Genomic DNA, 72089 nt, shown 5'->3' on the forward strand with positions numbered 1-72089 from the left:
TAAAGACTTCTAACATTGCTCTATCTTCAATTGAGTGCATGAAAGCCATCATGGCAAACCCCATTCTATTTAGCCTCATGGTCTCTTGCTCTATCTTCAAATCAGTGTGTAAAAGGTTCAAATCAGTGTGTAAAAGGTTCAAGGCAAACCCCATTCTAGAAACTTTAGCCTCATGATTCCTTGCTTTACAGCTCCAAATACATAGAGTAACTATTGTGGTAATTATGAATCAGTTTACTAAGATGGCTCTCATTTGATTCCTTGCTCTAAAGCCATCTCAAGGCATAGAAGCAACAAATCTAATAATACTGATTGAGATTCAGTCACACCAACTCCTGGATAACATTGTTTTGAATTGTGGCCCCAAATCATCTAACATTTGTTGGACCAATTCCAACTTCTTGAGACCTCAACGAGTTTGCCATTAGTCGATCTCCCGCAAGTTAATGACGACCTAAATACCACATTTGTGACATCATTCACTAAGGATATCGTCAACTTTTGCCCCTTCTCTCTACCCAACAACCAAATGAGAAATTTGCATTCGTCTAATAAGGTAATCAACCCCATTATGTGTTATCCCTCTAACCAAGCCATCAAGTCTTGGAGGCACTTAGTCATTAGTCATGAAACAAAGTTGCGCATTTGCATTCTTCATATCAACTCAATCATCCTTCACTACTTATAATGGGGCAAATTCCTTTATGTTAGATTTATCATCATTATCAATCATTATCCACGTGTACAAACAATTAAAACATTTGCACCACCCCACACATATGCCTTAACTCTCTTCTACAGATGTTAAATAACATTTGACCATAGTACAAAATCTAAATTTTAAGCTTGAAAAATAAAGTACGTAGGCTGACTAAAATTTATTAGTCATACTAGGTTTTGTGGGGGTTAGACATGCTTATTCCAGTGTACATCTCTAGTTCATGATAACAGGATTCCACCCAAAGAGATTGCATTGCTTTTTGTTCACAAAGCTAAAGGCACACCCTAATATCATAATAAAACAACCGGTTGATTCCCAGACGTTAACAAATCTTTACAGAAAAGGATTACTCATCAGTCACAAGAAATGGCATTAATGGCGGAATGGCTTGCCTGGTAATATGAAGGATGCAGCAACCAAGAGAACTCCATAAATCAACATGCAGAATCTATCAGTTTATTATGACTTTATTTGACAATACTAGAAGAAGAGGAATTTTTTGGAACAGCCCACACGAATGACAGTCCACTCATTGGTAAGGGGATGAATGTCCCCAATTTTATAACTCCTCTTAATATGATTTAATGTGTATCTCGTTTCTCTTTCTTAAACTACAACCTAATTCTAGTTTAAGGCTTCAATGATCTCAGATGCTACATCTTTTGGTGACTTGACAACATGCAAATTAACAACTAACCTTCTCCCTGCATAGTAGTCAATCACTTGAGAAAATACAATACCATAAATCTACCAAGTTGAATCGCTCTCTCTCTCTCAAAAAAATTTGTTTCATAGTTCCCTTTCGTCTAAAACTTTACAAGAAAAGATTCTCAATAAAGTATAAAAACAATGCATCTTATATGATATACATATTTATTTATGTTGGGAATTCGGTCCCTCCGGATCGGACGAACCGAAGGAAGGAACTAGACCAGACCAGAAGGTATCCGGATGGATCTGGGGTGAACCGGATCCAGGGACATATCTACAAATATGTTTCTGGTGTGCTTGTAAAGACTATATTTGTAAATAGTCTTAAAGTCATATAAGTATAAATATGACTTAGGGCAATCACTTTAGTTGTGTGGTTGTTGTTGTTGTTGTGGTTGTTGTTGTTGTTAGTTGTTAGTTGTATCATAGTTGTACAGAGAGAGAGAGAGAGAGAGAGAGAGAGAAGAGAAGCCGCCAATTGACGAAGACACAAAGCTCAAGGTTGTTGCCTCTGAGTCTCCTATTGTACCACCTTTCTCATATAGTGATAGTTGGAGTCTGTGGGCTCCTGTGGTTATTCCCTATTAGGTTTTTCCACGTAATCATCCTATGTCGTCTCTTCTCTGTAAGTGTACGAACCTCCATTTCTGTTTTGTTCTCTCATAAAGTGTTTGAGTCTTGGTTGTGGTTGAGCACTATTCCGCACAAACTGGTATCAGAGCTAGCAAAAAAATGGAAGAGTAATTCAAAAGCATGTTCAAGCTCACCGGCTCCAACTACCCAGTGTGGAAGTCGAAGATGAGGGACATGCTCGTGGTCAAAGATCTCTAGCTGCCAGTACAATTCAGGGACAAGAAATTGGACAAGATCGATGCCACGACATTGGAGGTGATGAACATGAAGACGACAGCATACATACGGTGCTTCATCGACATGAGCTTGTACAACAACTTCAATGAAGAAAGTAAGGCTCATGTGCTCTGGGAGAAAATTGGCACCATGCTGGAGAGCAAAAACGTCATAAATTGGGTTTCGGTATTCCGGAAGTTAGTGAGACTCCAATACCAAGACGGATCCAGCATGGCAGGGCACATGAACGCATTCCAGGGGCTCATAAATCAAACAACTTCTCTTGAAGTACCTCTGGCCAATGAGGTACTTGCATTTCTCCTGCTTGGTTCCCTCCCGAATAGTTGGGAGACGCTAGTTATCACTTTGGGCAACATTGGACCAAAAGGAAAGTAGTTGTCCCTAGTGTTGAGATATCAAGCTCAACTTAGTTTAGTTAGTTAGTCAACCATGTAACTTCGTAGTTACCTAGATAAAATCTAGGTAGAAGTGTTGACTATAACGCCTTAAATAGGACCTTGTACTTAAGTGGGATATTCTAGATCCTCCACTCCTAAGTACATTTAATATAGGACTTACACCTTAGTACCTATATTCCACTCACACATGTGCACCCTTGCACATGAGATGTATATATACCTCATTGTGGGTATTTTTGTATTTGATGATGATAATGCTAATTTAATATACTTACTCATCCCCCATCTTGTGTTGTTCATATGTGTATCTCTCTCTCTCTCTCTTCCTCTCACACACATATCACATAATCTTCCACTTATTAACTTAATCACATAATTAGGTACTAATTAATCCTTGCTTAATTACTTACCTAATTCTTAACATGTTATTAGAGCGTGTGGTTTAGAAAATCTACTAAGCCCACCTGACTCCGTGATTGTGTGTTCGGGACACCGACGACAAAATCCGGCTATCGGCTACCGTAGTGCCGCTACGTAGCACGTGTATATGATCGAAGGAAGAAAAGCAAAAGAAGAGAAGTCACTAATCAACATGAACACACAAATGGGTAGCTCACTCCTTAGTGAAAAGCTAGACCGGAGCCATTATTCATCTTGGGAGTACAAGATGACCCAATACCTCGTCGGCCAAGGGTATTGAAGCTACATTAACGGCGCGCTCGAAAACAAGCCCGACATCACAAACGCCAACTACCCAACGTGGGAACAAGGAGCGAGTTGGGTAATGTGAACCTTGGCAACATGTGTCCACGACCACATGCTTAGCCACATTCGAGACACCAAGACGCCTAAAGAGGCGTGGGAGAACTTAAAGAAAATGTTCGCCGCCAACACGACCGCCCGAAAGCTTCAACTCCAACAAGAGTTGAACAACATTCGGCAAAAAGACATGTCTGTGTCAGACTACACCGCCAAGATCAAGAGCATTTGCAACTCGCTTGGCTCCATCAACATAAACGTCGACAAAGACGAGATGGTTCAAGTATGCTTGGGCGGCCTTGCACAATGATTCAATCCATTACGGACGGCAATCTTGGCAAGAGAAAACCCTCCTTCATTCTTTGACCTCCAATCAATGCTATTGGTCGAAGAGAACCACGTCCGAACCAAAAGCAAGACGTAGGAAGGACAAATGTTCTTCTCAAATTCGGACGGTGCCGAGGAGGAGGTCACGGTGATAGAAGAGGTCAATTCGACCCATCACACAAATGGAACTCAAACCTTCACAGAAGCCATCAAGGAACCTTCGGAAGAAGGGGGTGCTTCCATGTCGAACATGGTCGGTAAACGAGGCCCATAACTTGCAATTATTGCGGCAAAATTGGCCACTACGAGGCAGAGTGTCGGAAAAAGCGAAGTGAGTCGGCTTCAACAAGTCGACCCCTCACAAACTACGCATCGAACTCCGACTACGACAACCGTAGCGGAATGTTCACGAATCACGCATCGAATTCCGACTACGACGATTGTAGTGAAATGTTCACAAATTACGCCACGAATTCCGACTACGGCGACCATGGCGTAATGTTCGTAATGAGGCATAGAGCGAACTCTATGACAGCCTCCAACTCCGCAAGCACCTCCAATTCGGAAGACGTGTGGTTCGTCGATTCCGGCGCCTCACATCCCATGACATCTCACGAAGAGTGGTTTCATGACTTGTGTACACCGGACCAACCCGACTTAATAGAGACGGGAGACGACACCATGCACCCCATTTGGCACATCGGCAATGTCTCATTCGGGAAAGAAGGTGAACAAACTTGCATCAAGAATGTCTTGCACGTGCCCACAATAACGAAGAATTTGGTCTCCGTCGGCCAAATCGTGGAGCAAGGCATGCAAGTCCGTTTCAACAAAGAAGGATGCTTCATCGAGGAAGATGGCCGACTCATAGCGAAGGGGTGGAGAGATGGCCGAATGTTCATCCTTGATTCGAACGAGGTGAAATCGGCAATGTATGCTAAAAATCTCACAATCGAGACAAGCATCAAGTTGTGGCACAAGAGAATCGGCCACATAAACCTCCAACGGCTTCGAGCGATGCAAACCAAGGGAGTAGTCATCAGACTTCCGACATTCGAGTCGAAACAAGTCGACTGAGTATGCGAAGCGTGTCAACTCGGCAAACAACATCGACTCACATTCCCGAAGGAGAGCTCCGCAAGCAAAGGCCTCCTCGACGTCATATACTCGGATAAATGGGGACCGGCTCAAACGCCGACGATCGGCGGATGCCGATACTACGTAACCTTCATCGACGACTACTCGTGCTACACGTGGATCTACCTGATGAAGAAGAAGAGCGAAGTGTTCTCCCACTTCCAAAAGCTCAAGGGGCAAGTCAAAAAAGAAATCAGTCGGCACATTCGATGCCTACGATTGGATGGAAGAAAGGAGTACTTCTCCGACGAATTCACCCCCTACCTCGAAAGTTAAGGCTTTCGGAGAGAATTCTCGTGTCGACACACACCCCAACAAAATGGAGTCACCGAAAGGAAGAATCGGCAAATACTTGAAGTAGCACGCGCCATGATGCATGAGAAGCACATGCCGAATTTCTATTGGGCCGAAGCGGCATCCACGGCTATCTATCTCATGAACCGGTGCACCACCAATGGAGTCCATGAGCTAACTCCATACGAGCTCCTCGTCAGAAGGAAGCCGATCTTGTCGCACCTCAAGGTGTTTGGAAGCATTGCGAATGTATGCATCCCGAACAAACAACGACAGAAGCTTGACGCGAAGTCAAAGGAATGTATCCTCATAGGATACTCGTCCGAGAAGAAGGCGTACAAGTGTTACAACCCTTCTACCCGAGCGGTTCCGGTAAGTCGAGACGTAGTCTTCGACGAGTTCGCATCGTGGTATGCACCAAAGGCAACTTCGACTCCGACTCTCGTCGACCCGGAATCCGCCGAACAAGAGGTAGAAGATGGAGATCGCTTCGAACACATGTTCGAAGAAAGTCTGATTACAGCAAAGCCTAGTGGGCCACAAGATCCCCCACGCGACCCAAGCACGTCGTGGCCAAGTACGAACTTGGACAAAGGCAAAGGTAAGATGCCTGAATACGAAGTCAACCACCCCGACAACAGTGATTCGGATGTGTCGGCTCCCTCACTAGACAGTGAGTTCGGTGTACCCATCATGCGTACACCCGGAGTAAAGAAGGTGCTCACATCGGCGAGCGAAAGACTTCGATGCTCATCTAGAGCTAAGAATCCCGTCACTCGGCACGGCTACAACGAGTACATGGCCCATCATTACGCATTCGCGATGAAGGTAGTGGCCGAACAAGAGCCCAAGAGCTCCACCGAAGCGGCTTGTAACCCACGATGGGTGGAAGTTGTCAACCTTCGCCCACACATTGCAAGCCTTCGTCGCCGGCTTGAGGGGGAGCTCCATTTGTCCGAATGATTGGGATGTCCAGGCCTTCGAACTCACTGTCACGGGAGTGAGTTGACGCGTTGTCGATTGGATATTCGTATTCGGACATCTTGGCCTTCCCTTTGTCGAGTTTCGGACTCGATCGAAATGTGATTCAGCCACTCGGGGGCTCCCGTGGTCCACTAAGCCGTGTCGTAATCGGGCTTTCTTCGTACATGCGCATGAGCTGATCTTCGTCTTCTATCTCTATTTCGGCGGATTCCGAGTCGAGCGAAGTCAGAGTCGAAGTTGTTTCTAGTGCGTATTAGGATGCGGACTCGTCGAAAATGGCATCTTGACTTACGCAAGCTTTTCGTGTAGATGGGTTGTAGCATTTGTACCCCTTCTGTTCAAGTGAGTATCCTACAAGGATTCTCTAACTTCGGGTCAATTTTTTGTCGTGTATCATTGGGAATATGCACGTAAGCGATTGCACCGAAAATGCAGACATGTGATAAGTCTAGCTTATTTCCAAAGAACTTCTCATGAGGAATTACATCGTGTACTCCCGAGGTTGTGCACCTATCCATGAGGTATACAACCGTGTTTGCCGCTTCTGCCCAATACGATTTCGACAGGTTCTTCTCATTCATCATAGCCCGAGCGACTTCTACTATGTGTCGGTTTTTACGCTCAGCTACGCCGTTCTGTTGAGGTGTGTGACAGCATGAGAATTCTCGTCGAATTCCTTCCTTTCGGAGATACCTCATAAACTCATCCGAAAAGTATTCTTTGCCTCCATCCGATTGAAGGCAGCGTAAGTGCCGACCCGTAGTTTTTTCGACTTCGGCCTTGAACCTCTACAAGTGTCTGAACACTTCGCTCTTCTATCTCACCGGGTAGATCTAGGTGTGCCTGGAGAAGTCGTCGATGAACGTGACGTAATATCGGCATCTGCCGAGTGTGCTTTGACAGGAACTTCACGCTCTCTACATAACGCTCGGCCACAACCGAGCTTAGAATCAAACACAGAAAACGGGGAATGAACAAATGACACAAAGGAGAGAAGAGTGCATAGGATGTTTAACATGGAAAACCCTGAGAGGGAAAAACCACGGGAGTCCACAGACTCCAAACTATCACTATATCACAATGATTACAACAGTGAGCTCATAGAGGCAACGACCTCGTGCTCACGATCTTCGCCACAGGCGGCGGTTGCAACAGAGGCAATGACCTCTTCCTCTCTCTCTCTCTCTCTCTCTCTCTCTCTCTCTCTCTCTCTGTACACTGTTACGCGCGCTCTAATCTTGCGCCAACAAGAATGACAACAACTTCGCCCTAAGTTTGCCCTAAGTCATATTTATACTAATATGACTTTTCGTCTATTTACAAATATAGCCCCGATGGACTCTCAAAAAACATATTTACGAATATGTCCCTTCATCCGGTGAGCACTTCTCACCGGGCCTTCATCATCCGGCTCTTGCTGGGTACTCCTCATCCGGTTCTCACTGGGTCTTCCGTAGCCGGGTACTCTTCATCCGGTTCGCACCGGATCTTTCGTAGCCGGGTACTCTTCATTCGGTTCTCACCGGGTCTTCCATAACCGGGTACTCCTCATCCGGTTTCTCATCAGCACTGTTCTTCTCACTTCCCATCCGGAGGGACCTGTTTCCTAACAAACTCCCCCTTCACTCCGGCATGGGATGTTACTAGTCCGATACGCTTCCGGCATGCATCCAGCTTGTCGGGTATCAGTACTTTGGTCAGCATATCTGACCCGTTCTCGGCCGTGTGGATCTTCATCAACGCGAACTCCTGGTCATCTACTCTTTCCCGGATCTAGTGATACCTTCGTTGGATATGCTTCGTCCGGGAATGGTAAGCCGCATTCTTAGCAAGGTGGATGGCACTTTGACTGTCGCAGTAGAGCCGGTATTCATCTTGCCTGATACCGAGCTCTCCGATGAAGTCCTTCATCCATAATATTTCCTTGCCGGCTTCGACAGCCACCATGTACTCCGCTTCCGTGGTTGACAGCGCAACCGTCTTCTGCAGCCTCGACTACCACGAAACAGCTCCACCTGCATACGACATTACATACCCGGATGTAGACCGGCTGGTATCCACATCAGCCGACATGTTTGAATTGGTAAAACCGTCAAGTTGAGGTTTACCGGAGCCGAATCGGAAACACATGTTCGAAGTTCCCTTCAAGTACCGGAGTATCCATTTGACCGCGTTCCAATGCTCCTTGTCGGGATTGCTCATAAACTGGCTCACCACTCCGACTGCGTATCCAATATCTGGTCGAGTACACACCATTGCGTACATTAAGCTCCCGACAGCATAGGCATATGGAACCTTCATCATATCCGCCTTCTTTGCTTTTGTCTTCGGGCCTTGCTTACTGGATAACCTGTAGTTTGTCGGAAGTGTCGATCCGACCGGTTTCGCATCTGACATGTTGAACCACTGAAGCACCTTTGTCACGTACTTCTCTTGTGACAGCCACAATTGCTTCATTGACCGGTTCTGAGTAATATGCATCCCCAGCATCTATCTTGCCGGACCCAAGTCTTTCATTGAGAAGGTCTGGTTGAGAGCCTTCTTCAGCATCCGTATTTTGGCTTGGTCCCGTCTGACAATCAACATGTCATCCACGTACAGAAGGAGTATCATGAAGTCGCCTCCCTCGAACTTCTTCACAAACACACAGTGATCGGCCTGCGTCTTGTGGTACCCTTGATCGGTCATGAAGGAGTCGAACTTCCGGTACCATTGCCGGGGGGCTTGCTTCAACCCGTAGAGGCTCTTCTTCAACCGGCAAACCAGGTGCTCCTTCCCTTTCTCCACGAATCCTTCCGGTTACTGCATGTAGATCTCCTCTTCGAGGTCACCGTGAAGGAATGTCGTCTTCACGTCTAGCTGCTCTACCTCGAGGTCCATGCTTGCCGCTATACTCAGCACCGTCCAGATGGAGGTCATCTTTACTACCGGGGCAAATATCTCGTCGAAGTCCATGCCCTTCTTCTGCTAGAACCCCTTCACCACGATCCTGGCTTTGTATCTCGGGGGGTTGCCGGCATCTCCCGGTTTCAACTTGTACACCCACTTATTTCGGAGTGCCCGCTTTCCTTTCGGCAACTCCACCAATTTGTACGTATGGTTCTCATGCAGGGAATCCATCTCATCCTGCATGGCACTTAACCATTTTCGGTTGTGGGTGTCATCCTTCGCTTCTTCGAAGCTTTCTAGCTCCCCCTCATCGGTTAGCAGCACATGCTCTACATCCGGAAATCTCCAGGGGGCCCTTCTCTCTCTGAGAGGATATCTCCGTCTCTGGGCTTCGGTAACCGGCTCCTCCATTTGCTCTTCATCCGAATCCGATTCAGGGTCTTGGTCGGTTCCGGTTTCAGCTTCCTCTACTTCTTCTTCTGCCGGTTCGGTATCCTCACCGTAACCGACTGGTTCCTCGAGTGCTAACCGATCTCTTGCCGGTTGGGTCTGCTCATCGTAGAATCGATCCTTACCAGTCGACTCGGAGTTCATTATCTTCTTCTCCAACTCCGAATCGGCGAGCATCTTGTCCTCCATGAAGATAATATCTCGACTCCGGAATACCTTCTTGTCAACCAGGTCCCACACTCGGTAGTCGAACTCATCGTCGCTATAACCGAGGAATATGCATGGTTGGGTCTTTGGATCTAACTTTCCTCTCCGATCCTTAGCTACATGCACGTACGCGAGACACCCGAATACCTTCAAATGTCGGTAGGACACTTCCTTACCGGTCCAGACTCTCTGTGACGTGTCTCCGTCCAAGGGTACTGAGGGTGATCTGTTTATCACATATGTCACCATCGATAGTGCCTCAGCCCAAAACTTCTTGGGTAGTTTTGCATGCGTCAGCATACTCTGGACCCTCTCCATTGTGGTTCGGTTCATCCTCTCGGCCAACCCGTTTAGTTCTGGCGTCTTCGGCACGGTAAATTCGAGCTGGATTCCCTTCGAGCGACAGTACTCCTCCAACTGCCCCCCGGTATTCACCTCCGTTATCTGCTCGAACCGCCTTCACCTTCCGGCCGGTTTCTCTTTCCACTCTCGCGTGGAGTTCTTTGAAGACAGATAACACCTGATCCTTCTTCTTCAACGGTGTGGCCCACAACTTCCGGCTGTGGTCATCTATGAACGTCACAAAGTACTGCGATCCTGCATGTGACTTCGTGTCCACTTGACACACATCAGTATGCATCAACTCTAGTGGTGCATTGCGTCTCATCAGTGGCCTTGGTCGGAAGGAGGTCTGGTTTTGCTTACCGGCCAAACAATCAGTGCACTTCTCCAAGTGCACGTTCTTCACTAGAATGAGGTTGTCGTCTGCAAGCCTCTTCATCCCCTTCTCCCTCATGTGACACAACCTTTTGTGCCACAGCTCACCGGCAATGTCGGATGCCACGTTCACTTCCTCTGCACATAACCGGGCATTCATCAAGTACAACATGTTTACCTTCCGGGCCCGAGCCACAATCAGGCTCCCTTTGTTGAACTTCATAACACTGTTCCGGATGCTACCCGTGTAGCCTTCATCATCTAGCCGACCGGCTGATATCAGGTTCAGACGAACCTCCGGAACGTGTCGGACATCCTTCAGCAGCATCTTGCATCCGATTGGTGTTGACAGACACACGTCTCCTATGCCGACAATTCGGCATGTACCTTCATTCCCCATCCGGACACAGCCGTGATCAACAGTTGAGTAGGATGAGAAGCATTTCCGGTTCAGGGTAAGGTGGAACGACGCTCCTGAGTCGACCACCCAGGTCATCTCGTCGTCGGCAAGGTTTATCCTACTCTCCTCAGTTATGAGCATCAACTCTTCTTCACTTGTCGCGATTGTCGTCGTTCCCTTTCGGTCCGTTCCCCTCCGGTCTTTACCGTTCCGGTCCGGTGTCCGCTTCGAATCGGTACCGTCGGTTTCCTTGTCTTTCCGGAAATGCCAACAGTTCTTCTGGAAGTGTCCCGGCTTGCCGCAATAGAAGCAAGTAGGCCTCCCCCTTGACTTTGACCGTGTCCCCGACTTTTCCTGGTTCTGAGGACTACGGTTTCTATGTCTTCCGCGTTCCGATTCGGTAAGGAGCGCTTTGGAGTCGGAGCTCATATCCTTATCTTTCCGACGCGCCTCCTCATCTAGCAAGCTCGACTTCACTCTTGCTAGGGATAATCGTTTCCCTTCCGGCCCGGCGTTGCCCAAGGTGACAACCAACGTCTCCCAGCTATCCGGGAGGGAACCGAGCAGGAGTAGCGCTAGTACCTCATCGGCGAGAGGTACTTCCAATGATGTTGCCTGGTGGATCAGCCCCTAGAAGGCATTCATGTGCTCCGCCATGCTGGAGCCATCTTGGTACCGGAGTTTTACTAGCTTCCGGAATACCGAAACCTGATTAACACCATTTTTGTTTTGAAACATAATGTCGATCTTCTCCCAGAGCTCATGAGCCTTGCTCTCTTCATTGAAGTTGTTGTATAGGCTCATGTCGATGAAGCACCGTATGTACGCCGTTGTCTTCATGTGCATCACCTCCCATATCGTGGCGTCGATTTTGTCCGGTCTCTTGTCCCCGAACTGAACCGGCAACCAAAGATCTTTAACCATGAGCATGTCCCTCATCTTCGACTTCCACACCGAATAGTTGGAGTCGGTGAGCTTGAACATGCCTCCCAACGAATCGTCCATTTTCTGTGTCGTTTCGCTCTAATACCACTTTGACAGGAACTTCACGCTCTCTACGTAACGCTCGGCCACAACCAAGCTTAGAATCAAACACAGAAAACGGTGTCGTGGCGTGGCTCGCCTAGAAGCGTAGCGTTGTGCACACAAAGGATAACGTAAAAGTGAGGAAGGAATCACTGGGATTATGGACGGAAGAGACGAAAGAGTAGAGTTGGAGTGAATAGAGATGAATAAGATATGACAAAATAGGATTTTTAAGGATTATAAGATAAGACAAGATAAGATATAAAATATTATATGAGAAAGTGTATGAAATTTATAATCATTTTCATGAAAGAGTTACAAAATGATTGTGCACGTCGTTGAACCTCCGAACTTTGTCTTGCAAGGTAATCGCTCTTCTCTTTCTTGATCATAGACCACTACAATCTTCACTTCAATATTTTGATGAAGATAAGGCTTGAACCGCCTCCCTCTTGTTGAGAGTTGACCACCACGACCGCCAAGCTAGAGCTCCCCCTTTATGTTAAACTTCTTCCCTTCTTTATCTATTTTTATGATATCTCTTATGTAATACATAATTTGATTGATATCTCATACCTTCTTCCCCTTTGATCTCTTCTTGCACCCTTTAAATAGGTGCCCCCATGCATATGATGCATTGGAGGGTACAAGACATGCATGTGATGCATGATAAACATCTCGCTCATTTGAGCTTTTATGTATGAAACAATATATGCAATAACAATAAGCATGAAAGTACAATCTTAAAGAGAAAGGACCTAGCCTAATGGTAGGTGTGTTGACTTTGGTGTATGAGGTTGTGGGTTCGAGTCTCAAAATACTATTGAATACAACATACAACTTTATTTTTATATCATGAAGCAAATCCTTTATGTAATATAAAGTATGCTTTATTTTATGTATATTACTAGTATAGAGTAAATGGTAAGATTTGAGAGTCATAGGGTGGGGTTATTGGTTCAAGTCCTCTCTTGTTCATGTTATATAATATATCTATCTATATATTATTTGCCTCTACATATAATATATAATATTATCATAGTGTGTTGTTAATATTATCTTTATATATAAAACATTATCAAGATTTATTTTATTTTAGTTACGTATTTATCTTATTGTAGACTTTTAATGTGAAGCTTTCGTACTTCACGACAACAGGGAATGAACACACGACACAAAGGAGAGAAGAGTGCACAGGATGTTTAATGTGGAAAACCCTAAGAGGGAAAAACCACGGGGAGTCCACAGACTCCAAACTATCACTATATCACAATGATTACAACAGTGAGCTCACAGAGGCAACGACCTCGTGCTCACGATCTTCGCCACAGGCGGCGGTTGCAACAAAGGCAACGACCTCTTCCTCTCTCTCTCTCTCTCTCTCTCTCTCTCTCTCTCTCTCTCTCTCTCTCTGTACACTGTTACGCGCGCTCTAATCTTGCACCAACAAGAATGACAACAACTTCGCCCTAAGTTTGCCCTAAGTCATATTTATATTAATATGACTTTTCGGCTATTTACAAATATAGCCCCGATGGACTCTCAGAAAACATATTTACGAATATGTCCCTTCATCCGGTGAGCACTTCTCACCGGGCCTTCATCATCCAGCTCTTGCCGAGTACTCCTCATCCGGTTCTCACCGGGTCTTCTATAGCTGGGTACTCTTCATTCGGTGAGCACCGGATCTTCCGTAGCCGGGTACTCTTCATCCGGTTCTCACCGGGTCTTCCGTAACCGAGTACTCCTCCTCCGGTTTCTCATCAGCACTATTCTTCTCACTTCCCATCCGGAGGGAGTTGTTTCCTAACATGCTTGTCTGGGCCGGTTCCCATACATCTGAATGTACGACATCCAGGATCCCTTTGCTCACATTCTGCTCTTTTGGGAAGGGATGTCAGCATTGCTTTCCGAACTGGCACGCTTCGCATACGCCCGTAATCTCCTTCATGGTAAAATTTGGGAATTCGATTACGACTCCTTTCGATTGCATGTTCTGGAGTTTTTGGAGATTGATGTGGCCGATTCTCTTGTGCCACAGATTTATGTCAGTTTCGACTTTAAGGCCCTTTGCGAACATGGTTGACTTTACCTCGTTCGATTCAAGGATAAACATACGACCTTCTCGTTGACCGTGGGCTACGACTTGTCCGCCCCTTTCGATGAAGCACCCGTCGTTGTTGAATCGTACCTCCATTCCTTGTTCGACAATCTGGCCGACGGAGACCAGGTTTTCCATGATGGTAGGGACATGTAGTACGTTCTTGAGATAGGTTTGTTTGTCATTGTTTCCAAATGGGACGTTCCCAATATGCTATATTGGATGAATCGTGTCATCGCCTGTCTCGACATATCCAGGTCGTTCAGGTTTTTGTAATTCCCGAAACCAATCTTCATGAGACATCATGTGGTTAGATGCTCCCGAGTCAACAAACCATACGTTATTTGAGGCGGAGGCGCTAGTTGAGGCCCGTGCTGACATCGAGTGTCCTTCGTGCCTCATTACGAACATTCCGCCATGGTCTCCGTAGTTGGAATTCGCGGCGTAATTTGTAAACATTCCGCTACGATCGTCATAGTCGGAATTCAATGCGTAATTCGTGAACATTCCGCTACGATTGTCATAGTCAGAGTTCAATTCGTAGTTCGTGAGTTGTCGGCTAGTTGAAGCCAAGTCTCATACCTTTTTCCGGCACTCCTCTTCATAGTGGCCATGTTTTCCACAGTGCCCGCATTCGATCAGGTTGTTACGATTGCTCGGTTCGGCGTGATGAATCCCCCTTTTGTCGAACTCTCTGGGACCGTTCGTGTCCGCTTGCCATTGGTGGGAGTTACGCTCTTGAGTCTGCCGACCATTACGGCCTTGTTCGGATTGACCTCTATTTCCACAGCCGAAATTTCTTCTATCATCCGACTGGGAGTAGAGCATAGGACCCTCTAGTGCGTTGCTCCTTTGTCAGGCGTGATTTTCCTCAACCAACAATATTGATTGGAGATCAAAAAATGGAGGGTTCTCCCTTGCAAGGATGGCCGATCTAATCGAGCCAAATCGGGGTGCTAAGCCACCGAGGCATATTTGCACCATCTCATCATTGTCGATTATGACATTAATCGAACCAAGGGCATCGCACAGCTCCTTGATCTTTAAGGTATAGTCGGTGATCGACATGTCCCTCTGTTGCATGTTGTTTAGCTCCTGTCGAAGTTGGAGCTTTTGTGCAACCATGTTGGCCGCAAAAATCATCTTGAGGAATCTCGAATATAGCGAAGCATATGATCATGAACGCATAATGCAAGGGAATACAACACATGGCTTGCGGCCTGCTCCCAAGCGGGATAGTCGGCGTGTGTTGGCTTGGGTTGAGTTTCGTGAGCTCCTTCAATGTAGCTCCAGTAACCTTGTCCAACAAGATATTGATGCATCTTGTATTCCCAAGATGCCAAATTCGTTTTGTCAAGCTTCTCGATAGGAAGAGCGCTTCCCATCTGACTGTTCATTATGTGGATTTCTTAATGTTAATGAGTTGGTTCTGTTGATCGTCGGCGTGTACCACAACACAATTGAATAGATTCGATTAAGCAACCACACACTCTGATACCATGTAAAGAAATGAGGAGCAAGAGTGGTTGAGATGCAGCGGAAGGTCTATGTGTGTGAGTGTGTGTATGCACGTAAGGCAAAACAGAGAGAGAGAGAGAGAGAGAGAGAGAGAGAGCTTAAGACAGAGATAAAAGATTGTATGTTACATTAACCAAAATACTTCCAACAGTAATTAAGTTACAAGGGGTTGGTTTAAATACCAACGGAGCTAGGGTAAGTGCCTTTTCTACTATTTACAAAACTAGTCGGGTATGTCCATGAGCTAGTGTGAAACCTATTGCTATGGGAAGTTGAGTTTGACTCTCAACAGTACCCTGCATCTCCACCAATATGTGAAATGCACATAAGAGATCAAAACCAGCCTACTTAGCTTCGTACTTCTTACTCGATTTATAGTTCATAGAAATGTACCTATTTGGGTTGACTTAGCTAAAAAGGGTGTGCTAAAAGGGTGGCACAAAGGAACACATACACACGACAATATGTACATATACTTTTGTAATGTGTGTGAAACCTCACTTTTCCTCGTTTTCCTCCTTTGGCCACGCCACATCACGACATTGTCCCCTTGAGTGTCTCCCTTGAAATGTGTTTAGCCATACCCGAGGGTATAGGCACAAACCTCATCCACAAGTTTGTTACACCTACATCCTAACCTTGCTCAACTTGCATATTCATGTTTGTGAATGATGATGTGTTTTGTTGAGGAATGATGCACAATGCGTTATTCCATCCTGCTTACGTCATTTCCCAACCCAATCCTTTTTGCATCATTAATATTAAAAAGACCATCTTCATATCGTACTATGTGTTCATTGCCCATCTTGCCTAATTATCCACAGTGCAAGCTTTCAAGAATTTCTCCAATATTCTTGTTGCTCATCTCCCCTATTCTGTTGCACACTTAATAGTGTTGTATCATATCATTTCTTGATTCCTTATTTCTTATTCGTAGTCATTTGGTATCCCGACATGATATTTGCTTTCTCTGAACCACTCTAAGTTGTGTACACATTGTTCTGGGCCTTGGAGATATTCGCTCTAGGTTGTACCTTATATGGTAAGAGGTTACAAAGGGCCTCCACCAATGTATTCAAAGGCAAATAAATTTTCAGAATGTCTTATGCATACTGTTATAAGAATATTCATGAACCCTTTTCTAGTGCTATACAAGGTCCTACGTAAAGTATAAAAGTATCCCTAATATATTCTCCAAAGAGACACCAGCGGTAACAAATACAAGACATCCTCTTCAAGGATTCTCAAAGTACTGAAGTGATGCACAATAGTGTAAAAATACAACGATTCACCAAACTGATCAAGTTTATTTAAGGTTATTGCTTTCTTGAAGGTTTTCGTACCAAAATACGAAAATAGTTTTAAATTTTACATAGGTTCATAAGCTCATTCTAGTGATAGCTAACAATTTGTTGAACTTCATATGACTATACAAAGGAGCAAATGAATGAAATGGTAAGGAAACGTATGACAACTACTGCACATCCCAGGATACGAAAGCAATTATATTTACGTAAATGATCATCAATAGCAATGAATCGTACAACTTCACTTAAATTATCACTAATTTTTCTAGCATGTACAATTAACATTATTTCCAGAAAGTAAAAACTTCAATTTTTATAAAATCAAACCCTTGCTTACAGTTTTCCCAACAGATGACAGACCTCTAGCACTGCTGTGTACTCATAACCAGGCATGTAACATTTTCGCAGTGAAGGAACCATTTTACAATGTCTTCCTATTAAATTATTTGATTAGAATGTAACCGGCACTAATACCATAATACCAGGGACCCATTTTCACTTACTAGATGAGCCTGAAAAAACTTGAAAGACACCTTATGTATACCTTGAGTTGAATCTAATATCAGACCTTCATATGGGACATTGTTTAAAGTTAAAGAGCAAAGGCCATAATTTTCTTTAATACATATGCAGATTACAGAAGAAGCCCACTGCAATCAAGCATTAACAATAGACCATCAAGATGCCTTCCTCCGTGCATCGTCAGGAACTTGAACATTGGCTAAACTGGCAGCCATTGAAGCAGCTAGTGAAGAAATACTTTGATTTGCAAATTGGTTATTTGATGTACTCTCTTCCAGACTAGCCTTGATAGCAGCTGTCAAGATAAGATCTTCTTCCTTGGAATTCTTTCCCGACGTCTTTGTCGACTTTGAGATCCTCTCTGCATCCTCTGGAGTAAGCCACTGCCCAAAATTATTTCCAGATTCTGATGAGAATGCACATTCTGTAGGAAAGTTGCCTCTGACGACAAAAATACTCCATCCCTCACTTTGAAGGGATCCAAGGAAGGCTGAGAGGTAGAAATTAGACAAATGCTCTGGGGCTGGATAAAGACTGTTAAAATTGTACCACTGATCACCAACTCTACGAATTGTGAACCAGTGGTCCTGCAGATGACATATAAATGCAACCTCTTGCTGAGGATTTAGCTTTGCAGTTTGGGCATCACGTGAATCGAGAGAAGTTAACTTCAAATCCCAAACATCAAGGGCCTTAGCTAAAACCTGGAGAAGGAATGGTATGTGTTTAATAATCTCTAAGATCTAGTCTAGAAAGTTCTTAATATCCCAGTTCATAGATTAACATAGATAATCATCTTCTCTTTTGTGTCACAGAAAATAAACTTGAATAACAACAAGAAGTATTACACAATATTAACTAGGACAGATGATCATTTTGTATGGCCCAAAATGAGCTTCACAAACAAAAAATAAACGTAGCACTTTCACAACTTAGGCAACAAGAAGAGGGAGTAGAAGGCAAGCGGATTGAGAAGGGGTGTTGCACTAGGTTGAATGTGTTTTTCCAAATATCTTTAGGGGGACACTCAATCTCATGTTTCAGTTAAGAGTGCGAAACACATTTCAAGTGTTTACTCCCATTGAAAAGCATTTCACCGTGGCATTATAACATGGTGAGAACAGACTTCAGTGTGAAGCTTCTGCCCTCATGCAGATAAAACACCATCTTATGGTCGATTATCTCGCCATGTACGCCTACTTAAATTTTTTTCCCTAGTAGAGCCTCATTTTTCAGCTGTCACATGATCAAACTATCCTTAAAAAGCATATTTTTAAACATCATGGGAAGACAGCAGCAACCATCTCCAACAGTGATGGCAGGTGCAGAAACGGCTATTGCCAAGAATTGTCCAAACACATGGGCACACAACTTCTGATGTCATCTTCAAACTACCCTGAAATTGATGGACACAGAAGGGGTGATTCATAAATCATAAATTGGAAGATTACATCCAGAACTATACAAACAGGATTGCAAAAATATCACCAAGCATACAGTTTTATTAGAATTCTGAGTTCACAGCACCATATGCTTCGTTCCTTTCAAATATGTGCGGCAAATATATGTAATCATTTCATTGGCTTTACTCTCAGAAAGTCAACATGCACATTAGACCATTACATTAACTTTCTTTCACATCATTACAACCTGGGTAAACCTTCAAACAACATTTTGAATAGTACCCGTTTTCATTCTTCAAAACCATGTCACATATGAGATAAGAGTAAAAAGAGGCATCTATATAAACTCCACGAATCAACAGAGCATAGGACACTTCATGCATGGCACGGAACAGCTGCCATCATCATTCGCTACATATGATTCATCTATTCGCATTCATATTGGTTACACAAGCTATCATGTTTGGTTTACATAACTTCTTCAACATGTAATCTTCAAAATTATTCATGAAGAAGTTTTAATCAAAATGCGCTTACAAATTATGTATATATAACTTAAGACCATGGAGAGAAGTCTTATGTTCTTGATAATCGACAATACCTACCATGGTGGCAACGCATCAAGTTTGAGGAACATGAAAAAGTGAGACTAGCCAGCCTACTCTATGGTCAGTGGAAGATACCTCCAGCTAAACAGGAGTGGTCATCTAAAGTGAAATGCCAAGAAAGTCAGAACAAACTGTATCTTTTGAACAATTCTCAAAAATTTGGTTCCCTTGAAGAGTTAATAATAGAAGCCAAAACAGAGATTTTGTTATTTGGACATTTGTATTCCAAAATATTGAGCCATACAGGTAACAGAAGTATTTGTACATTTAATATCAAGGCAAAACTTGCAGTTTCTGCAAACACTGCTGAGGAGGATACTATGTATATGAAGCAACGTAAAGATACCAACACTATCAAAAAAACTGTGTATCAAAGGTATACACAAAAACCAGTCCTATTCAGAATTGCTAAATATACACTTATTTGTCTTTAGAATACAGATCAAAGATGTGTTACTTTGGATATTCAGATCGAATTGTTCGGATGGACACATCTTCTTTTCATTGAACATTCATTTCATGGATAAAGATTTGGTTATCTTCAAAAAAAATACAGATCGAAAGAGAAATGTGTGTGAGAGAGAGTGTGCTTGTGCATGTACCTGGATGCTGAAGTTTCCATCCACAGACACATTCGACGATACTTCTTCTCCCAAACCAGAGGAGAAAAGAGACGAAGGATGAGGATGATGGGTGTGGACGTCCATTCCCATCTGCATCTCTCTCTTGTCGAGATCTGCAGCGACTGCAGCGAGGTCTAACTCGGAGAAGAAAGGCCCCTGCAGCACAGTGTTGACACAGTGCACACCGCACAGCTTCGACTCCTGCACCTCGTGGTAGAGAATCATGGATGATCCTCCACGCGAAGACATGGATGGTATGCGATGGATCGACGAAAGAAACTTAAGAGGAGGAGCGTGGAGAGGGAGGGAGATGGTTCTTTCTTGACAGGCAGGCAAAGCAGGAAGGAATTTATGTTGTCCGTTTCTGTCTGTGTGTCTACACGCTCGTGGAGTTACATACATACATACATATCTTCTTCTTCTTCGTCTTCTTCTTCTTCTTCTTCTTCTTCTTCTTACCAACGATGCTTTCATGTCTCTTTCATTGCGCTGGTCTATAATTCCTTATATTTTGCTTAATTAATAATTAGTTAAACTCTAACAATGAATGATCTAGAACATATGGGAGCCCCTAGCAATCTTAGAGCCTAAGGAGCTCTTTTATGTTTAGGGGACTACACTATCCTCCTCAGCGCTCACGACATCTGAATGAAACACGTAAAGTTTGTTGGTGAGGCAAACCTCTCATATTCTGAATTAAATGTGGTCTACTAGACTTCTGAGGTATAATCCGATGCATATTTAATGATGGTAAGGAAAACCAATGGGGAAACATTTGTACTGATCTTGTATCCTTTGCTTAGGGATCATTTGGGTGTTCAACCACCTTGCATGCTATATTTCTCTTTAGTCTTTTATAAATAACTTCTTATTGTTAGCATTTCTAATTATTTTGCTTGAAGAAGTTAATTTCCTATATTCCTTTTGGTTGAAGGACTTAATATGATTGCAAGCCATGCAAATGGTTCAATGTGCCCAAAATCTTGCCCATAAAAAAAATTGGCATCACTAGATACACCCAAAACCTATTCTTTGTATGAGAAATATGTGTAGAAGAAATGCACCTATTCTTTGATGAGTGAGTTGGTCGGTAATTGTTTTTTATTCTCCACCATATAGTGCACAATGCAACAGAGCTATATTTCCCTTTTTTGAAGGTTCAACCCCGTTCAAAGCAGATCTAATAAACATTTCCATTCGAATACTCTACTTAATTGGAAAACCAAAGCTCCACATACCCATGAGTTTGCTTTCCCACGCGTATCTTCCATGCATATCAAGCACTTTGTGGCCTATAAATAAAGGTTTTGGACATGATAGAATGAAATAGCATGTGATACCTTCGTATAGGCTAGAGGGGGAATCTCTTTGGCTCACTTTGAATCTTAGGGTAAGCTTACATGTGGAACTTATGCAAGGTTGAATCTCAACAAACCTCCCCATACATGAGGTAGTAGTGTTCCCTTAACTAGCTTAGCAAGTTGGTGAAAAATTTAAGAGCAAACAAGTTATTAGTAGTTTTTAAATTTGGATTGGAGCAAATCAATTGTGTCATCATGTGATCGTGACTCTATTATAAACAATGTGCTACAAATAATGAGTTTCCGATCATGATCAAAGTGACTTCTCACCAAGAGATTAGTAGACGTGTATGCTAGTCTTTGGCAACCATTGTGCCTTGTCCTTATCCAAAATAACATTGCCTTCCACATATTATGCCACCATGCACTAATCATATTATTATCAAGAAGTCTTTCGCAAGTTCTAAAAATAATGAGTCTAATTATTTAGTGTACCAAAAAACATTGGATTTGCCGAGGAACTCAATTATTATACACAATTTTGTCACGTAATGGGGACCTTAACTCCTATGCATCCATGAGTGAAAAACAAAATATTGTAATTCAAGCCCCTTTTGTTAATAAGGAACTTTCTCTTGCATGTGACTAGCCATATCAGTTTACCACCGATTTTCGTCAAGAATGACTCCACCTCAACCTTGTTAGGTCAACTTCTCGAGCTTTCGGTGGTTACTTGTGCCTTCCCTTTTATGATTGCCATCACTTACTTCATTATGATTTGCACAAACATCCTCAATCTCAAGATCATTGTACAATATATCACCCAAATAAATCGATTCACAGCTTCAATGAATATCCAATCATAGAACAAGCAAATAACCATTTTGCCATAACCTTTACATTAAGGCATAAAGCAACTACAATGCCCAAAGCACTTTTATATTTTCTCTTGAGATTGTAAATAATCATACCTATGAAATCTATGTCAATAGCATTGTAGGGGACAATTCCTTGGCCTAGTTATGTAAAAGTTCCAATCCAATTACAACGAGAACGATTCACCTTTCCAAATACTGACCTCTTTTCTAGTAGGCCTGGAACCTTGGGACATAAACAAAGCTTCGTGGATGGATTCGTTTTTGTAAACATTGACCTCCTTTATAGGTAGGCCTACACCTTAGGGCATAAACTACCAATAGTTAGTACAAATACAAATTATGAGTCCCCTATCATAACCCAACAGTCTGCAATCTTGATTGTGGATGCAAACGATTACATTGCACAACACGATAATATTCTGAATATGCGATGAATATTGACATTGTAAATAAACAGTCAACGCTACATTGAGGGTGACCCATGTGTATGTCCATTTTCATGCTAACACCAACATTTAACACATGTCTTCATAGATGGGACCCCCTTGAGTCATTTTAGGCTGGCTGCAAACCCATTGAGTTTACTACTACTTGATAAGACACCTAGGTTATGTTTATGGGAAGCCTCACAAGGTATATCATCTATAAAACCATATGTGGGCACCCTTTAGTAGCATAATTAGTGGTGATGAGGAGTAGCATAACTAGTGGTAAGGTAGCTTAGGTTCCGAAACAGAAACATGATATTATGAATCATGTGCATGAGAAATTGACCAATCAAAGGATTGTACGCCATGGTTTCAGGCTTTACTCCCTTTAAATCCTTCCTGACCTTGTACATTAATTGGGATATATATTTCCCTCCTCTATCACTTCTTAATCATTTCAATTTCTTTCCACATCAATCTTAGCTACTGGAGATCATTGTTTGAACATCATAAAGACAGCCGACTTCACAACAATAGTATCAAACCATGTCAACCATCAGCGTTCAGCACTAAAGGTGACGAGAAACTTTGATCCACCATTATATGTTGGAGATCACCGTACTATGCCTTTATGAACCAAAGAAATTATACCGTCGGACATCCATCATGTTGAGAGTTTTGGTTCACTTAATCAAGTTTGGGAAAATCCACCTTATGCATCTATACCGTGGGACATCCATCATGTTGTGTTACAAAATCATGTCACAACTTTGTCGGACATCCATCATGTTGAGAGTTTTGGTTCACTTAATCAAGTTTGGGAAAATCCACCTTATGCATCTATACCGTGGGACATCCATCATGTTGTGTTACAAAATCATGTCACAACTTTGTCGGACATCCATCATGTTGAGAGTTTTGGTTCACTTAATCAAGTTTGGGAAAATCCACTTTGTGCATCTATACCGTGGGACATCCATCATGTTGTGTTACAAAATCATGTCACAACTTTGCCAACCCGTGACAAACGATGTAGCTTTGTTGCATGTAAGCAACTCAGCAAAGAGCAGATTGTAAATTCTAGCATGCCACAAATAAATCAAAGCACTATGAGCAGTCTCACATAAGTATCATCTTTTCTCCTTCTGAGTGTACTCTTAGAAGAATCACTTGGCCTTGTATTATCACAGTAGAATATTCTTCAAATAGTGCCAGAATTTGGGCCATCCCAACTTCATTCCATTGGGCAATGGCTGAAAATGCATCTGAACTCAACATCATAGCAAATCTTGTGATATAAACATGCAAGAAACCAGCTTTTGAACAAGTTCAGGTCACCGGTCATTAAGAAATATAAATAATCAGCTCATTGGTAATTGTAATGTACGCATAAAGTGAGGGACTACAAAAGTGCCAGAATTGCACTACAAGTTACAACCAAAGGATTCCGGCAAGATATCTTTCACTCAGGCTCAAAAGACATGTCAAGTATCCAATATGATGAAGAAGATGAACCAATTAATGGATAGTTGAAGGGCTGAGGCACAAGTAACTTGACGAAGATGCCTCTCTTTTGTTCTTATTTGACAGAACTTCCACACACCATAAAATGTTCTGTCAAAGATCTAGAATTTATATTCTTCATAGCCCTCGTGTGAATTATACTACAAGGAATAATAGACTTAAAGAAAGTCATGATAATTCTTTGCCAATGAACTTTGTAGTTGTATTGTTTTCCTCCAACAGGTCTTTATGTCTGTTGATTTCTGGCAAGACAAGTTCCAAGAATTGCTGATTTTTATATTTCATTAACAGGTAAAGCCAAGCCAATGCCTTCTTTGAATAGGCAATAGTATCGTCCAATTATTTTGTAACAAACAATACATTAGAAAACATAATGTTCCTGCTATTCCACATCTTGATGGTACATCATCATTGATCTTCATATTTCCTTACCTTGCAGAGTGAGTCAATGCCTTTGAAAAGGCAAAGGTATCGTATAATTATTTTATAATGAGCTGTACAATGGCAACATAATGCTCCTCCCATTCTACACCCTGGTAGCTCAATTGGCAGATCCATTCTTCCAAAGATTTGCATGCATATCACTCTTTAATTTACTACCTTGCAGAGTGAGCCAAAGCCTTGTTCAAATACGCAAGTGCATAATGCAATTATGTTATAACGAACAGTACAATGGCAAACATAGTGTTTCTCATATTCCATGTCCTGATGACTCGGTTGGTAGATCTATTCTTCCAAAGATTTGCATGCATATCACTCTCTAACTTATATGAAGAGGTCCTCTGCTACTCTATAACACTACAGAGAATATAACAGAGCCTAATGCTAAATACATCCTGTACCATATTAAAAAAGAGGGCCTCATAGTGTGCCATCTTCCCACCAACAGATGGTGTGGTGATGATACACATTCTTTCATTATCCAATTTAATGATATAAATTGAGATCACTCAATTCTTTCACACTTTGGTCATGTCCAAGTGTGGACAACCAAATCAATATTAGAATGGAGACAGTGCATTTATATGTATGCCATGTGATCAGAACCATTCTTGCAAATCGGCCTACATAAGTAGCTTCAGGTTATCCATACAAAGACACTCTAGTCATCTTTTTAACGCATTCCTAAAATCATGACCTTTACCAGCTCCAATTACTGGAGCATCAATGGTAGAAAACACTTGTAATTTTAGTCCACGTGGAGAGAAAGGTGATTCATATATCTCAAACTTCTAATGAAGTGCCGTCCCACTACCTAGCATATCACCATGACAGGCTCAAGCGAGAAAAGTTCATCATGGCAATAAACAGCACGGAGTTACCACACATGGAGACAGATCATAGAGATTTAGAGTACACAAATCACCATGGTGGATGCACCAGTAAAAAACCAAAAACATCAAATAGTTGCTTTCAAAGATTCTCAAAGTATTAGCATTTTCTGGATTGTGCAAATATAGTGACAAACTCTTCACTTTGTTCACACTGATGTTTGCAACACGTATTCCACTGGAGAAACAAGTGGACAAGCTAGTACATATGCACGCCATGCTTTGTAATATCCATTTCATGTCTGATGCCCAAATATAAAAAGATCCTTCAGCCTCCTCTTTAATGATTCATGTACTTTTTTTCATGCACATTTATACTCATGCTTTGTCTCATAGGGAAGGTCGAGACATTGTAAATGCTACAATGCCATGTGTTTTCAAAGTCTAACGTTGAAACCTAAAAGAGTAGACGGGCGGTAATTGTGTGGAGAGACCCAACAATAGTAGCTTTTAACCTTTCCAACCACATGTAATGAACTCTTAAAAACTTACAAATTTTGAACCATGTAATATGTGCATACTGTGCCAAGTTATCATATAATTATTTATTTATTTTTCAGTGTATCTATGTAGAAGAGGGAGAAAATGATCAATAAGAATAAAGTGAATTTGTAAGTTAATTCATGCAGAAATTTGATATCATGCTCCCAAACCATGCACAGGTCTGGAGCTTCGATGCACAGATTCACCTTCCCACTTTAAATTCTCTTGGCATGATTTTCATAAGGTCAGATGGGTTCTAAGTGTAGTTTCAGAGGATTAATTGTAAACTTGAGAATGTTTAACATGCAAATAACGAGGGTTACAAGTAAAGGCAATCTCACACATTTTATGGATAGGGAAAATAAAGTTAATTAGTCACGGACATAATTGTTAAAGTTAGGTTATTAATAAATTGATATCGATGAGGCCATTTCTCAATCAATTATCATTAATGATGGTACCATATAGCCAAGGAACAAAAGCAGTAGATAAAGTTAAGTGATAATTCATGGGACTATTGAGTAATTAAGGGAGGTCGTCTTTCTATCAATGTGAGAGAAGTTTAGGTTGCTGAATGTATTGACTTCTGCTGGATTCTACTCCTCAGCTGCATGGAGCCTGAAGAACTTTGTCCTGGGGAACAGCATGGGTACACTAGCTACACTTATGCCTTCGTCGCCTTCTTCATCAGTTGCGTATTGATAGTATGTCCCAAATTTCTGCATGAAATACTAAATTAATATGCATGTAGCATCAAAAATCAATCTGTTGGTGTATCATGTCTACTCTTCCTCGCTTACAGCACCATAATGGTATTTCAAGGAAAAGACAGTACTTGTACAAGGGAAAGTTGGAGAGATCAATGTACATGTTACATGCTGTGGGCTAGAGTATCTCAGCACATACTCAACAAGAAAGTTAAATCATTGGCGCCACAGACATTCGTTGAAATTGATATGGTTATCCTCTTTAAGTATAGATGCCCCAGTATTTTTTTCTCTTCATTTACGTTATTCAGTTTTCATCATTTAATGTTCTAGACATCTTATGTGCCACCAAACTGTTAGTTTTGGCTTTCAGTTGTGCTCATAAAGTTTCAAATTATTATCATGAATATTACCTCCATTGTTTATGAGCTACCTTCTCCACTATTCCTTTCTCTAATTATACTAATGATTTTGGTTTCTCAAATTTTATTTCTAAGAAATTATTAGGAGACTTCTAGATCTCAGGGATGAAGTTAAGATTAATGAAATAGGTGTTGCTGAAGCGTATCTTCTTGAGAAATTTCTTCATGGTGTTCATAATGAACACAAATGAATTAGAATTAGAATTAGAATTTTTATCGTCCATAAAGAGGTCAATTTTGACCTATGGGACCAGAGTATACATGTGTTCTTGATATATGTCTCCTTCCTAAAGGGGTATTCATACATTGAAGCACAAAGTCTCTATGTGTGAATAAAGCATACACATGAGCTCAACCTTCTCAATGGTGTCTTATCTTAGTATGTCAGCATATCTTGAATGAATTGCATTATATGTCGAGCATGTGAGGAGCAAGTGACATTCATCCTCTACCATGCCTTCATTGCATACTTTGCATGTCTTCAAATTAGTTACATTTTGATACCATGATTCAACTTCAATACCTAACTTGTGAGATTGAGTGCAAAGTAGTGTAAGGGCTCTACGAGCATTACTACTCATATTGGTAATGAGATAAGGTTGGATACGATCAATAGGCATTCTTGCTTAATATTGAGACCAACATTGAGGATTGACATTTGCAATGTAGTATTCTAGCTTTGTCCTCTTAGGATCCTTAATGATTCCACCAACCTTTCCTCAATCATTACATACTACATAGCATTCCCCGAAAGCTCTAAAAGATCATCCAAACCCCATCTTCTAAACCATTTCCTTGTGTCAACAACCCAACTGGATGAGAGAATCTTACTTTTATGATTCTTTTGTAGCTTACATCCAACATTCCAAGCAAGACGTGGTAATCGATGATTCGGCATATTCTTGACTTTTGTAATGTATTTATATACTTTTTGGAGTGCCAATAGTTCTATGGGTCGAACACCTGTTTCCAAGAGCATAACCTGGTAAGAGGTAGTGCATTTAACTCCTAATTGCCTCATTAAAAACATCTTTTGAATTTTCTCAATCTTATTCCATGCATTAAGAGAGATGGTGCCACCCCATACTTCTACTCCATAAAGCAATACTTGAGTTACCATGGCATTGAACAACATTAGTTTTACTTCCCATCCACAAGTATCACTTTCGTTGCATTGGTTCTCCAAAAGGTAATACGATTTCCAACTGGCTTGGAGCCTAGAATCAAAGCATGCACTCCATTTATTTGTGGCAGGTACATCAATACCAAGATATTTAAAGCCTTGAACAAATTGTATATGTTCACCTCTATATGTGAGCATAGGGTAATGATGAGGTTGGATGGATTGCACTACCATCATTTTTGTTTTCTCAACATTCACTACTGGTCCACTACTATGGCAAAATTCTTCTAATACCCCAAGTAAATTTTGCATACTATCAACATCATATGAGAAGAGTACCACATCATCAGCATAGAGAAGCAATAAGATAACATGTTGCATTTGGGAGCATTCAATCCTTCTTCTCTTGCAACCTTATTTACCACTTCTAATTTATTAATACATAAGCCAAAAAGTGTGGGTGATAGTGGGCATCCTTGCTTGATCCCCATGTTACTTAAAAAGTGCTTTGAGAATCCACTATCCATTTTTAGTTGGCATTTAACTTGTTCATATAGGCATGCAACAGCAACTCAGTACTCTAATGGCATGTCAATCTCTACCATTCTATTCCATAGCTCACTTCGTGGTACGGTATCAAAAGCTTTCTTAAAATCAACAAAACAACAATAAAGTGTTTTTCCTTGTAGTCGACTGTCTTCCATGATTACTCTCAATGTGACCAAATGATCCACAGTGGAGTGTTTTGGTCTAAATCCTGCTTGCCCAAGTGCGCTCTTTTGCTTGTACTTTTAGCTCATATGCTTATCTTTTGCTCCATAATAGTGCTATATAATTTAGCAATAGTTGAGCTCACCATTATTGTACGATAATTTGATACTTGATTCTTATCTTCGGCTTTAAATATTGGTTTAATCCGATTCATAAGCCAATCATTTGGAAATCCTTGTTTTATAACCCATCATTTGGAAATTTCTTATTGGTGGATAGGCAATGCCACATCCTTCTATTGATTGCATGTTCAACACCACGTGTTGAAAAATAGTAAAACAATATAGATTATTCTTAATGTCAGCAAAATAAACTAAGAGAGATGACAAAAATAAGAAAGAAATCTTAGACAAGCAACCATACATTTGTACAATAAGTAGCCTGTCTGGAGAGAAAATACCTTCACAAGAGAATGTGCAGGTTAAATGGGACACGCACAATGGTTGCTCAAATAGAAATGTACATGCCAGCTAGTCAGATTATAGTTGTTAGTAACCATAGCGAAACATGTTGCAGAAACATTCCAAACCGATTAGCAATTAGTTGTGAGTCTCTAGATTTTACTAACTTACTCATTACATACAAGGATAATTGAAGGGTTTCTTAATCTAAAGAAGTTATTTCATTTGTTGAAGGGTTTTTATTATGACCTTCCACAATGGTAAAATGAAACAAGCTACAATGGCTCGATATGTGTATTGTTTGCAATTTCAACAATATATGGGCCTTTAGACTATTAGGAAGGCCAAGAATAATGTCATGTTTCCGTACAAGCCCCATCATGTAATTACTAAGGAGACCCTCCCTTTTGTTTGTAGGAGTGTTAGGCGGGTGAGCGGATAACAACGGGAATTGAACAAGCCGATAGATCACCGACACCTAACCTATAGGTGGTTTGCGGGAATTGGGCCAGTTACCTCCTATAGAAATGCTTTGTTTGTTTGTCTTTTGGTAGGGACAGTCATTACGCGTAGCTTCGTTGGACAAATGGGTTTCCTCAAGATCACACAAAAAACCACCAAAACAATTATCCATTTGTCCTCCCAAGTCCAAAACATGCGGTATCGATTGGACCATCACTTCAAACTCTAGAATGGATATCCATATTGCCATTCAACTCAAGATATCCACTATGTTGAGCAAGACATTGGGATAGTGGCACCATAGGAGTCTGGGTGTCGCCTACTAAAAGTCTCAGTGGTATTCGTCAAGTAGAGGATTTTAAGAAAGGGGTACGTACAAGGCTATACCCAATAGATACATGTGGAGCACACTTGAAGAGTGATGACACAAGCTTCACCCTTCCCGTATGTGTCAACAATATCATTATTCCAGCCATAATGGACAATCTTCACAATGAGCAGAAAATAGAGGTGGATCAACGATGTGGAACCTTAAGAAGACCTTGTTACACAGGTGATTGAATAAGAGAAAGTCCCACATGTCCGGGTCAAAGGAAGGATGATGTCAACCTTGACAAGGTTGTAGCCTAGTGTAATGAACAACTGTGTTCACATTTCCTTGCACCAGCTCAGCCTCAGGATGCTGCATCCAAGAGAATATGAACAGTGTATCTTCGTCAAACAATGTGCATAGTTTGGAGCACTAGACCCTCCTTGGGGCCATTGGTATAACCCTTGGATGATCCTAGCTAATCCTGGCCAGCTTGTCTCAAAGATTAAGGCACAGATGTGTACGCATAGACTCTCTTGTATTGTGCAATTGGAAATGGCTCTTTTAATCAGTTAAACTATTGCTTTGAGCTATTCAAGGTGCAGGACACTTTACTTCCTGCTCAAACAGAATGGCATCTCTATTTGGAATAGGCTCAGCTGGTAAATCATAATCCATGATAATTTTGGCAAGAAGTGGGCATTGATCCTGAAGTGACTGCCATAATTCTGATTATCTGAAAGTTTGAACAAAACCTGCATCTATCCATCATTCTCACTTAGATCCCCCAAAATTTGATAATCCCATGTGAGTAATCTAGGATATGTACACCTAGCTTCCCATTTCCTTTGTACAAGGGCCACAACATTCTTCCCTGATACATATATGTGAAGGTCAATGCCATATACTTAGTAAGAGCTCTTTTTCTCTAATAAAATTATATTGATCGGCGAAACACAAGAAATGCTAAACTGTAAATACACCACAGCCACAAAAAAGGATCATATCTGTTTTGAAACTATTAAACACAAGATTGCCAGGTTACCCACCATGCATTACAATGCAGTACAGGAAAGAATACATGTATTCAATTTGTGACAACCCACCTGCAAGACAAACACTATAATCTGCTTAGTGCTATGCATCTTCCCCGTCATGTTCATAATTTCTTTCGCTTTTAAACACTGCCAAAAAAATGAAAGGAGTTAAACCATAAGAAAGTAAAGATGTGTCAAGGACCTCTATGAACCAAGCAGCAAGAACCCACCCTTCTTCCATTGAATTGAAGAACAGCACTTCTTTCTGAGATCTCCTTGCCAACATCGAATTTTAACTTATTTTAATGTTATCTGAGTTGCAAGGTTTCCTCTGGCAATGACTGTGGCTTTGCCAGCTTAACATTAGAACCTCCATTCAAAGTGGCAGCAGAAGCTGCTGGTTTCCTTGCAGCTCGACCCCATTTGATAGCTGAGACCAGAGAATCTCCTTGGGATCCCAGTCCTCTTCGACCAACTAGTTTAACTCCAAGATTTTCACATAAGAAGACTAACCGTGCCTTATCCCCTCCCCTAACCTCCATCAATTCCAAAGCTTGTTGTCGAGATATCATTGTGTAAAGGTGGAGCTGCTGCTGCTGATACATCTGAATTTGTTGAAATAAAAGCCTTTGTGGTAAAGGAGGCTGATCATTCATCCCACTCTCATTGACCTTCTTCCTTGCACCCATACCAATCATCACCCGTAATAGCACATGTGACTTAAGCTCACTAGTTCGAGGATCAAAAAGTACAGCAAAGCTTCCGAATTCAAGATCAGGTTCTCTGAACAAGTCTGCCAAAAGTGTAGCATAAGCCTGTGTGTCCTTCAGGATTGCTCGTTCAACTTTTGCAGGAACCAACCTGTTGGCAGCGTGCGCAGTTATGTTACCAGCCTCCCTTAAACCACTCAGCAATGCACCATGCATAGTTGCTGGGTACCTACGGTTTGTGGCCTCTCCAGCAAAAAATAGCCTCCCATCACCAACACTCTCCGCTAAAAGATCATAGTCATCCCCTGATGCACCAACAGCAACGTGAGAATATGATCCAAAACTAAGAGGATCCCCTCCCCATCTCGTACATACTGTCTGGATAGGATCAGGAACACTAATTCCTTGAGGTTCATAAATGCCTGCCATTATGATAGAACTTAGTTAAGTAACTAGGTGGTATCAATAAGGAATGTTCTGAAAAATTACAGTGACAACTTTGCCTACCTCTTAGAATCGTCAATACTCGTTGAATTGCCTCTGCTGGATGCATTAGTTCGAAATTGATCGCTGCCTCCCCTGCAACAAGTGCGAGCAAAAGCGGCCCTCCTGATACAGCTGCATAACTATAGAACAGAAAAAACTCACCCCTTCTCTCTGTGCTTTCAGCAAGGTGCCCAAAGGTATCAAGTTCAGAGCCCCAGAAAACTCTAGGAAAAAGCATGGCCACCTTGTTTAGCAATCCAAAACCAAGCCTTCGGATCGCATCAAGTTTTCTCTGTGGCAGCTCTGGCTCAAATTTAATCATCTTCTGCTTCAAAACCCCTAAGGGCACCGTGCATAGAGCCATATCTCCTTCAAAAACTTGATTGGTTGTTATTACCTGTACACCACTACTGCCATAGCGAATTGTATGTACCTGTTTTCCGTAGAAGATAGGTATTCCTTCTGCAAGTGCGGAAACCAATCGCACATTACCTCCAGGAAGAAAGCAATGATCACCCCCCATCTCGTATGGATCATCCTGGTCCCAAAATGCAAGTGAAAGCTCTGACAGTAGTCCTGCATTTGCATACTCAAGATTTGCAAGGTGCCAATCAAACAACTGCCTTTCATCAAGAACTTCTGCAACCCCTGCGTCTTCACGCAAAGTCTCCAGAGTTTGTCCTAATGATATCCCTTCTGCAATCGGTCCCATCTGCTCTCTCAATTGGCTAGCTCTATCCAAAAGTTTGTTGAACTGGGACTCAACTTTAGCATCCACATCCACTGCCAAAGGTGACCCATCGGGTTGATAAAGGGGACATTTCTCTCTTATCTTGTGCAAGGGGATGGAAAGTTGCCTAGCAAGGACACCCAAAGGGTTTCCATGCAATCCAGTTATAACACTACCTCCAAGATCTGCAGCAGCCACCTGGCCCCCTCCTTCCATTTTCCTGGTGTAAACCCGCCCTCCAGGCCTGTTCCTTCCGTCTACAACAGCGACTCGATGCCCAAATGCCAATAGTTGTCTTGCAGCCGCAAGCCCTGCTAATCCCGCCCCAATGATAACGATTGTGGACTTTGTTCCCTCTTCTGGTATGACTGCTTTCACTGCTGGTGACACTCCAAAATTGATATAACCATATGAAAAGAGAAATTTATAGGCTGCAGTTACTAGTAACTTATGTTGGCTTCGAATACTTTCCATAACTTGGGCTTGATCCAACCACGTGTTAACACTCTCTCGCCATCGAGCTAAGATATGGTTTCTTACTTCTATATAATTATCTTGTTCCACATCTCCAATTGTCTGCACAACTCCTGCTTCAATCTCTTCTTCTGTTAACGAATCTTTGGGAAACCCAATGGACGCAGCGATCATCGCTTCTTTTTCTTTGTTTTTATCAAGGTCCACTGATTTCTTCTTCTTACCTTTAGCTGGAGAAATCTCTGCACCTAGCTGAGATTGGATCATGACATCCATGAGATTCTCATCATAGCTCAAAGCCCTTGCTTGTTGCCGAAGGGCTCTTACATTCTTACTGCCTCCTCTGAGCCTCTCCTGTGTTCGTTTCCTTCTCTTCTTTGCGAAGCCATCAGGAACATACTCAGATACAAGAGTCCTCTTCTTTGCAAAACCCTCTATACTTTTCTTCTTTACAAAGCCCTCAGGGCCATCCTCAGATTCAATACGTTTCTTCTTTGCAAGGCCATCATCAGATTCTACACATTCTCTTTTTGCGAGACCATCCCCAAATTCTACTCTTTCTTTCTTTGAAAGGTCATTCTCAGATTTTAAACTTCCCTTCTCTGCAAATCCATCCACAGATTCCACACTTTCCTTCTTACCAAATTGATCCTCAGTTTCCAAACTTTCCTTATTTTCAACTCTATACTCGGATTCCACGTTTTCATTCTTTTCAAATACATCATCGGTGGTCATGTTTTCTTTCATTTCAAATACATCCTCAAATTCAGGACGTTTCTTATTTGCAAGTCCATTCACGGAGTCTACAGAGTTCTGTATTGCGATAAGAGGAGGTTTTCCCACGGAAACACTAAACGAATCTGCTGCTCCTGTTTCAGTTATGTTAAGGGTACTCACAGGATTACGCGAGTTGACAGTATGCTCTGCTGCATTCTCTGAGACACCCTTGTCAGTCATGGTTCTTTCATCTACGATGACCGTAACTTGAGGTCTGTCTATGGTTTCACCGTCTGGCATATCTTACTCTGCCTTCTTTGTCTTCCATGTACTTCCTCTCCTCCTTCTACTACAGAAGGATTCATCTTTCTTCAGGAGAAAAATCGTAAACCTGAAGTAGACAAAGAAGAAACATCAAGAACAAGAAGAAGATGATGATGATGACCCTCTATAGTAAATAATAAGAAGGAAGACATATAAAGGAGCAAGAAGAAGAAGCCAATTACTCCATTGCAAGAAAGGAAAGCGAATTACTCCATTGCAAGAAGAAAGGGAGGTAGGAAGGAAAAAAACAAAAGAAATCACTCCATTGCAGAGACGGAAAAAAAGAATATAGTAGACAGGAGCAAAGAAAAACCATACCTGCTGTTTCGTCTTGCAGCTTTTTTTCCTGCTTATAAAGAAGGAAGTAAGAACGAAACAAGGAAAGAAGTCCGCATCAGAGAGAGAGAGAGAGAGAGAAGCCATACCTGCTGCTGCTGCTGCTGCCGCTGTTTTGTGGCCGCGTGCAGTGCTCAGAAAAAACGATGGGATGGGCAAAGATCGAGAGAAAACGATAGGCTTCTCTCTGACCACAGTGAGTGCAGAAGAAGAAGAAGAAGGAGAAGAAGGAGGAGAAGAAATTTTTAGGTGTAAAAATTATAATGTAAAAGCAGGTAAGCACGCGTTTCTACTACCCTCCTCTTGAAATGTCATGATTTTGGCTTCTTTATGTTCTCTAAAGTGCCAATCAATAACTTTGGTCTATGATGCAAGAAGAAATGTTCATTTGTATGCATCCTCGGAAGACATCATGGGACCAATGTAAAAAGATTTTCACGTACAACAGAATGTTAGTGACACCACGTTCAAGATTTTCCATAAATGCAACATTCACAACTGAATGCATCTTGTGTATAGGGGTATCTCAAGGTTGAGAGTGCAAGGCAAGCAGACTTGAAAGTGATTAACGGTAGACCTTTAAAAATAGAGTGTGATTTTTCACCTTGCTAAATTATTTGGGGTAAGATATGCATGCATACACATGTGTGTATATACATATATTAGTTTTGAATCATTTAAATCGTCCAACTCATCGATGCACTAGGTGACAATGGACATCCTTGCTTAACAAGGTGTTTCAATGTTCTGAACCATAAGTGTCCCTCCTTCATGCATACATATAAGTATGCATATTCTTGCATCTCTTCATTTGTAAATTAACCTTTGATATCGTATTTCTTAGCCTTAACTTGTCTCTTCTATACGAATATCAATTGGAGCTCAAACAATATTTATTTTTCCATTTGCTTGATGAATTCGTCCTCAACAATGTGATGAGAATGATCCAATGTGATTTTGTTGAATGGTTGGGCCTCACTTGAACTCCACCCAATTGTTGGGAGCATATTGTAACTCACTACTTTGCTCTTGTAAATTCACCAACACCATTGAATCAAAGCAATGGACTTTGCCCGCTTCGTAGAATCCATTTTACCACATTTATTTGTTTTTAGATTTAGTAACTCCGTCAACTCCCATGTTGGCCATGTTGTGTCACCCATGGAAGCTACCTTCTGCCGAATGCGTATTTATAATGGCCGTATTCACATTATCCCATTAGACAAACTAGGATAGGTTATTTATGTAAATAACATAAAGGGCAATTGCCCTAGTTTGGTTAGTAGATAACCAGTTTGTAACCTAGTTTGTTAGATGATGTCATCATTCTTTCTGCCGTAACCATTTGAATAATATTGTTACATATTTCTGTGCCTCTTTATCTCTTTCTCCCCGTTAATATTCTTGATCTTGCAATTTGGCCTTAGTTCTATTATGTTCATCTTGTTTACATCATCAAATTGTTGTCCTTGAGTATACATACAGACAACCTTGTCCACAACACCTTCGACGAATGTCGTCATCCTCACGATCTCTTGTTGATCCTCATCTTCTTATCATCCTACTCATGTTAGGTTCACAAGATGTCATGTAAAATTGTGAATGTGCATATTTGAGGGAATCACCATTATTTTGAGCCTACTGATAATAGAGAAGAAAGGAGTGACTATAGAAATTAGACAAAAAGTAAGCCATCTAACTAAAGAAAAATAAAAAATGAGTTATATAAAACTTAAGAAGAGAATTCTCTATTAGACACCTCATATTTACAATAATAGAGATGGATTAACACCTTAAAAAGCTAGATTACCCTTAACCCTTAAACCCCTCTCTTTTCTTTTCAAGTGCATAGTGTGTCATTTGGCACATATTCTAACTTCATGCTCCCATAAGTGAATCCATAGCCCAAATTAACCTTTCCATACAAATTGTCCCAAGTACATTTCGATTTATTTAGCCATAATGCACATTGTGTGACCAATAGATTCTAGATATCATGGATGGAAACTAGTGGAATTTCAAAATGAGAAAAGTTGTTTGAAATCTAACACTTGTCAATATTTCCGGTTCATACTTATAAAACCACGTTTTTATGGCGTTTCCTAATTATTAAGTAGTTTATATAATGTGTGACAACGGCATGGACATGTAATCCAAGGATTTGTCATAAAATTGTATTGATTTATTTATTTTTCCAAAAAAAAACACTACTTCGCATTAGTTAGCAAACAGATTACATCATAGACCACCAAATTTTCAGCAACCCTCACTCTAGCCTTCTCACCAAAGTGGTCATAGTCCCCACCTCATTTTCAACAAAAGTATCCCAACAACTCCTATAACCTTGTAATTAATTTGTACCATATCTATACATATTTACATCACTTGGTCACTAATGGAAGCCATTGGCAGAAACAGCCATCGGGGTGCTTGGTAGTTCCATTCAGGCCCTGATGATGATCTGCTTCACCATTGGAGAACTACCCCATTTCAACAGGAACTTTGACTGAGCTCTTTCAGCTGCATCAAATTCCCCTTGAATTGAGTCGTACCGTCCCTGTAGCCAAGATACCAGCTCGAACCGAATATTTAGCAACAACTCACCACTAGGGAGGTTTTGCTGTTGAAAAACAAACTTACAACGTCTGGTCCAAATGTGCGAGACCAATAAACAAGCCACCATCATCCATGTCTCTTCAAAAAATTATGACTTAGTGCCAAGTCGAACTCCAACACGTTGAAACACCTTGCCACCCTGCACTATAAACCCATTATTTTGGGGGTTTAACTGTTCAGTCCAGCCTTCCCCTGTTAACTTCAGCCCCTATAAGGACCCGGATGCAACTCTCCCATTCACACCGCATGTTGCTACTATCCGAAGACTTCTACCCCAAATGCTAATAGCCTCTCTACAATTCCAAAAACAATGAGGGATTGATTCCAAAGGGTGTCCATATATCTTGCAACCAGCCTCACCACCACGACACCTCAACCACTCCCCCATCGATATCGCTTTATGACTAAGAAGCTACAACCAAAGCTTTATTTTTTCTGGCATATCGAACACCCATAGTCTCCTCCAAAGCGACTTCAACAAGTCATCAAATATGCCTTTGATTAATTGAGATACCAATAGTCAAACCTGGGTTCAAGCTATATATTTAATCAATTTGTTAGTGGTCTATTGACGAACATCAATAATAATTGTTTGGCAATCATTGATGTTGTAGGTACTACCACACTACACAAAATATTATTTCCATGGAAACCAAGCAAAACCAAGTGATTATAATTCTACTCCCTTTGAAACAATCTCCTTGAGTTCTTGGGCATTTCAAATAGGGCTAAATGGATATATCATATAATCATGGCCCAAAATGCAGGTAACATCTTTTCAATTCTCAATACTGAAGTACATGCAAACCCTATTCAATTTATGTTAGGGATTTATTATTTGTTATCATAAGGTCAAAAGTTGAGTTGGCATAACTAGAGTTTGTTGAAGTGTACAAGATACTTATCTATCTTGAAGATAGATAAGTACTAGCAATTAACAATGGGTATAGTTCAAATTCAATTCGGTTCGGTTTCTTTGCCTTTAAACTAAACCGAACCATTTATATAAAACAAAAATCAAACAAAACCATTTATGAACTCTCAAGCCATTTAAATCAAACCATCTAAGAAAAGGTAAACCAAACCATTTAAGGAAAAGTTGAAACTAAACCGAACCATTTAATAAAAAATTTAAACCTAACCATTTAAGTCAAACAAATTAAAAATTTAAAGAAATGAAAATACATTAATTAAACCATTAAATTAATAAACTATTAAGGTGAAAGAAAAAGGTAACCAAAAACCAATAAACCTTTAAACCAAATCATTTAAACTTATAAACCAATCAACCCGAGTTTTAGAGCCAAACCAAACCAAACTATTAAATATTTTTGGAACCAATTAACCATTAAACCATGGCTTAAGAGTTTGGTTTAGGGTTTAGGGTAAATCTTGCCCATTGCTACTAGCAATATCTTAAGTAAAGAAGGTATCTCATTTCCTAAGATGCCATTTTATATATTTTTCATTAGACATCGACTTTTTACTTTCGAGAAGATATGTCAAGGATAAATAGCATTATGTGATGTTTCATAGGCTACATTGGCCATTAAGAAACACTAATGCATAGTTTTCTTTCTTTCTTCTTCTCTCTTACGGAATCTCATTATAATGCTGGATGGTGTCAGTATAGTAATACACTAGCTTCATGTTCACAAGCTTATCTAGTCCCTTTGGTGCTGGACTTGACATCATGTGCGATCAGGAAGGCGAATGCTACGAAATCTTAGGACGGCTTTGGAATTTGTCAGCCTTTAATTTCATCTGCAGGCATGTCAGCAGCTGCATACATATTTGTCATGCAGACATACGCCGAAGTGCAATTTTCATCCAACATTACTGACTGCTCAAAGGCGCATCTTCCAATTTTCATGTTCACCCATTTGTGACAAGCACCTAATATGGTAAAAAATAATGGAAGATTCTCAAAAGTCGAAGTCTTTTCAAGAAAATAATTAGCCTTGGCAAAATGTCCCACACAGACAAACAGAGCAGTCACCCAAGTGTAGTGTTCTAATGTTGGAGTAATACACTAGCTTCATGTTCACAAGCTTATCTAGTCCCTTTGGTGCTGGACTTGACATCATGTGCGATCAGGAAGGCGAATGCCACGAAAACTTCAGGAAGGATTTGGAATTTGTCAGCCTTCAATTTCATCTGCATGCATGTCAGCAGCTGCATACATATTTGTCATGCAGACATACGCCGAAGTGCAATTTTCATCCAACATTACTGACTGCTCAAAGGCCCATCTTCCAAGTTTCATGTTCACCCATTTGTGACAAGCACCTAATATGGTCAAAAATAATGGAAGATTGTCAGAAGTCGAAGTCTTTTCAAGAAAATAGTTAACCTTGGCAAAATGTCCCGCACGGACAAACAGATCAGTCACACAAGTGTAATGTTCTAATGTTGGAGTGAGACCATAAACAACACACATATCATCAAAAACTTGTGCTCCCTCTTTCAATAAACCTGCATGATTACATACACTTAGCAAAACAAGGAATGTAACTGAATCTGGCACAATCCCTTCTGACAACATTTTCACAAGAAGCCTCAAAACCAAAGTCAGCTCACCTAACTGAGCAAATCCTGCCATCACTGCAGTCCACGATACAACATTCCGCCCAGGAAGCAGTTGAAATACTTCTTGTGCTCGTTCAAGAGCACCACACTTAGCGTACATGTCTACCAACACGTTTCCAAGCACAATGTCTTTTTGCAATAATCCTTGTTTTCTAACCTCAGCATCTATATCTTCACCAATCTTAAGAGCACCTACAATGCCACAAACTTTCAAAATGCAAGAATATGTGACTGCATCGGGGGAGACTTTGTCCTCCAGCATACATTTGTAGTATTCCAAGGCATCATCACCAAGTCCATGCTCTGCATACCCTGTCATCAATGCATTCCAAGACACAACATTTCTGACTGGAAGCTGTTCAAAGACCTCTTGTGCTTTTTCAAGAGCACCACATTTGCTATACATGTCTACCAATGTGTTTCCCAGCATAATATCATTTTCCAACAACCCATGCTTTCTGACCTCAGCATCTATGTATTCTCCAATCTGAAGAGATCTTGTCATGCTACAAGCTTTCAAAATGCAAAGATAAGTTATTGCATCTGGGGGCATCGGCATCTTCTTGAAGCATCTCAGAACTTCATCAACAAACCCATGTTGTGCATATCCAACCATCAGTATGTTCCAAGAAACAACATTCGGACATGGAAGCCGGTCAAATACTTCCTTTGCTTTTTTGAGTGCACCACACTTGACATACATGTCTACCAATGCATTGCCAAGTGTTATGTCTTTTCTCAGCAGCCCTTCTCTCTTGATCTCAGCATCTATATCTTCACCAATCTCAATAGATCCGACAATGCCACAAGCTTTCAGAACACAAATATAAGTTATTGCATTTGGGGAGATTCCCTCATCCTGCATCTGCCTAAAGCATTTCAAGGTCTCATCACCAAGTCCACTTCGTGCATAACCCGTCATCAATGTGGTCCAAGAGATGACATCTCGCACTGGAAGCTGTTCAAAGACGTCTCTTGCTTTTTGGAGTGCTCCACATTTTGCATACATGTCTACCAATGCATTGCCGAGCACCGTGTCCTTTTCAAGTAAACCTTGCATTCTGACCTCAGTGTCTATGTCTTCTCCAATGTCAAGAGCACCTACAAGGCCACAAGCTTTCAGAATGCAAGAATAAGTGAATGCATCCGGGGACACTCCTTCATCTTGCATCTGGCCGAAGCATTCAAGGGCCTCATGCCCAAGCCCATGTTGGGCATAACCTGATATTAATGCATTCCACGGCACGGCATTTCGAGCCGTGAGCTGCTCGAATACTTGCCGTGCTTTGTTGAGCGCACCACATTTGGCATAGCAACTGAGCAATGCAGTGGCAATGTAGGTGTCCTTTGGAATCAAATTTTTCTTGAGAACTTCGGCATGGATTTGTGTTGCCATGCCTATATCCTTGTGTTTCCCACACGCTTTTATCTTATGTAAAAGACCAACACGATCTTCTTGAAGCCACAGCAGCGTATTGGGCAGTTCGAGACTATTTAGCTGCTTGAGCTGTAGCCAAGGAGGATTACGGCACCCATGGATCCACAATCCTTTCCTTGTCTGTTTGTGCCGAAAATCAGGACAGCTTGGGTTTCGCTGCAAATGAGAAATCAGTTACATCCTAAAAGAAACCGTTAGAAACACTAATAATATGTGACGCTAGATAATCCTCCTTACAATACCTTGTTATCTCGATTGTCCCAAAATTGAGAAGGGTCTCTGAAGAATTCCTTCCACAGAAAGTCCGTTTCTACAGCCATTCATACATACGCCTTCACTTACTCCGCCTATTGGAGCTCTCTATTTGTGACCATGGATTTTAGGACGTCACGCCTTCTGATTGCTAGGATTCCAGAGAGAAACAGGCCATAATTGGCCTGCGAGACATATCATGATTATGGGTAACATTCATATTATCCAGAAACAAAACGAAAAGCTCTAGGTTTTCAAAAGGTACATAATCATGATTTTAATGGATGTGCTGGATTGAGTTTCAAGATATTTTACAAATTACAAGCATGAAGTATGTAGCTTATATACATGGCCATTGCATTGCTCGTAGTGCTTCCATCTTTGGCTAATTGGGTAAAGTGTGAGTTGGCTTCATGCTTTGCAAGCACCAAGATTCACGGAGACATCCATGTACCTATGTGATTTTCTATCCTATGAGAAGTTCATAAAATGATATTTGTAGTAGGCCATCTTTGTGGGAAGAGTTTCCCTTGGTGTACTTCAAGTCTTTTGGGGAGGTATGGTACCGAAAGGATGACAAATCCTCGGCATGGAGGCCATTGTTATTGAACCACCTCAACACTTATGAGTCCCATGATCTTTTTCTTTAATATATTGTCACCCTTTCCTTCAATGCTTCAAACATCTTCCTTATAATGCTCTGCGATAGCATGTTTAAAATCCAATTGATGAGGTTCATTGCCTACAAAGGGTGAGATTGATTTAGCTCTATTGATCTCTACCTTTTTCCATTGTGGTGGCAACATTAAGTGCTATTAGTCATAACTCTTCTTTATATCGATGAATCTTAAGAGTTTGTTGTGAGTGGATTGAATTGTTTAGATTTGCAACAAGAAAGAATACATTGATAAAGTTGGTGTCGCTCCTCACATTGATGAGTTCAATTAAGAGGGTTCTATAAGCATGGCAAAAATTTGGAACTAAAGGATTGGATTCGCAACACAAAAATAAAATCACTAAGATACAAGTTAGGTGGAAATGATGTATCAAAGGACAATTTAGTAGCATTGCATACTTTATCATTACATTAATGATGCCATTAAATTTATGAATTTACAAAATTTAACTATTTGCCATATTATGGCTTTAACATGATACTACTAATATTCGTGCAAACTCTCCAAATCAATGTTAAGTACTCTCTAACAGCATTGAATTTGTTTGTATGTTGGGTTTCTTACTATTTCGTATATATGCATGTATGTTTTGAGGATACCTCTTTTATCAACCCAATTCCTACCATGGTTGATTTCCACTCCAAGAGTCAACTTGACGAGGTCAAGCTGATATTGATATGATGCAGATATGTGCTTGGTCCTACATTGTAGAACCAGATTATGTGTCATGGCAATTGTGTAAGTCCCATGACAATGGGACTGAAACAAGCACAAGATGTTTGTTAAAGAATACTCTCAACAAATCACTTGTGCAAGACAAATAAGAAACAACTGTCAACAACCACATGTACTCATTCTATCCTTCAGGTTAACAGTTCACTCAATCAATCATTGCCATAAAATAAGCCAAGGCGCATATTAGACTTCTATGCAGCAAATCAACCAGCATGGCTTCCAATGTGACTCTGTAGATTGTATGTAAGGCATTGAGACACATAGAAAAGGCCTAACCGCACATACCAAAGCAACTATCAATGGCATGTTTATACAGAGTAAGAGTTACATTCTCCTCAGCATTACACAACTCAAGTTGGTTCAATGCTCATAAGCAGGTTACTACCATGCACAGTCTAGTCATTCAACAACTTTTCTCCATTTACTCTGACACATAAACATCCCTTGGTGCAATATAAATATTAAATATCCAAAAGCACCACAAACTATACAGTGGAATTGGTCCTCTAAAGTACTCTGGTCGTCCTTCCTGCAAGTTGCAAACGCCTCAATTCGTAGAGCAACCAACGATGCATCTCCTTTTGGTGAACAACTTTCTTGATTTCTGCTTTCAACCTCTCTTGAACTCTGAGCTTCCTACCTTATATAATATAGATGCCAATCGTTGACATCTTTATCGGATATTTGCATCATCCCACAAAAAATAGCTGCTTCCTTGCCTTTTGCTGTTTTAAAAATGGCAAAGCTGCAATGCACAAATTCCTACCAAGGTCAAATCCATATTAGTAGTTTATGATTACAAGTTATATCCTACTGTCTGATCATACTACAAGAAAATCACATCCTTTGTATCAGATGAAAATGGTGCCTAACCTTCCTATGCATAACTCAAAGCATAGTCCTGCATGAGGTCAAATCTATATATCAGAGTATGGTTTACATATCCTGTATCGGCGGCATAGCTTCCTTTCTTAGACTTTCACATCAAGCGAAACAAATGAAATTAATAATACATCATTAAAGCAACCAGGAACTATTTATACATTAGGCCGCTTCTAAGATCATGGAAAGCATAATCATTTATGATTCAAATCTTCTTCACTGCTCTACCTTAATCTTCAGAGTCTACGAGCTGCCAGCTCAAAAGAAAACCTCCCAAGATTTACCTTACCCCATTTTTGGCATGAACCCAATAAAGCACAGCAAACTGGATAGTGCAGAAATGGTATATTCTTAATTTGTGACAGAGCCTTGTCAAAAAGGCCAGCACAAGCAAAAAGATAAACCATGCACATCATATGCTCTATATAAGGTGTAATGCCATATACAATTGTCATTTTTGCAAATTGTTCCTGACCCTCATCCAGAAAACCTGAGTAGCTACATGCCCTCAGCACACAAAGATAAGTCACCGCATCTGGAGAGAGGCCCTCAGCTTGCATCCACTCAAAGCAATCCAGGGCTTCCCGTCCCTGGCCTTGCTGGACATATCCTGTCATGAGTACATTCCAAGAGATTGCATCTCGAACAAGAAGCTCCTCGAACATTTCATGTGCTTTTCCAAGCTCCCCGCATTTGGCATACATATTAAGCAGTGCATTGCCGAGTGCAATATGTTTTTCCAACCATCCCTTACTAATAATGTCGTTGTGAAGCTGCTTCCCTTTATAAATAGCTCCGACGCTGCCACATGCCTTTAGGATGCAAATGAAGGTAATCACATTCGGTGAAATTTGATCAGTATGCATCTTTTCAAAACAGGTCAGTGCAGCTTCCCCCTGCTCATGCTGAGTATACGCTGAAATTAGTGTATTCCAGGAAACCACATCCCGAACAGGAAGCTCATTCAGCACTTGCTCAGCTTTTGCCAGTGCATTACATTTTGCATACATGCCCATCAAGACATTACCAAGCTCAATAGGCTTTTCCTGCAGTCCCATGCAAACAAGACCAATATGAATCTGTTGGCCCTTATCAAGTGCTCCTTCACTGCCACAAGCCTTCAAGATACTAATAAGCGTGATTGAATCTGGTGAGAAACCATCAAACTGCATCTGTTTGAAACAATCCAGCGCCTCATCTATTAGCCCCTGCTGGGCATAGCCAGCAATCAAGGCATTCCAAGACACTACATTTCGAGTAATGAGCTCATTGAAGACTTCTTGTGCTTTTAACATTGAACCACATTTAGCATACATATCTATCAAAGCCGTGCCGAGAATAGTGTCTTTTCTCAGCAAACCCTTTCTAACAACCTCTTCATGAATGCCTTTACCCAAATCAAATGATCGTACACTGCCACATGCCTTGAGGACAGAAGTAAACGTGATCGCGTCAGGAGACAGGCCCTCACTTCGCATTCTTTCATAACAATAAAGAGCTTCTTGATCATTACCCTGCTGGATACATCCTGCAATGAGGGCTGACCATGGAACCACGTCCCTGACAGAAAGCTCATCAAGAGCTGCTTGAGCTCTTTCAAGCTCGCCACATTTGGCATACATGTCCACCATAGCAGTCCACAAAAGGGTATCATCTTTGGCTACCAATCCCTTCCTCACAATCTGATCATGGATTTGAATGCCCATATCTAGAGCTCCTATGTTGGCACATGCTTTGAGGATGCAAGTGAAGGTGATGGCATCAGGAGAGAGTCCGTCATCTCTTTGCATGCATTCAAAGCAATGAAATGCATCGTGGCTCTGCCCGTGTTGGGCATATCCCGCAATCAGTGCATTCCACGAGACAACATCCCTAAAAGAAAGTTCATCCAGCACTTGCTGCGCTTTCTGCAAAGCACCACATTTAGCATACATGTTCACAACTGCACTCCCTACATGCTTGGGACTCATTTGAAGCAACCCCTGTTTCAGAATGTCAGAATGTATACATATTCCTTTGTTGAGGTCTTTCTTCTTGGCGCAGACCTTGAGGATGGCCAGTACAGAAGCAATGGCATCCTTTTTCCTTCCCAGAACAAAAGCTCTGCCACTATTCCAAGACTTCCAAAGACTTCGCGAGATCACCATGTTCTCCACAAAGCATTTAATTTTGAGTGTTACACGTAAAAATAAATCATAATTCGTGCTGCATTTATTTATATTTTGGCCTACATTAATCAATACAAGACAATTCCTATCCTGCTTCTACGCTCACACGTTTGCAGAACAAACAACAACACCCTCCCCCTCCTCCTCCTCTATGTAACCACCATCCCATGCTATGCCATGGTTATAGATCCACCATTAATCACTATGAGGAGATTCATATCCCGCTTCTGCTCTCACACGTTCACGGAACAAACACCAACACCCTCCTCTTCCTCCTCCTCTGAGTTGCCACCATGCCATGCCATTCTGATACACCCACAACATCCCTTCCCTTCAAAAATATTACACAACCAGCAAAAGCACTCAACACAATCTTCTTGAGGCTGCAGCAGCGTATTGGGCGTTTTGACACAATTTAGCTGCTTGAACTGTAGCCAAGTAGGATTAACACACCCATGGATCCACATCCGTTCCTTGTCTGTTTGTGCCGAAAATCAGGACAATTTGGGTCTCTCTGCATATGAGAAATCAGTTACAGTCCAAAAAGAAACTGTTAGAAACACTAATAATATGTGACTCTAGATCATCCTCCTTAAATTACCTTGTTATCTCGATTGTCCCAAAATTGAGAAGGGTCTCTGAAGAATTCCTTCCACAGAAAGTTCGTTTCCAAGGCCATTCATACACCTTCACTCATTCCACCTATATATAGGAAGCCCTCTATTTGTGACCATGGATTTTAAGACGTCATGCCTTCTGATTGCCAGGATTCCAGAGAGAGAGAGAGAGAGAGAGAGAGAGAGAGGCCATAATCGTCCTGCAAGACATATCATGATTATGGGTAAACATTTATATTATCCATAAACAAAAAGAAAATCTCTAGGTTTTCAAAAGGTCCATAATTATGATTTTAATGCATGTGCTGGGTTGAGTTTGGAGACATAGCATATATACATGGGAAGTGAATTGCTCATCATGCTTCCATGTTTGGACATGAATGAGACTCCGAGTTAACAGACTTTCTTGACAGCAAGGATTGTTGTAGTGAACATTCACAAAGTTTATTCTCAGGAATGAATAATTAATTTGGCAAAGACACAGGAATCCAACAGTTTTCCAGGAAATATGTATCACGTTCAACAACTTCCAGCTAAAGACAGAAGATAAAAGATAAGATTTCTCTAACGAAATGGTGTACTCCGTACAGAAAGGGCTTAGCTTTTTCTGACAAAACACTCTATGAAGATTGCAATGGTTCAGGCAAAACGTGTATATAATTTATGGTTCTCATGCAGAAAAATAGCATAATATAGCCAGAAATATGAGTTTTTTTCTTCTGGGAAATGTGTAGTAAGACCATAGATGGTAGGGTTTCCCCGGAAATAATGTCGTGTAATTTTATCACCACAAACATTCGGATTTCTTGACAAAATGCAGTATGAAGATCACAAAAGTTAGGGTTTCTCTGCATAAATGGCGTACTTTGAAGAGCCATGCGAAACCTGAGCCAGGAAGAGGAGGGACAGGAATCGCAGAACAAGAAGGAGAACAAGAAATCAGAAGAAAAATAAACAAGGAAAAGAAGAAAGAAACAGAAGTGGGAACGAAGAGAAGAGCGGATAAGGAAAGAAAAAAAGCAGAAGAGCCTTATAGTAGGGAATGTGTTGTTTGTGAAGGTAAGACTTTCCGAGAACGCCATCGCCAACTGTGAGACACTTGATGAATCGAGAGTTACTTACTACTCTACTCATTGATCTCTATGTGTAGCTTCACGCCATAGCCATTCATACATATACATATATGTGTATCTTCCTTCATCTGATCTCTCTCTCTCTCTCTCTCTCTCTCTCTCTCTAGTTCTCACAGAAAAGAGTAGCCCTAGACGTACGTACCTATGGGGATGGTTGGAGCGGAGCGTTGCTCTGCTATTGGGCCTCGCTCTGCTCTGTTCTGCTGCTGTTCTTCGACCGGGGTGTTTTTTGTACATATCCATCCAACACTCTTGCAATTAACCTCTATGGATCAACCATGGATATATGTGATGCAGTATTTTATAGAGCATGAAGCATTGGTACCTCAGAAAACTAAGATTCATGCATTGCGGTGGTCATTGCTCAATGGATGTATTCCTCTAAATATTGAACATTGTGTATGTGCTCAACGGTCATTGCTCAATGGATGTATTCCTCTAAATATTGAACATTGTGTATGTGCTCAACGATTGGTAAGATCATAGCGACATCGTTTTTTTTGAGTGGGCACCATCTAAGCATTTGAGAGTTTTGTAACTCATTACAAATTGAACTATGCATTTCTTCTTGGTTATTGTTCTAGCATGAAAAGGAGAAGTTGAGATCACGAATCAATTGTTTATTTCAATCGAGGGTTGTAGCAATGGGGGATGCGGTTTGACTATGAATCTCAAAGGTTGTTAGAATTTAAAGATGTTCGATCATGGTTGTTTATTCATCCACTTTATGGATTTATTTGGGAGAAATTACAAGATATAGCATTGTTGCATGTATATTTGCCAACGAAAACAATTGGTGTGGTTTCAATGGGTGGATTATCAGTTAAAGGCATAGATTGACATGTTCACATTCGTGGGGAAGGCCCCATGAATGCATAAGAATGCTTCTAAAAGTATTCATTTTTTTGTTTTTTTAAATAATTATTTTTTCTCATTGCATCCTCGCCTTCACCTCCATCCTACATTACTCTTACATCCTCGCCTCCCATGTATCATGTTCTTGGTCTGAAAATAAGGGTTTCGACTAAGAACTCTAAATTTAGTCAAAACCCTAAATTTGACTATATTTTCTCTTTCTCAACTTGCATCCTCGCCTCCTTTTGCATCTCTGCACGACGGATGTAATGATATTCTCGTCCTACAAACTTAGGATTTCGCAAAAACCCTAATTTCGATTGAAACCCTAATGATTTACTTCCTCCTAATTTGTTGAGGATACTTCATGGAATAGTATAGAATAAGGGATATCATTTTAATATATTAATTAATTAATTAATATTATATTAAATAAATATTTGTGAATTGAATCATTTTTATTATGTAAATTTATTTTGAAAAACGAATGGTTTTACAATATTCTTGGGGCCATTTCGTATTCGTGAATATCACGCATGGCGAATACCACAAATATCATGTATGTGTCGATCTATGGTTAAAAGATGATACATGCTTGCTAGAGGTCACTACAAATATCTTTGTATCAATCATGCAATGACATCATTTTCTCGGGTATCACCTAAAGTAGAAAATATGTGGAATGCATGTAAGTTGAATGCAAGGTGGCGGCATATATATTGCAACGTGGTTGTCATTCCCGTTTGCCAGTTTGTGCAAACGTATTCATATGGAGAGTCATGATAGTGAACTCCCAATAGGTTTGGCCTTTGGGAGACGAGGACTAGGGTCAAGCTCATGCTTCTTTTGCAACATTCTATTGGAAGGACAATATGCACGGGTTCATTAAATGCCCTACTATGTACTTATTAGAGATTTGGCAAGTTTAACTCATTGTTTGAGGCCTCAACAACGGGTTCTTGCTCCATATGTTCAAAATAGCCCAAATGAGGAGCTAGAAAGATTGCTCCAAATTTTATGATATTGGTGACTACAACACAAATGGAATGCGTGTAATGCTTTCATGTTCAATTGTAGACATGGTGTGAAAGCCTACACAAAGAAGTTGAAAGACATTCTCATGTGGAAAATTTGGATGTTATAGCATGTGGGGATCATTTGCTCTAAGTGCATATTTAGGTTTTCTAATGCCTTTACAAGGATATCCCTCTCCTTACATATAGGTAGGTCGGTAGGTAGAGAAGGCTAAGAAGTTATAACACGTGGGCTTTACATGCAAGTAATGTAGTTGTTTAGAGAGAGAGAGATATTTATTGGAGCAAGTAGAATTGTTTTCCGTGGTGGAATGGTCGATTTGCTTATTGGCAATTCAACATGTTCCACTGCTCATGTAGTTTGTGGGTGACCATAATCCATTATGACACCCATTGTAAGAAGTGTTTTTCAAAAACTTTTATTAATATAATTGTGTGTTTTCACCAAGAAAGAGTGAAGGATGGAGGGAGAGAGGGAGATGCTTATGCTTAGAAGGATATAGCTTTGACAGATATATACTTAGTTGGATGTAGCTTGATTGGTAAGGTTGTTCAATAATCAATTGAAGACCAAAAGGTCATGGGTTCGACCCTTTTACCTTCGATGGAAAGTAAATTAAGAGATTTAGCAAGGAATAATGGAGAAAGATGCTTAGATAGATGTAACTCCAGACTTGGTAAATAAATTAAGAGATTTAGCATGGAATAATGGAGAAAGATGTTTAGATGGATGTAACTCCAGACTTGGTAAGTTTCATTCCAAAGTGGAGATGAGAACATTAGGTCTTGAACCTAAGACCTTGGGCTAGGGCTAGTAACAAAGTAAGAGGATATGTATGGAATAATGGAGAGCTGATAAAATTAGGTTTCGAACCGAAGACCTACTAAGACCTACTATTGGTAAGCTAATTACAAAAGAAAAAAGGGGAGTGTTCAATGGAATAGACTACATATACGTACATATAATTAGTAATTGCATAAGAGAGAGAGAGGAGATGAGAAGTGAAGAAGTTTAGGGTTCCAAGGAAAGTTCTTGGCTTTGGTGGAAACCCTAAATATATGTACATCCATCCATATATATACAAAGAGGCACATTTTTCTATGTGTTCTACATGCATGGATCCTTCTTCCGTGCTCAAATTCTATTAGGTAGGTACCATCGTTTGGCCATGGTGTTGTGTTTTGATGTTGATTACTGAGTGAGAATGGAGCAGTTCCGATACTTTAGTGAAGCCTCCGTATTACCAACCTTAAGAGCTACGTCCAACACATGGTCTTTGAAGTTGAGGTATGCTGAAAATATTATCTTATTCTCTATAACAATTTAAATGTTTCATGGTTTTATATTCATGTACATACTTTAATACACAAGATGTGGTTATATTGTTATGAGCATATGTGTACCATACATTAAGTAATATGTCTTGCAAGTCAATCTAAGGCCACAAATATGCCAATTCAGCATGGAGTCGAGATAGTTGATGCTCTCTCCAATGGTGGGTATGGACAACTATGTGCCATATTCTCATTGGCAATCTGATCACATGGATGAAGCTTGTATGACATCCATCAAAGCGTGTTGCTAGCCAATTATTTTTCTTTAAATGCAAGTACAATTTCTTGCAAGCTTCTCCTTCATGTTTTGCTAATTTACACATACTTTCTTCACTAAATGGGGCAATGAGGGTATAGTCAATCTAAAGAGTGAACTGGAGCATCTCATTCTCCTCACTGCCAGCAAATGCCTCTTGGGACGTGAGGTAAGAGATCAGTTGTTATCTGATGACATGAGTAACATTGCCAATATTGATTTCCCCCCCCTTTTATTTCAGTTCATTTACCTCTTTCATTTTGCTTGTATTTTTTCAAGCACAATATGAGCAACGTGAAGTGATGAAGCGGCATGGGGAAGCACTCAATTATGATGTTTTGAGTGAGATAGATGTGTTGTATTAGTGCATAAAGGAGGCACTTTGTCTTCACATGCTGCTCATACTGCCTCTCCGTTATAATCACAAGGATTTTAGCGTGAAATCTAAGCAAGGCAATGAATATGTTGTACCAAAGACAAGAGCGACCACATGCATCAAAAAGCTTAAAGCTTCCTCGTATGATATCGGATTTAAGAGTTCAAGTAGGTGAATCAAAGCTACCGAAGTAGGTTATGATATGCTTTGACAAAATCTAAATTTCGAAATTCAGGGCGAGAGACATGAAAGAAAAAGTAAAGTTGTGTCACAATTCAGGTAGAGACAGACAAGAGCAACCACATGCATCAAAAAGCTCAAAGCTTCCTCGTATGATATCAGATTTAAGAGTTCAAGTAGGTGAATCAAAACTACCGAAGTAGCCTATGATATGATATCATAAAATCTAAATTTCGAAATTCAGGGCGAGAGACATGAAAGAAAAAGGAATGTTGCATTTGCAAATTGGTTACCATACATATATAAGAATCCTGATACATATGATCCAGATAGGTTTGCCCCTAGACGTGATGAGGCTTCTACCTGGATTTTTATTTCAATGCCAGATCTTTTTTTTTGCCCAACAAAAGATACTGCATTAGTATTAAGAAATCTCCCTAAGGCCATACATACAAGATGTACCAAGGAGTCCCTTTTTTTTCTAAATTCTATATGTTGGCTTAAATAAATACTTCGGTGTAGAGTTGTCAAGATTCGAACTCTTGACATGACCATGTTATAATCGAGTGTCTACCCTCTGCCACGAATAGATGATCTCTTGGACCAATCGGGATGCTCAAAGTACTTCATCTCTATCGATCTTGCGGCCGGATATTGGCAGATTCCAATGGACCCAAGAGATGCACATAAGACAGCTTTCAAAACACGCAGAGGCCTATTCCAGGTGTTGTCCATAGGCCAAAAATGGAAATTAGTTAAATATAATATGCTAGAAGTTAGGCGAGTAGGTAAGGGAGAATTAGGTAAAACGCCGAGTTTCGAGCCTCACAGTCAGTCGATCGCTCGACGTTGTATGAAGGAAAAGAAGTATATAAACCGAGGTCTGCGTACCTCGGCAAGGGGGAGATATGCAGAGCCTAGGGAGGTCGGTTCATAGTTATAACTATTGCAGTAATACATATGTATAGCTCTTGTTGTTTTCATCTATGTGTCATCACTTTTAAGGTCTCAACTACGTATACGACCCGGGCTCTATTCTGGGTATGCTCTCCGTGTTCTCCCCCTAACGACACCTCCGTGCACCAGTCTTCACGATTACACTTCCCTTGATACCGATAGCTTGTAGGCATATCGAAGGTGTTTCTGGCAAAATGGTTAACACAATTTGGCACGCCCGGTTACAATGGTGAGATCACAGCGAACTACGTTGAAGACAACCTTCAGCCGCCATTACGGCGCCCAATCGCAAGCGGTCTCGGCCATCTGGCCGATGCCCTGAGCCAGTCGAAGGCACTTCCGACTCGGCGGTCACGGACCAGTCCTTCCTAGAAACATCAGAGGCTCACCGATTGCAATCCTCGCCACTTGCTACTCGATCGCGAGTCGAGTCCACACCAACCTCCCCACCAAGCCCTCTAGAGGTCACCCACCCTGACCCTAACCCTTTTCCGGCTTTACCGGAAGACCCCGAATTCGATACCATACCATATCCTTACCCACGATACACCGACAACCCCGACGTGGAGTCGCACATCCGTGCCTTCATGTCCACTTGGCAGGCCAACCACTCAACCCAACGACTCTCACCTGCTGAAATCGAGGCCTCAAAAATTGCCGAGTTTACGCTATCCCTCGATGGACCAGCTGCGCGATGGTAGTCTGGCCTCGACACCGGGGAGTTTGGCACCTTCCACGACGTTCACACATAGTTCCTAGAACTGTTCCATCGCGAAGTGCCCAAACGAGAATTGCTCCGGCAGTTCTTCTCCATGCGACAAGAACCGCACGAGACGGTTGCACAGTTCACGATCCGGTTTCGGGATCTCTACAGACAAGTGGCCGACGATGTCTGTACACAACACATTCCGGACGCATTCCTATCCAGCCTACGGGAGCCTCTATGAACGACTCTTGCACTTACTAATTTTGACAACCAAACGATCGAGCAAGTCATAGCGCGCGTTGTCGTGAAGAAAACTGGGCATAGGCGGAATCGGAGAAAAAGGCGCATGAACCGGCTCTTACACGGATGGGCGCATGAATTGATATTTTGATATTTTGTACATGATTCATAAATGGATCGGCTGATGTAAATACTAAGTAGTACACATTTATTAGGGGATTGTGCGTATCTCCGTTAGAGGGAACAGGGAATAAAGCGATTTGACTAGGGAGAAAGGGCACCCCCCCCCCCTTTTGGAACTATTTAAGGAAAAGAGAGAGGGGAGAGAAGGGGGCGCGCGTTGGCGAGGACTGAAGTGTTGTTGCAGAACCGAGTGCCGGTCTCCCTCTCTCCTCAAATCGTTGTTCTCTACGGGTGTCGGGTGTTCGCTGCCTCTGCTTCATGGACAGCCCGTTTGCTTCCAGTAGAGTCTCTCTCCTTCCCCTTTCCCCTCTTGTTTCTTCAAGTCGTGTGGCTGTCGTCGGTGTGCGTGAGTAGGACCCCGTGTCGGGTCCATTACCTGCCGGTTGTAAGCTACTGACTATAGTAATTAGATTCCTGTTCTCTCTCTCTCTCTCTCTCTCTCTCTCTCTCTCTCTCTCTCTCTCTCTCTCTCTCTCTCCTTGGTTCAAGACCCTCGTGGTCCCGCCTCTTTCTCCACGCACACGTGTAACAACGCGACATATTTGGTGAACCCGACGTAAAAGGGCGGCAAAGGAGTCGAAAGATGAGGGGATCAGAGCTAGCAGAGGCAATGGCGGTAGCCGTCGACCGACTGGTAAGTGCTCGTGAGGGGACGGGTACCCTCGGTAGAGCCATTGAATCGATCGTCGGCTCTATAGGCCTGTTCGGAGGGAAAGATGCCACAAGTTATTTGGAGGCTTACCGGGCCGAAATGATCATGAGGGATATCCCGGTGGACAGGCGGCTGTCCGGATTCCCTCGGGTGGTGACGCCGGGCACCCACGCGGAGGTGCTCGAGGTGTTGGCCGGATGCCAGACTTGGGAGGAGTTCGAGCTGCAGCTCCTCGAGAAGTACGAGTTTGATGACTCGCTTCAGCTTTCGAGGCGGGACTTCATGGAGTGGGTGGAAAGCCCCGGAAAAGGGAGGAACACGTCAACGTTCCTCTAGGAGTTTGAAATACGGTTCACGCGGCTATCGACGTTGGACCGGACGGTGCTCGAAACGAGTCGAGTACTACTGTTTGTCAAGTCGGTGGACACGCTCGACAGGGAAAAGGTGGGCCCCCTATTGGAAACGGACGAAGGGCTCATGGCAGACTGGGCCGTGGTAAAGCGGGTTTGTAGCCGTTTTGATAAACGACGCGATTGGAGTGACGAAAGCTTGTTGGGGTCAGGGCCGGTCCCGGGAGGGGGCTCGAGGAGCCGGTATCGGTGCCGGCCAGTAGGAAGGAAGAGACCTGAATCTGGCCAGAGTCGGGGTCGGCATCGAACGACGTGGTCAGAGGCCCATCCGAAGGAGCGGCTCTGGAGGAGCTGACACAAATGGTGCGCGACCTATAGATCGCAGAGGCCCGGAGAGACAGCGGCGAACAACCTCGCGACCGGAGGCCGCCAGCTGGGCAGCGGTGCATGTGGTGTGACGCGATCGGTCACATTCGGAAGGATTGCGCGGATTTCGCCGACGCGCTCAGGACCAACGTGGTGTACCTCTGGAATGGGCGGGTGCATGCGAGCAAGACCCGAAGAGCCCTAGAACTAAATACGGGGCGCGACGGAATGAAGAGGTTGATGGAAGAGGCCACGACACGGCACGTTGAAGCCGTTAACTACTCAGTGTCGGCGGGAATTCGGGTCGGGGGTGATGAGACCGGGAAGGCAAAGGACCCCGGATTCTGGCCGCTAGTGCTAGAAGGCCTCTCCGGAGTTTGGCTAAAGAAGGAAGAGGCGGACCGCGCGGAGAAGAGGGTCCAGAAGGTCACCGGTTGGGACGATATGGTCGAAGAGAAAACGGGCTTCGTAGAATCCGCTTGCCAAAACTATGAGGTTCTGGTGGAGGACAAACGGGCAAGAAAGGCCGGAGGGGTCGGTCCCCCGCAGAGGTATGAGACCCGGTTCGGACCGAAACTGACCGGTGCCGGCAACCCAGGCGCGTCAGACGGAAAGAAGCAGGCGGGGTTTCGGTTGAGCACCGAAATCGAAAGGACCACAGACCTGCGAAAGGTCCTGGAGGAACGTATCCTCGACAGTAAAGTGGAGCTGTCGTTGTGGGAGGTGTTGGGAATCGCCAAGAGGGAGTTCCACGACTCCATCGTAGACTTGGTGAAGTGGAAGAGGCTCTCAACGGAGCCGGAACTGGAGAAGCCAGTGGAGGTGCGGACCACGCACTTGGAAGACGCGGCCCTAGAAGACGAGTTGGCGGGAAGCCACTACACGAAGCCGCATTGGGCCAGGGCAACTACGTAAACCCCTGTACGAATCGACAATGTTCCGGAACCGGTGGTGGCGTTGGTAGACCATGGATCTGAAATCAACCTGATGTCCATGGATTTCTACAAGAGGGGTAAATGGCCGATCAACACCAAGCACGGCTGGAAAATACGGGCAGTGACACGCGCCACGGAAGAACTACATGGAGCTTGTTCGAACGTACGGGTGAAAATCGGCAATGTCGAGATCGACCAACACTTCTTCGTGCAAGAGACGTCCTCGCATCCGGTTATACTAGGAGAGCCATACATCACGGCGGCACGGATGGAGACCAAGGTGCTGGACAACGGTTCAGCCTATGCAAGAGTTAAGGCCCAGGACGGGCGTCACTTGGTCCAGTTCCTGACGGTGCGACCAAACCATGAGCGTAACCGCGAGGCCCTCGGCAGCGAAACCCGAGGGGATTTTTAGAGAGGGCTATCAAGGCGTGGGGCCACGATAGTCTGGACACCCGGGAAGAACCCCACAAATGTACAGTACGGAAGAAGACCTGTACCATAGGTAGGAAATTTTGGTTCTCCGACAACGGAGGTTGTACTATGGCCGGCGTTAGCGGCTGGGAAAGGAAGCGAGCGGAGGAGTGGCTCAGGACATGCGGAGTCCTCTCCCCCGACGAAGAGATCAGTGGGGCCGTGGAGGCGCTCTCTTTTGACGACACCTTGGGCGAGTTGCGAAAGGTGGTCGGTGAAGACCTTAGAGAAGACCGGACTGTTCCGGTAGGTTCGATGGGAATGTATGAAGTCATCGCAGACTTCGGGGAGAGGATCGAGTCGGATTGGACGGCCCGTGTGGATACAAAGTACAAGACTGTGAACCGGAAGGTGAGGCCAGTCGCGACACCCTTGCCGAAGGGCAACGAGGAGCGGATAAAAGGGGTCGCGTCGGACCCGAGTTTACGGAATTCGGCTGGCATAGGGCACTGGTTCCCCGACATAACGCTACGGGAGCTCAAGGTCGGTGGGGGTGGCTTTCAACTGCCGACGGAGGAGAACAGGTTTCGGAGAATGCTCGGAAGGCATGGAAAAGCCTTCGCGTTCTCGCCGGAGGAGATCGGGTGCGTGGACCCGACGATCGTTGAACCGATGGTGATCTTCACGGTACCGCATGTACCGTGGAATCTCAAACTGATTCCGGTGCCAAGAGCTCACATCCCGAAGTTGATGGAGCTTCTGAAGCAAAAGGTGGAGATGGGCATCCTCGAACCGTCGAGTGCCCCGTATTCAAATCGGTGGTTTACAGTGCCGAAGAAGAACGGCACGCTACGCTTCATTCAGGACCTGCAACCGGTCAACAAGGTGACCATCCGTAATGCAGGAATCGGACTGACCATAGACGAGTTCGCGGAGGCCTTCGCTGAAAGGTCGATCTATTCGGTCGGTGACTTATACTCGGGGTACGATCAGTTCCAGCTAGCCGTGGAGAGCAGGGATATCATGACGATGCGAACTCCTCTCGGCCTGGTACGAATGTGTACCCTACCACAAGGCGGAACAAATTCGGTGGCGCATATGGTGAACGCAATGAACAAGGTGCTCAGGGACTGCGTCCCGGACATCACCATGCTATTCTTGGACGACATCCCGATAAAGGGGTGTCCGGTGGATGACGCGGACGAGACTGTCGGGCCAGAAGGATGCCGGAGGTTCGTCGTGAACCACATCAGCAATTGCGAGAAGGTGCTGCAGAAGCTCGAAAAAGCACGACTCACCTTCTCCGGAGAAAAATCGACGTTCGGGCAGTCGGAGATCTTGGTGGTCAGACACCTGTGCGGGCCCTACGGTAGGAAACCGTCTCCGGCAAAACTGGAGGCCATCTCAGCGATGAGGGATGATTGCGGGTCGGTCACGGAGGTCTGCAGATTCTTGGGAGCATGCGCGCTGTCTTGAAGATTTTCGTCCACAAGCGGAAACCCGAGCAACGAGAGCCAAAGAGCGATGTGCAACGTTGCACACGTACATAATGTATTTGTAATAGTAATAAAGGTATAAAGGTGATGTGGTTGTACGCACATCCACGCAAGAGAGAGAGGTACTATGCGGTACATAGGTACCTAGTTGTTTGTGAGGAGCTGGGAGTTAAGGGGCCATCAATCTCACCCTCCCCCGAATCAAGGCAAATATTCCTTTTGAATGGAAGGGGATATTTTAGTGTCACTTTTGTAAGTGGTCTTCCCTCCTTGTGCTATAAAAGGAGAGAGAAGGCACCATTGTGGGGGTTGCCTATTTTGTGTGAGTAAGGTATACCACTTAGTCGAGGGTTCTACTTCTTCCCATTTCGTTTTAGGGTTAGGGTTTCGGTTACGGTTTTCTTCTTGGGTTTTCCTTTAGGGTTTTTCATATAGTCGTTTGGTGCGGCCATGGCGGCCACCATTTGTTGTAATCATTCATTTCTTAATAGAATTTCTTGTTGAGTATCTTGATTGCATCCTCTTCTTCTATCATAATGTCATATTCGTTCTCTTCTCCTCTTGAGCTAACCTTTCTCCTCCGCTCCCTAGTCCAAGACCCCCGTAGTCCCGCCCTTCTACACGCACGCGCGTAACAACGCGACATCTTTGGTGAACCCGACGTGAAGGGCGGCAAGGGAGCATGGAGATGGAAGAAGACTTTGACTTCGAGGAGATGATGACAAAGATCGTGATGGAAGCCGGACGGAAGATGGCGAAGCGAGATGCGGCTCAACAAGCCGTCGAAAGGGTGGTCGATCGAGTCGGCCAGTTCAATGGGAATGAGGTCCTAAAAATCTTGGGAGCCTACAAGGCCGAGATGGCGAAAGGGGGCGTGGACGAGGCGATGCGACTAGAGTATTTTCCGCGATTGGCGGCCGTATCGGTGCACAAGGACGTCAAGGAGCTACGAGAAGCTCACGAGTCATGGGAGTCCTTCGAGGGAGCTCTATTGGAAGCGTACGGATACGCGAAACCAGAGTGGGTATGCGGGCAACCCGATGGGGAGCGGTCGGCAACAACATGGCCCGCGAACGGCGGAGAAGAGAGAGCGGCGAGTGAGTACGCACTACTGCCGAAAGAGAGCTCAACGCAAAACGGTTTGGAGGAGCTCGACCTAGAAGCGCTAATACGGGAGGCATGCGAGCTTGTGAAGGGGAAAATCGAAGCCGAAGAAGGGCTTATTATGGAGTCGGGCCGGAGGCGATTGGAGGATGAGGAGGCCGAAAGAGAATGGTACATCGGTACCACGGGAGAGGGTGCGGAGCGAGCCACCCTCTCGACATGCGGAGAAAGATCGACCGAGGACGAGGTCGGGGACGGTGAGGCGGCGATCGCCGATTCGAGCGGACATGAGGGGGTTCGGGCACGGAGGCTCGGAACATCGAGTGGGGAGAAGACGGGCGGTGGTGCCGCGACCTTACGCACACCAGGCCTAGAGTCTCCGGCAACCGGCCCGAGAGCTGGTGTGAGACCTAGAGTGACGGGCGGTGGCGGCGTCAAGGAGGACGACCACGACGACGACGATGTGGGAGAGGGTGCGGAAAGAGCGACTCTCTCGTCTTGCGGCGAATGGACGGCCATGGAGGCCGGTAACTACGGATTCGGGACATGGCGACCTGAAACATCAAGGGAGGAGGAGACAAGCGGAGGTGCCGTGACCATACACACACCGGGCCTAGAGACTCCGGCAACCGGCCCGAGAGCCGGTGTGAGACGTAGAGTGACGGACGGCGGCGGCGGCAAGGCGGGCAACCAAAATGACGAAGAGGAGGTTTGTAGCGGACGGAGGCGAGATCCCTCGACACCGGGGCCGGAGACTTCAGCGGTTGCGGTGAGGATGGGCGGTGGCCGTGAGGATGAGAGGCCCGGAGTGGGCACGTGCGAAAAGACCAAAGGAGAGGTCCGGAGCGGCATCGAGGAGCGAGTCGGGAACCGACCCGACCGAAAGATGAGCCGGTTGGTAATCCGACCCGACCGGGAGGCGGAGCGGAAGAAGAGTGAAGCGGGGGCCGGTCAACCGGGCACGAACCGAAGGAAGCCGGTAAGACCGGGATTGTTTGATCGATTCGTAGCCGACCAGGTACGGTTACGGTGGGAGCCGGTGAGAGCGAGAAGGAGGCCTAGTGGGCACGGTGATCACGGCTTGCTAGAAGACCGAGAGCGAGAGGGACCTTCCACACCCATTCTAGAGCCTCTCTACGGGCTATTGAAGAAAGGGTGTGGGTTCGAGTGGAGGACGGAGCACACAGAGTCGGTCCGGAGACTAAAGGAGGCGCTTACGGTAGCGTCGGCCCTCCGTAATGTTGGGAGACAGTTCCCTCCGGATGGGAAGAGAGAAGAGGAGTACCCGGCTACGAAGAGCTGGATGACGCAGACCCGGTGAGAACCGAATGAGGAGTACCTGGCTACAGAGAGCCGGATGGTGCAAACCCGGTATGAACCGGATGAAGAGACATATTCGTAAATATGTTTCTGAGAGTCCATCGAGGCTATATTTGTAAATAGCCGAAAAGTCATATTAGTATAAATATGACTTAGGGCAAACTTTTAGTTGTTGTCATTTCTGTTTTGCACGAGATTAGAGCGTGTAACAGTGTACAGAGAGAGAGAGAGAGAGAAAGAGGTCGTTGCCTCTGTTGTAACCGCCGCCTGTGGCGAAGATCGTGAGCACGAGGTCGTTGCCTCCGTGAACTCACTGTTTGTACATTCCAACATAGTGATAGTTTGTAGCCTGTGGGCTGCCGTGGTTTTTCCCTTGGTTTGGGTTTTCCACGTAAACATCCTGTGTACCTTTTTCTCTCCTTTGTGTCGTGCATTTAGTTCCCGTTTTTCTGTGTATGATTCTAAGCTCGGTTGTGGCCGAGCGTTTAGCATAAGGAGCGTTGAGTTCCCGTCACGTAAAGCGGTTTACGGCAAGGGCGTCCCCATTTGCGTAACGGTGGACACGAGCCCGATCGGGATCGGGTGGGTAATCAGTCAGGAGGACAAGGACGACGTACGATTCCCGATCCGGTTCGGGGCGAAGGTATTGAGTGAGCGGCAGCGAGGATACGCCCAGGTATTGAGTGAGCGGTAGCGGCAACGAGCTTTGGGGTATCGTTTCGGCAGTCAAGGCCGACCAGGACTATCTTATCGATACGGAGGTGATCATCGAGATGGACTGCCTGCCGATACTCGGCATGGTTTCCGGATGCGCGATGCCGGACCTAGCAATGCTCTAGTGGATAGTGTACATTAAGTCCCTCAACCTGGAGATACGACACATCTCCGGAAAGGATAACACCATGGCCGACATGCTTTCGAGAGCAAGGTTCAACGACGAAGACGGCATGGTTTCGGATGACGAAGAAGTCGGCAAGGACTTCTTCGGGTCGGCTAACGTAACGACGAGGGAAAGGGACACTCCGGCGCTTAATGAATTTGACGAAAGCAAGTACAACAGGGAGTGGCTCCAAATCGAGAGGTTCCTACGGACGATGATGCTGGACGCAGCATGGACGAGAGAAGAGGCGAGCCGGGTACGGAAGAAGGCGTATCGATTCTTCCTACGGTGTCATGCCTTTCGGCTCCGGATCATTGCGTGAGTCGGGTGGGAACCACAGAGGTCTTGGACTAGGAGAAAGGAGTTCGTGAGATAGAGATTAATTATGAGTAAATAGCAAAGAGAAAGATAAGAAACTCGTGAATCACACGAGTATACTATATTAATTGGTACTTAGGGTGTTAAGAGAGAAGTAGATAGTGTGCAACCTACACTACGACAGCGGGACAAGTGCATATGGAGGCACCCAAAGAAGAGAAATCTCATCCCGCTCCGAGTAGTGACAAGGAAAGAAGAACAGGAGGAGCTACTGGCGGCATTTCACGAGTGTCCCTGGATTGGGCACCGCGGAACGTGGGCCACGTTCGAGAAGCTGAAGGAGAAGTACTGGTGGCCGGGGCTATACCATGACGTGCATTGGTTCGTAACGACTTGCGAAAGCTGTGAGACGCACTCCACAGTCCGACACCGGGACGAGCTACACCCGACCTACCCGCCTACGGTCCATTTCGAGTGGATGGTGGACTTGGTGACGATGCCGATGGGAGTAGGACAGATGCGATACTTGGTGCTTGCACGGGAAGACTTAACGAACCAGGTGGAAGGTCGTGCACTGCAGAACAAGACAACCGCGGTGGTATGTCGGTTCCTGATCGAAGAAGTAGTGTGTTGGTATGGGTGCGTCGGGAGGATCGTGGTGGACCGAGGAGAGCTAGATGCACGGGAAGTTGAGGAGTTGTTCGACCGGCTAGGTGTCAAACTCTCCCTCACTACGGCATACAATCAAGAGGCAAACGGAAAGGTAGAACGTGGGCACGGGCCGATTGTAAAGGCGTTGGTGCGTGCATGCGGAGGGCAGGTCGGGAATTGGCCGCGCCTCCTTCCTTACGCACTATGGGCGGACCGAACTACGCACAGTTCGGTGACTGGGTTTATGTCGGTAGAGCTGATGTACTGACAGAAGCCGATCATGTCGGTGGAACGAACAGTTTCTTCATGGGCGGCGGTAGATTGGAAGGATGAGATGAGCCGGGAGGAATTGCTGGCGGCGCAGATTCAGCAACTCGAGCGGAGGTCGGAGGACATAAAAAGGGTGGAGGAGAAGCTGCGGGCGGCAAGGGAGCGGAACAAGACCCTGTTCAACCGGACACACCGGTTGCGACCAAAGAAGATCGAGGAAGGCGACTGAGTCTTGGTGTACGACAGCAGCCTCGACAATCAGCACAAGGCGGTGCGAAAGTTTGCTAGGAGGTGGTTCGGGCCCTACACGGTGACAAGCGTGAATGACAATGGCACGTACCACCTCGCGGATTTGGACGGGACACGGCTAGCAATGCCAGTTGCCGGGAAGCGGATCAAAGCGTTCAAGAAGTGGTTCGAAGACGAGCCGGAGCCTGCGAGCCGGAGCGACAACGACGATCGGTTCGGGCCCGGCGGAGAATCAGAGAACGACGAGTGAAGTCGGTTTTCTTCGATATCTACCTGTCTCTGGCGCATGTTGGTGGATGCGCGGTTTGGTGGGGGTGGATGTCGTGAAGAAAACCGGGCAGAGGCGGAATTGGAGAAAAAGGCGCATGAACCGGCTCTTACACGGATGGGCGCATGAATTGATATTTTGATATTTTATACATGATTCATAAATGGATCGGCTGATGTAAATACTAAGTAGTACACATTTATTAGGGGATTGTACGTATCTATGTTAGAGGGAACAGGGAATAAAATCATCGTTCGCGGTCTCTCTCTCTCCTCAAATCATCGTTCTCTACGGGTGTCGGGAGTTTGTTGCCTCTGCTTCGTGGACAGCCCGTGTGCTTCCAAGAGAGTCTCTCTCCTTCCCCTTTCCCCTCTTGTTTCTTCGAGTCGTGTGGCTGTCGTCAGTGTGCCTGAGTAGGACCCCGTGTCGGGTCCATTACCGGGTTGCCGGTTGTAAGCTACTAACTATAGTAATCAGATTCCTGTTTTCTCTCTCTCTCTCTCTCTCTCTCTCTCTCTCTCTCCCTCCTTGGTTCAAAACCCCCATGGTCCCGCCTCTTTCTCCACGCACGCGCGTAACAACGCGACAAAGTCCTCGCCTTTCACTATGAGTTCACTGCAAAGTGCCCTTCCCCAGGAGGACAATCGCTTCTGCCACGCCCTCCAATGTACAGTTTGTTCGGTATCAGGCCATCTGGCGCTCGAATGTCCTCACCGACCACAATGTCTGATCTGTTAGTCCCGATCCCACACTGTCAAACACTGCGAATACAATATGCTCAACCGCACAACGACGACTCCGGTTCGCCAAATCGAGCCTCGGGATACATACTCTCATCAGGATGAGTGCCAATGCTACCAGAACCAGGATAACCAACGACGGCGATCGCCAGATAGACGGCGCCGTAACGACGATTACCATCGGGACGACAACCGTTACCGAAACGACAATCGACGGAGATCAGACGATCGTCGTGATCGCTATCACGATGACTAGTATCGGGCAAACGATGATTACGATCGGAATGAAGAGGAGCGGGATGACCGTTACGATCAGAGAAATTTCTGTAATGATCGGTGCAACTCTCATCGAGGATCGCGCAATAACCGAAGGAATAACGACAACCGTTGTCCGGACCTACCGCACAATGAACTGCGCAGCTCGAACGCACCGGGAATCAACCGCACCCCACGGATCGGGCTGGCACAAACAACTCAGTCGATGTTACCTACTTCAAGTGCAACCAACCCGGTTACTATGCTACGCAATGCCCTGTCGAATACAAGTGTATAATGGACGTATTCACACTATCCCTTTGTATAGATCAAGTTTGGGCCATTTGTGTAATTAGCATAAATGGTAGTTGCCCTAAGTCGGTCACTATATATAGTGACCTTGTAACCTTTTTTGTAAGGTTAGTTGTATTATTGTTTCTATTGAATAGAAAGTCTTTTGTGTCTCTCTCTCTCTCTCTCTCTGTGCACAATCTTGGAAACTGTCATACGCAGGTACTCAACCCCAATCGAATGCTATCAGATCTTCCGCATCGACACGGCCTTGTCTTCAACATCTGGTATCAGAGCCTGCACAGTATTCGGTCCTTCATCCCGCTGTTGGCCGTCGTCTCAGCCTGCACAGCATTCGGTTTCTTGCGTCATTCGAAGAAGAGAGAAGAAGAAGAAAAACGAGGCTTGCATCTCATCGCGTTAGATCATCTTCGCTTGGAGTAAGCCAGCAGGTTGTACTCTGTTCCTTGTGATCGTAACCGCTCGAGGTGAAATCCCCTTGTGCAACATTGACACGATCGTGCTCCACTCGGTTAAACGGCATCCGAAGAGGTCATCAAACGCTGCTCGCCGCTCATTGTAACCACTCGGTGCAGATCGGTCTCAAGACAACAACCCCAATTCGTGCTTCATCCGGCTGATCGACATTCGGGAGGATCAGTTGGATCCGTCTCTCTCGTCGCTGCAGTCACCCGAAGCAGAATCGGTCCAGACAATCGGTTTCAATAATCGGTATTTGGCATATATATATTCGGAAGCGAACCGGGCTCACTCCGACTCGGCAACATTCGGGAAGACCAGTCGGTTCTATCCCTCAAGTTACCGGAGTCAATTCGAGCAAGTTCAACAATACATATATCCGAAGCCGAACCGACTCGAGTTCAAATCCGACTAGAACGATATCGGGTGAGCCAACCGGCTGCACTCCAACAAGGTTCGTAGTCAACTCCGAACCGAGCTTCGTCAACCGAAACCAAATTTGATGGCATCAACATCCGGCTCGTCAGAAATGAGTCTACGAAAGTTCGATGGATCGAACTTCAACTTCTGGAAGGAGCAAATGCAGGACTATCTCATAGTCAAGGGGCAAATCGATCCCATCGAAAATGAAGAACCTCCAGAAGGATACAAACCAATTGAGTGGCAGAAGCTGGACAGAATCGTCCGCGCCACGATTCGGATGCACCTATCGGAATCGGTATACTTTACGGTGCAATCGTGTACGACAACATTCGAATTGTGGAAAACGTTGTCGGACACCTACGAAAAGAAGGTCGCCGCAACGAAGATGTTTCTGATCCGGCGCCTCTACAACTTGCGGATGAAAGAATCAGATTCGGTTCAAGCACATCTCAATGAGTACGAAAGCATAAGCTCCCAAATCTCATCTCAGGGGATGGCAATCGAGGATGAACTCAGAGCAATGATACTCATGAGTAGCCTTCCCTCATCATGGGAAACTTTCGTCACAACCGTGTGCAACGCGTCAACCACAGCTGTTAAATACTCCGAAGTCACGAGCGCAATCCTGACCGAAGCAGCTCGGAGAAAGTCTTTCGCCAAAGACTCAACAGACGACGCTTATGTAGTACAAGGTTCGACAGACCGATCGAACATACGAGGAAGAGATTCCTCACGGCAGCCGAACAATCAACGAAGACGGAGCCAGTCATGGGATAATCGAATCTGCAACTATTGCAAGAAACCGGGACACATCAAAGCCGACTGCCGCGCACTCAAGAACAAGAACGACAAGTCTCAGAAATCAGACAAGAAGAGTGGCCGGCATGAGGAGATCAATTATGTCAGCTTCTCAGCTGATGTGCTACCAAACGACCCGAATATACTATCAATCGAAAATCCAGTCGGATCAGAAGTTCTGCTCACGACTGAAGAATCGAGCACATGGCTCTTAGATTCGGGCGCGTCATTTCACGTGACTCCTCATCGATCCCAATTTCGGCAATATACGATCCGTCACTCCGACTCAGTTCGAGTCGGCAACTCGCAACACTGTGACATCATTGGAATCGGCACAGTAGAGCTCAACCTTGCAAGTGGTTCTACACTTGTACTTCACAATGTCCGACATGTACCCGAGCTCTCAAGGCCATTGATCTCAGTCGGACAACTAGATGAAGACGGCATTCGTGCCGGTTTTTCTTCGGGAGGGTGGACACTCCACAGGGGGAACCTCCTGCTTGCTAGAGGACCCAAGATACACTCACTGTATCCGTTACATGTTACGCTCAGAGAGGGTAACCTGTTTTTGGTGGATATTCCTGTGTCATCACTATGGCACAGAAGATTAGGACACCTCAGCAAGGCCGGCATTACGCACCTATCTAGAGCCGGATACATCCCTAAACTCTCCTTCTCGGACCATCAATTCTGCGAACATTGCCAGTATGGCAAACAAGCAGCCGCATCACACCCGACATCAGCACCAAGAGAAACGAGACCTCTCGATCTAGTCCACTCGGACGTCTGTGGCCCAATGCCGCATCAGTCTCTCGGCGGTGCCTCTTACTTCGTCAGTTTTATTGACGATTCGACTCGAAAGGTGTGGGCTTATCCAATTCGCACCAAAGATCGTGTCTTCTCGATCTTCTCCGATTGGCTCGCTATGGTAGAAAATCAAACTGACCGAAAACTGAAATGCTTTCGGACCGACAATGGGGGAGAGTTCAAATCAGAAGAATTCGTCAAATTCTGCCGACAACGCGGCATCCGACGTGAATTTACGGCACCACACAGTCCGGAGCAAAACGGGATTGCAGAACGCATGAATCGGACAATCCAAGAACGGATAGTTTCCATGCTCCAACACTCCGGACTGTCGGATGGCTTCTGGGCAGAGGCTCTACTCACGGCAGTACACATAATCAATATGTCGCCAAGCAGACCTCTAGGACTTCAAATTCCTCAGGAACTATGGATCGGCAGTAAGCCGAATTACGACAAGCTGAGGATCTTCGGATGCGAGGCGTACGCCCTTATTCCGAAAGATGATCGCCGAAAACTTGCACCTCGGTCCAGGAAATGCATTTTCCTTGGATATGGATCAGACGGCGAAATGGGATACCGACTCTGGGACCCCGAACGCAGACAAATCGTTCGAAGTTCGGACGTTGTGTTCAACGAGTCGGCTATGAATCCATCAGTCGAAAAACCGATCGAAGTCCGAAGGGTAACATTTTCCGATGTGCCGACCCTTCAAGAAGGCCCCACTCTTAACACACGGTCAACTTCACAGGTAGCTGAACCTTACACCACCGACTCGGACAACTCTGACTCGGCACAGCAGAATAATTCGCTTTCGGACCATCCGACCTCGATACCCGATGCGACCAGTCCAATCATACCTCGACGATCCGAGAGACTGTCGCAACCTCCGGAGAGGTATTCTCCTGGAATTTTCTTCACCGACGCCGGTGAACCGACGTCTTACGAAGAAGCGTCGACATCTGTCGATTCAGCCACCTGGCATCTGGCGATGGAGTCGGAAATGCACTCCATTCGGGCAAACAAGACTTGGGATCTGGTCGAACTACCTAAGAATCGACGTGCTCTTCCTTGCAAGTGGGTTTATCGGCTAAAAGAGACGTCTGATTCGACCACCCCAAAGTACAAGGCCAGATTAGTTGCGAAGGGCTTCCGACAAGAATATGGCGTCGACTTCGACGAGATTTTTTCACCAGTGGTGAAAATGACAACCCTTCGTTTTCTACTCGGCGTAGTGGCAGCCGACAACTTGGAGCTGATTCAGCTAGATGTCAAAACAGCCTTCCTCCATGGTGATCTTGAAGAGGAAATTTATATGGAACAGCCAAAAGGCTTCGTGGCAACTGGCCAAGAACATCTAGTCTGCCGACTCAGGAAGAGTCTATACGGCCTCAAACAGGCACCGCGACAATGGTACAAGAAGTTCGACGACTTCATCCAATCGATCGGCTTCTCAAAAAGCGATGAGGACCATTGTCTTTTTACCAACACAGCTCAAGATGGATCACCCATCTTCCTCATCATCTACGTGGACGACATGCTAATTTCTGGACGCCACGCGGGCGAACTTGCCGATCTCATTCGGCAACTGCGGTTGAAGTTTGCCATGAAGGACCTCGGTCCGGCACGACACATACTCGGCATGAAGATTAGTCGGCATCGCGACAAACGACATCTTTTTTTGTCTCAGACCGACTATATCGGACGTGTCTTGGAACGCTTCAACATGCAATCAGCCAAATCTGCTTCAACCCCGCTCCCCATGAATCTTCGGCTCTCTCAGCGAGACTGCCCGACATCCGGTCCGGAGGGGGAAGATATGAAGTCGGTACCGTATGCACCGGCAGTCGGCTCCCTTATGTACCTGATGGTCGCGACACGGCCTGATATTTCTCATGCCGTAGGAGTCGTTAGCAGATTTATGCACAATCCTGGCCGATCGCATTGGAACGCAGTCAAGCATGTGTTCAAATATCTGGCTGGCACAAAAGATCACGGCATTCTTTTCGGTCCGAACTCAACCTCAGGCGTAGTCGGTTACACCGACTCGGACTTCGCCGGCTGTATAGACAGTCGGAAATCAACAACCGGATACTGCTTCAAATTCGGCAATGGAGCAATTTCGTGGAAGTCGAAACTTCAGGAGTGCACAGCGACCTCAACGACCGAAGCAGAATATGTAGCTACGTCCGACGCGGCAAAAGAAGCTTTATGGCTCGGCCGGCTGGCGCACACGTTTCGACAGGTCGACCATGACTCGGCCCCAGTTGTCTATAGCGACAGTCAAGGTGTTGTTGCCTTGTCGAAAAATCCGGTTCACCACAACGCCTCCAAACATATCGACGTTCGATATCACTTCGTTCGGGACTGCGTCATTTCAGGGAAAATCGGTCTAGAGAAAATATCCACAACCGACAATGTCGCAGATGGAATGACCAAGTGTCTTTCGGCAGACCGCTTTCGGTCCCTTCGGCATCAGATGGGCGTAACGACAAACCAGTCCGGCTAGAGCCGGACACAGCGCAGGATGGTTTCAGACAACCGACATCAGTTCCCTAATGATCGGCTTCAACTCTTCCGACCCGACCAGTCCGGTCTTCTGCCTTCGGACCCTGCCGACTCGAACAAAACTGATATGTCCGAGAACCTAGGTTTATACCTGTAATCTTAGATAACCCATGTATACGCCCATTACGGGGGAGTGTCGAATACAAGTGTATAATGGACGTATTCACACTATCCCTTTGTATAGATCAAGTTTGGGCCATTTGTGTAATTAGCATAAATGGTAGTTGCCCTAAGTCGGTCACTATATATAGTGACCTTGTAACCTTTTTTGTAAGGTTAGTTGTATTATTGTTTCTATTGAATAGAAAGTCTTTTGTGTGTGTGTCTCTCTCTCTCTCTCTCTCTCTGTGTGCACAATCTTGGAAACTGTCATACGCAGGTACTCAACCCCAATCGAATGCTATCAGATCTTCCGCATCGACACGGCCTTGTCTTCAACATGCCCAACAACAGACTGTGGAAAGGCTCCTGCCGTGAATAGTATTATGGCTGATGTACAAAATGTCACAACATGCAACAAAGCCCAGGCTACCCGATGGCAAGTTCAGGACGAAGACCGGCAAGCAGCCAAAGAATGGATGGATATGGCCAACAAAAACAATGTGGTGCGGATGCACACGAAAATGGGAGACGCGACCATCGGAGCAACACAGTCCTCGGCTCCATCCACGGTGCCAGAAGATGACCAGTTGTGGGATGCCCTTACCAGTTCCAGGATCAACTTACCTCTACATAAACTCTTACCACTCATGCTGCGTTTTCGGGACAGCTTGGCTTCACTCATGGCCAACAACCAGTCCACCGCACCACATGTGCACCTGACCGAGCCAGGAACAGGTCCACCTCTTATGGATGCGCCGAATCCAGCCATAAAAATTATGATTAAAGGGAAGGACCTGCACGGGTGGATAATCGACGGTGGCTCTAGCGTGAATGTCATCAGCGAGGCTACCTGTCGTAAACTCGGCCTGAATCAATGGGAACCTTGCCCCTTTTGGCTTCGGATGGCCGACACACGATCGGTTCGCCCCATCGGATTAATTTGCCACCTCGACTTAATCTAGGAGGCCACATGTTCACTATCTCGTCCGTTCTCTTACGACTCGAAGCACACGGGGCTTACCCAATGTTACTGGGCAAACCATGGTTGCGCACAACCAATATCAAACAACATTGGCAGCGCAACATGATCTCGTTTCGCCGAGGAAAGACCAAGGTCCGGATCATAACCGAAGAAGGTGTCACCACGCCCCACAACACCTTGTCGTTATACGCGAAATGGGTGCACATGCTCGACGGATTAGCTGATGACGAGGTGGAAGATTTCCTAGAAGACCATCCCACTATCATACCTCTCTTCGAAATCGACGCCATGTCAGCCGTTGGCACACCTCTAGACGAGGAGGTCATGATGAATACACCTTCCCAGGATGAGCCCGATCCCACCACCATTGCCGAATTACGACACGCTCGGGACGCTTTTGAACGTGAACTCGCCATCTCCCAACGCGTGAAGGCATCAACGCTCGAAACACTGAACCTCGGTTCGGACGACACCCCTCGGACCCTACAGATTGCTAATAACTTACCAGTCGGTGAACGAGCAACCCTCATCCACTTACTCACCGATTACTAGGATGTATTCGCATGGTCTTACACGGATATGAAGGGTTTGGACCCACAATACTACCAACACCAGATCCACCTTCTCCCGAACGCTTGGTCGGTTCAACAAAGACGATATCGGATGAACCCCAATTATGCGGCTAAGGTCAAGGAAGAAATAGACAAGCTCCTACGAGTCGGGTTCATACGACCGGTAAAACGTGCCACATGGTTAACCCCAATCGTAGTCGTCCCCAAGAAAAATGGGAAAATCCGAGTCTGTGTGGACTACCGCAAGCTTAATACTGCAACGGTCACGGATGGATTCCCTCTCCCGTTCACGGATAGTGTTCTCGACACGGTGGCAGGTCACGAATGCTACAACTTTCTAGACGAGTTTAGTGGGTACAACCAAATCAGAATGCACCCGGATGATCAAGAGAAAAAACATTTGTCAAGGAATGGGGTGTTTTCGTGGCAGAAGTCATGATGTTCGGTTTAAAAACAACGTTGGCCACGTTCCAACGCATCATCACTGAAATTTTTAAGGAGTATATCCCGGCGTTCATGCAAGTCTTTCTCGACGACTTCGCTGTATATGGTCAGCGACTGGAACACATGACCCAGTTACGCCTCTGTCTTGATCGATGTCGCTAGGCTCGATTAAGTTTAAACCCGGCAAAGTGTGCGCATTCT

The 72089-nt window shown here is 44.1% G+C and overlaps 3 protein-coding genes across 6 annotated transcripts; all 3 read right to left on the reverse strand.

Annotated features, from left to right (window-relative positions):
- Positions 1–17192: 17192 nt before the first annotated feature.
- LOC147866924 (Josephin family protein) lies at positions 17193–20255 on the reverse strand. The gene is made up of 2 exons (XM_087339688.1): positions 19952–20255; positions 17193–18042 (listed from the first exon to the last, which is right to left on the reverse strand). Exons 1-2 carry the CDS (start codon positions 20219–20221, stop codon positions 17494–17496), a joined length of 819 nt encoding a protein of 272 aa, XP_087195814.1. The 5' UTR covers positions 20222–20255; the 3' UTR covers positions 17193–17493.
- A 6104-nt stretch (positions 20256–26359) lies between these two features.
- On the reverse strand, positions 26360–35038 carry LOC147866925 (protein FLOWERING LOCUS D-like). 4 transcript variants are annotated; one of them, XM_087339685.1, is made up of 6 exons: positions 34910–34937; positions 32368–34658; positions 31381–32282; positions 31220–31297; positions 29341–29410; positions 26360–26636 (listed from the first exon to the last, which is right to left on the reverse strand). In XM_087339685.1, the coding sequence occupies exons 2-3, from the start codon at positions 34565–34567 to the stop codon at positions 31459–31461; spliced, it is 3024 nt and encodes a 1007-aa protein (XP_087195811.1). In that variant the 5' UTR covers positions 34568–34658; positions 34910–34937; the 3' UTR covers positions 26360–26636; positions 29341–29410; positions 31220–31297; positions 31381–31458. The 4 variants fall into 4 exon arrangements, with proteins under 4 accessions (XP_087195811.1, XP_087195810.1, XP_087195809.1 ...); XM_087339684.1 differs by lacking the exons at positions 29341–29410; positions 34910–34937 and adding an exon at positions 35017–35038; XM_087339683.1 differs by lacking the exon at positions 29341–29410.
- Positions 35039–38964: 3926 nt separating this feature from the next.
- Positions 38965–47218, reverse strand: LOC147866926 (pentatricopeptide repeat-containing protein At2g39620-like). The gene is made up of 3 exons (XM_087339689.1): positions 46886–47218; positions 44592–46798; positions 38965–41530 (listed from the first exon to the last, which is right to left on the reverse strand). Exons 2-3 carry the CDS (start codon positions 46261–46263, stop codon positions 39684–39686), a joined length of 3519 nt encoding a protein of 1172 aa, XP_087195815.1. The 5' UTR covers positions 46264–46798; positions 46886–47218; the 3' UTR covers positions 38965–39683.
- Between the last annotated feature and the right edge of the window lie 24871 nt (positions 47219–72089).

This window comes from Azolla caroliniana, unplaced genomic scaffold, assembly GCF_043228905.1.
Source record: "Azolla caroliniana isolate FFs.n. ecotype wild unplaced genomic scaffold, voAzoCaro1.0.p SCAF_2, whole genome shotgun sequence".
In the NCBI taxonomy this organism is placed as follows: domain Eukaryota; kingdom Viridiplantae; phylum Streptophyta; class Polypodiopsida; order Salviniales; family Salviniaceae; genus Azolla; species Azolla caroliniana.

Bases quoted from the DNA above. Each gene is read 5' to 3' on its own strand.
- LOC147866924 (XM_087339688.1), bottom strand. From the start codon at position 20,221: ATGTCTTCGCGTGGAGGATCATCCATGATTCTCTACCACGAGGTGCAG. The intron at 18,043-19,951 runs GTACATGCACAA...TTCCTTCTCCAG, and splicing joins ATGGAAACTTCAGCATCCAG to GTTTTAGCTAAGGCCCTTGA.
- LOC147866925 (XM_087339684.1), bottom strand. From the start codon at position 34,567: ATGCCAGACGGTGAAACCATAGACAGACCTCAAGTTACGGTCATCGTA. The intron at 32,283-32,367 runs GTAGGCAAAGTT...TCATAATGGCAG, and splicing joins AGTATTGACGATTCTAAGAG to GCATTTATGAACCTCAAGGA.
- LOC147866926 (XM_087339689.1), bottom strand. From the start codon at position 46,263: ATGGTGATCTCGCGAAGTCTTTGGAAGTCTTGGAATAGTGGCAGAGCT. The intron at 41,531-44,591 runs GTCAGGAACAAT...ACAAGGATATAG, and splicing joins CTCAGGTTTTCTGGATGAGG to GCATGGCAACACAAATCCAT.